The 70,292-nt window shown below is 46.5% G+C and overlaps 1 protein-coding gene and 1 long non-coding RNA gene across 4 annotated transcripts; one reads left to right on the top strand and one right to left on the bottom strand.

Annotated features, from left to right (window-relative positions):
• Positions 1–9,674: 9,674 nt before the first annotated feature.
• Positions 9,675–60,359, bottom strand: TNFAIP8L3 (TNF alpha induced protein 8 like 3). Of its 2 annotated transcripts, XM_070501634.1 has the most exons (3): positions 60,168–60,359; positions 53,652–53,770; positions 9,675–11,235 (listed from the first exon to the last, which is right to left on the bottom strand). In XM_070501634.1, exon 3 carries the CDS (start codon positions 11,156–11,158, stop codon positions 10,673–10,675), a length of 486 nt encoding a protein of 161 aa, XP_070357735.1. In that variant the 5' UTR covers positions 11,159–11,235; positions 53,652–53,770; positions 60,168–60,359; the 3' UTR covers positions 9,675–10,672. The 2 variants fall into 2 exon arrangements, with proteins under 2 accessions (XP_070357735.1, XP_044620829.1); XM_044764894.2 differs by lacking the exons at positions 53,652–53,770; positions 60,168–60,359 and adding an exon at positions 46,245–46,761.
• On the top strand, positions 44,229–63,428 carry LOC106838351 (uncharacterized). Of its 2 annotated transcripts, XR_001399842.3 has the most exons (5): positions 44,229–45,462; positions 58,637–58,769; positions 60,490–60,846; positions 61,087–61,192; positions 62,227–63,428. It is a non-coding gene; the product is annotated as an uncharacterized lncRNA (long non-coding RNA). The 2 variants fall into 2 exon arrangements; XR_011499481.1 differs by lacking the exon at positions 58,637–58,769 and having other exon boundaries at positions 44,231–45,462.
• The last annotated feature ends 6,864 nt before the right edge of the window (positions 63,429–70,292 follow it).

Below are 70,292 nucleotides of genomic sequence, written 5' to 3'. Positions count from 1 at the left end.
CAAGATAGTTCAACATATGAAGATTGATCAGTGTAATATATGACATTAATAGGAAAAAAACCCCATGATCCTCTCAATTGATGCAGAAAAAGCATTTGACAAAATTCAAAACTCTCTCATGGTAAAAACATGCAACGAACTAGGAAGAGAAGGAAACTACCTCGATGTAATATAAGTCATATATGAAAACAGTTAACATCATACTCAGTGGTGAAAGTCTGAAAGCTTTTCCTCTAAGATCAGGAACAAGGCAAGAATGCCTGCATTTGCCACTTTTATTCAACATAGTACTGGAATTTCTAACCATAGCAATTAGGTAAGAAAAAGAAATAAAAGGTATCCAAATTAGAAAAGAAGAAGTAAAATTATCTCTGTTTGCAGATGATATGATCTTATGTATAGAAAACCCTAAAAATTCCACACCAAAAAAACCCCTATTAGAACTTATAGGTAATTCAGCAAAGTAGCAGGATACAAAGTTGAAACACAAAAATCACTTGTATTTCTATGTACTAACAATGAATAATCTGAAAAGGAAATTATGAAAAACATTCCATTTATTATAGCATCAAAAAGATAGGAATTAACTTAGCCAAGGAAGTGAAAGACTTGTACAGTGAAAACTATGATAAAGTTCTAATAAAATTAACTCAAAATGGCTCAGACTTAATGTAAGACCTAAAACTATAAAATTCTTTGAAGAAAACGTAGGGCAAAAACTTGAAGACATTGTATTTGGCAATGATGTCTTGGTTATGACACCAAAGGCACAGACAACAAAAGAAGAAATTGACTAATTGGATTTCATGAAAATCAAAAAAGTTTTGTGCATCAAAAGACACTACCAACAGAGTAAAAAGGCAATCCATAGAATCAGAGAAAATATTTGCAAGTCATATGTCTGATAAGGGATTGATATCCAGAATATGTAGAGAATCCCTAAAAATCAACAATAACAAAATCAACCCAATTCAAAAATGGGCCAAGGACTTGAATAGGCATTTCTTCAAAGAAGACATACAAATGGCCAACAAGCACATGAAAGATGCTTAACATCAATAATCATTAAGGACGGCCCGGCCCTGTGGCCGAGTGGTTAAGTTCAAGTGCTCTGCTTCAGCAGCCCAGGGTTTTGCTGGTTCGGATCCTGGGTGCAGACATGGCACCACTCGTCAGGCCATGCTGAGGCCACGTCCCACAAGCCACAACTAGAAAGACCCACAACTAAAATATACAACTATATACTGGGGGGATTTGGGGAGAAAAAGCAGAGGAAAAAAAAACCCCAAACAACAAAAAGAAGATTGGCAACAGTTGTTAGCTCAGGTGCCAATCTTTAAAAAAAAAACAAAAAAAAGAATCATTAAGGAAATACAGGTCAAAACCACAATGAGATACCGTTTCACACCCCTTAGGATGGCTACTATCCAAAAAATAAAAAAATAAAAATACTGGCAACGATGTGGAGAGACTGGAACCCTTATGCACTGTTGGTGGGCATGTAAAATGGTACAGCTGCTCTGGAAAAAGTATAGCAGTTCCTGAAAAAACTAAAAATAGGATTACCATATGATCCATCAATTCCACTTCTGGGTATATATCCAAAAGAATTGAAAGCAGAGTCTCAAAGAGATTTCTGTACACCATGTTCAAGCGTATTTTTCACAACAGCTAAAATGTGGAAGCAACCCAAGTGTACATCAATGGATGAATAGATAAGCAAAATGTGGAATATATGTACAATGGGATAGTATTCAGCTTGAAAAGAGAAGGAAATTTTGATGCATGCTACAACATGGATGAATCTTGAGGACATTATGCTAAATGAAGTAAATCATAAAAACACAAATACTGTATGATTCCACTAATTATGAGGTACTTGGAGTAGTCAAAATCATAGCTAGAGAAAGTGGAATGGTGGTTGCCAAGGCCTGGGGAAGAGAGGGAATGGGGAGATATCGTTTAATGGGGATAGAGTTTCAGTTTTACAAGATGAAATGAGTTACGGAGATGGATGATGGTGATGGTTGCATAACAATGTGAATGTATTTAATACCACTGAACTATACACTTAAAAATGGTAAAGATGGTAAATTTCGTTATGTGTGTTTTACCACAATAGAAAAAGTTGGGGGGGGGTAGTGAATGTGTGTCTCATTGCGTAGAGAAGCAAGAAGGAAACACACTTTAAATTCTCTGCCCCTGACAAATAAATGATGAGGGAAGGGGCCTCCATCTACATAGAATGGAGAGAAGCACTCCGTTGGTTTCTAGCACTTGAGTTTGAGTAGCCAGTATATGGCCTGATAACCTGAACCATCACCTGGTTGGTCTCTCCAGAAATGAGCTGCCATTGTCAGATTAGAGGCAGGAGGTCGGGGGCAAGCCCTCCGTTTTGTAGGGCCTTATTCAACTCTGGTGGGGAAGGGCCTGGTATGCCAGCATCCATAGTCCTGCCCTGTGCTAGGGCACCTGCAGTGAAGGGGACCTGTCTCTTTGGAGAAGCCCGTGAGCACTCACCCCCACAACATGGCTAGAGCCCCCTCTTCTTTTTTATGCTTCATTAAGCTCCCTTTCTGAGAGGAAGCCCCCATCTTTCTTCCTTTGGCAAAAAGCCAGCTCCCCTCTCCTCAAAGAGAGCTTGGATAGGGACCATTGAAGGGGTTTGGTAGCCCCGATCAACTTGCAACCACGCAGAACCAAACATCCATGTGCCTGGGGGCCTCTCCCCTGTGTCTCTGTGGGCCCTTGGTTCCTCTCCTCGTTCCTGTGTGGGAGTCCCAGGCTGGCTGATCTGAGCCCAGGTTCAACTTTTAGATCATTTGTCCATTAGTTGAAAGAAAGGCAAGTCACCGGGGGGCTCTTTCTGCCCCCTTTTACCTACAGGTTCCAGGAGTAACCCTGCCCCTCACTGGTGTTTCCAGGTCATCCTACGTTACTGGAGAGGAGGCTTTTGAAAGAAAAGGGCCAAAGAGGGGCCTAGCAGAAGATGTCATCTTTAATGTGCCCCTGAGGGACTCTTATTCTTCTTGGACTAATTGGACCAAATGTAATTCTGGAAATTATTTTTCCAGATCAGCATCCCAGGTCATTGACCTTAGAAGGAAAATTTCAGAGAGCTACTTTAGAAGGTAATCAATTAATTGAGAGATGAGAAGTAGAAAAAGCACAGCAAATGTGAAACTCACAGCATTGCCAGGACAGCATGGGTCACCTCGTGCCACTTTTCCCATGGTTCCTGTGGCTCTCAGCATTGGAGATAAGTGACTGTGTCCACTGCAGGGAAGGCAGCTGTCCTTTGGGGACTTGTAGCCGGTGAGGACAGGGCTTGTGACAGCCCCAGAGTGATGGAATACATGAGGAGAACAGCAACCCCAGGGGGTGCCTCATGGACACAAAGGGAGAACGGGATGGACTCAAAGCTGGAAAAGGCAGGAGGTAAAAATAATTCATGAAAGAATCATATTCCCTGAAAGCATAGAATTAGAGATGCAAAGGATTCCAAGGCAAGCCTTCTATACTGGAGTCAGCCAACTTTACTTGTCCAGACATCACCAGGGAGCTTTTTCACCATGCAGATTCTCAAGCTCCATCTCCAGAGATTTGGCTCAGGTAGTTTTAGGGGTGGACCCCAGCATTCTGCATTTGTGTGTGTGTGTGGGTGTGAGGAAGATTGACCCTGAGCTAACATATGTTGCCGATCTTCCTCTTTTTGCTTGAGGAGGATTGTCACTGAGCTAACATCTGTGCCAGTCTTCCTCTATCTTATGTGGGATGCCACCACAGCATGACTTGATGGGCGGTGCTAGGTGTGCACCTGGGATCCGAACCTGCGAACCCCAGGCTGCTGAAGGGGAGCGTGCAAACTTAGCCACTACGCCACTGGGCTGGCCCAGCATTCTGCACTTTTCACGCAACCATCTCCTGTCCCCAGGAATTCTGATATAGGTGGTTCATGGTCCTCACTTTGAGGCCCTCTGCCCCATGTGATGTCTGAGCTCCTTCTGTGGCACTCCCAGCACATGGCCATTGACTCTGTGTCCAGTGATGGGGCAGCATGATGGTGAGGAAGCTGCCAACTCAGGCATCTCTCCCAGTCAGCCCAGTTGTCCTTACACTTAGCTGAATCCACCTCCCGGCAGAGGCCACCTCCGTTAGGAGGCTGAGGAGGCTTGTCCTCAAGGGAATGACACGGATGATGATTGAGGCTCAGCCTAGTTCAGCACAATAAATCTTAGTCACACATGTCATTGGGATTTGCTTGCTCTGAATCTACGGCCATAGCACAATTCCAATATTGAGAACTTATCTGTGATATTGGGAGGGGTGGGAGGAGAGCAACTTTTATATTGCTAGTAAGGTCTAATGGGGGGGAGGGAATAGCTAAAGGGGACCAGGTGTCTTTTTGAGGTGGTAAAATCTTCTAAAATTGAGTGTGATTATGATTGCACATAACTGTGAATACAACAAAATCCACTGAATTGTACACTTTAAATGGGTAAATAGTATGGTATGTTTTGTGTATTGTATCTCAAGAAAGCTGTTTTTAAAAAAAGTTACTTCACAGCACTGGCGTACATGGAATACACTATCTAAAGACAGATGTTGAAGAATGCTAGTTGTATATATGAATAAGGACAGTGTTACTGCAGAGACAGAATGTGCTCACCACCCCAGAGTGCATGGACTACACTAAGTAAAAGGACATGTTTTAAAGATGTTTCATACAGGAGAGGGGAAAAAAGGTCCCATTTGTTGGGGAAATGGCTTTATTAATGTATTTTAAAATAATTCTGATAACTGTTATGATATTTGACTCACATTAGAAATGACTTATTTCATGACTTTGCTTATTACCCTGTCATCTCTACAGAGATACATTACTGGAGCCTGACACATTTCAGTTTGAAATGTACGTCCAGTAGAGGTCCGCCCTGACGCTGAATCCTAGTAGGCCCCAGCCTAGCTGGTGACTGGCTGACCACCCGGGCCCACAATGTCCAGTTGTCTGGTCTTTTTGGAGTCCTGATTTTACCTTGCATTTTCTGGCTTAAAGCTTCTCCCCTCTGAAATCATGAACTTAGATCTATGATCGAAAGTCCTGAAGGGGATCATCAAGGACTCATTTGTTAATCTATTTGGAAGCTATTGCTATATATATATATATATATATAATGAATAGCTTTCCTTCTAAGAAACCTACAAGACAGAAGTGCCCAGAGCTTCTCTCCTATGATGCTCGGAACACAGAACTATGGAACTGGAAGGATTCTTAGAGACCTCGTACAACTCTCTGCTTTTACAGTTGAGGAGACTGAGGCCCAGAGAGGTCAAGTATAAGGAAATCACCAGGTAGCGGGCCAGCTAAGACTAAACTTTCTGACTCATGGCTCGTTCCATGTTCTACACTTTGCACTGCGTATGAAAGCTGAAAGGAAAACCAAACCCAACAATCTGTTTGTAAAATCAAGTTGTAACTGTTTCTGAAACACAGAGCAGCGGCAGCCCCGTCCCCTCACTGAGGGAATATGACCCTGTTGGCAGGGAAGCGGCTGCTCTGAGAGATGGAAGGAACCCAAATCACTCCCCAGGGGCCGGCCCACAGGCCCTTCCTTCACAAGTGGCCGGGTCTGGAAGAGCACTTCTCTCCCTCCACAACATAACCTAATTGCTGCTTCCCCACTAGCCTCCAGGTCTCACTCTGTGCCAAGCTCTGGCTCCCACCCAGCCCCTCCTTGAGGTGGAGCCAAACCCCAGACTCCCTTGTCCTAGGAAGTAGTCCAGAAAGGTTTAGCAGTCAGCAAGGAGGAGCTTTATTACCAAAGCCTGGGGGGCCCCGCTGCCCGAGCTCTGGCTGCCTGGGTGGGCAGCCAGGACCCCTCCTCTGTAGAGACCTGCCCCAGCTCAGCAATGGAAGGACAAGGAAAGGAAAGGACAGGTTGGTGGCTGCACTGAGGTGCTGCTGGGGGTGCGGTATGAGAGAGTGCTTGCTCTGGCTGACTCCTCCTCCTTCTGGGACTGGGAGGGATTCAATGCCTCCAGTATCTGAGTGCTACGTGTCTTATTCTTTTTTTTTTAAAGATTTTATTTTTTTCCTTTTTCTCCCCAAAGTCCCAGGGTACATAGTTGTATATTCTTAGTTGTGGGTACCTTCTAGTTGTGGCATGTGGGATGCTGCCTCAGTGTGGCTTGATGAGTGGTGCCATGTCTGCGCCCAGGATGCGAACCGACGAAACGCTGGAGAACTTAACCACTCGGCCACGGGGCCAGCCCCTACATGCCTTATTCTTGAATTCAGCTAAGGAATTAGCTCCTGGGATCCTGCAACCACACATACCCTTGACACCTGGGACTCTGCACTCTAGCAGGTGAAGCTGGAACTGGGTGGGACAGACTGTGAGTGGGTGCAGGTGACTTCTCTTCTTCACAATGAAGCTTTGCAAGGTTTCTCCTCTATTCCCTTCCTTGGGAGGAAGAATGCCTGGTGTGTCCAGTGATGGCCTCTCTTGTTCCTTTGAGATTTATGATTAGCATTGCCAGGATGGACTGGCCGATTCTTTGATACATACGTGGTGCCTTTTCCTGGCCAGTTTTCAAAGGGCAGGCAGGACACGTGGGAGCCTGCCTCTTTCTGCAGCAGGCCTATGCCCTGGACACTGGTTCACCCCTCAACCTTTGAGCTCTCACAACTGAGTCACCATCAAGGGCAGAGTGACACTCATTCATTCTCTGCAAGCCTACAATTTCATATGTTATAGTAGTGTTTCTTAGGATTGAGAACTTATGGACCCCCAACCTATGCCTGCAGAGCCCTAGGGGATGCTAGACCTCGTTGGAGAAATACATTCAGTTAAATTCTTTTCTTTCACTTGAGTTGATCAGTCAGCATGAACGACACTGTAAACACAAAGAGAAACTCAGACCCTGAAGCCAGATGGCATCACCTGGCTATAAAGGAGTTATCCCCACATGATTCAGAAGGTACTTGTGTTTTTTTTGATTTTTTTAAAAAAAGTTGTCAGAATGAAACAAAAATCTAAAACTCCTTTTAGAACTCATGGTCTCTTCCCTCCCTTCCACCCCTTTCCCCCAGAACTCTCAGGGATTCCTAGATGCCATTTTGAGGAACAGGGTTGTAAAAAACTCTTTCCTCCTAACAAGCAATACCTCCCTCTAAGGAAAGAGCAGGAGGCGGGCCTGGTCTGTAGCCCCATAGCAGGGTCAGACTAAACAAAGAAACCCACTGAGCACAAAATTCTGAGTTGGGAGGGTATTGGTGACCCTTTCCTTCAAGGCCATCTGATTCATGACTATTGTCGACATCCCAGTCCATTACTGGACAGCTCCTGCTAATGCAAAGCTGGCTGCCAAAGTTGGCTGATGTAGAATTTTCACTGATTGGTTTTGCTCCTGACATCTGGGGCCATGTTGAATTAAAAGAAATAAAAGCCCCAAAGATACTGGGGCAGAGGGCATGTAGGCCTGATTTGAGCTCCTTTCTTTTTTAACATAAATGGATGCAAGAAGTTCACTGGAGCAGCCAGTGAATGTACTGATTTGCTTCTGAAAAATGTACAGATGGGGGAGATGGGAGTTTGAAGGAGAAGCACAGATGGAGAAGTCTTTTCATTTTGATTTGTCACTGGAGTTGCTGAGGGTGTCAAGACTCACAGATGCAAACACAGGGAGGCAGAGTGATGCAGACACATGGCCGGCGCAGCCGGCAGGGAATGTGTTTCTGCAGGGTTCAGATACACAAAGAAGGACACATAACCAGGGGCAGGGTGGGAACTTCAGCACAAGTCCCTGGTGTCCCCCTGTGGGGACAGAGCTGAGTGCTCAGGGATGGCTGGAGACCCAGCGATGTTTCCAGGTGACTGACACAAGCTGCTCTTGCCACCCCCACCCTTACAGAACGAGTCCTGTCTCTGCCCTTGTTTGCTGAGCCAGGCATTGCTCTCTGAAACTTGTGTGGGGCTGGATCAACTGAGTGATTTTGCACTCTTGCTTCTTTTGAAATCAGTTTTCTTTCGGGTGCCACCTAAATGTAGATATTCCAACTTCGCTTTTGTGGGTTCTCATTATTGAAAATTTTGTACAGCGTTCTGAGCACAAATGCACATCTACAGAGTCCTGTTTTTGAAAGCATCTGCTGGCCTCTGTCATTTTTGTTTTTCAGCCAAAACAGCCTTTCAGGGCCACTAAGTGCGGTGGTTGAAGTTCTCAGGATAAACCCATAATGAGATTCTTTCTTTGGTCACTAGATTGTTATGGAAAGTATTTGAAATTTGTAAGCTTTTCAGCTGGTTGGTGAAACTCGATAATCACTTGAATTTACATGCCAATGGTGTTTTTGAAACGTACGCATAGGGTTGGCTTTGGCTATTTTTAGAGGTGTGGTGGGTTACATGTGCCTGGGTAGCCCAGCTCCCCCAGGCTACTGTTGCTAAGCTTGAGATACACCCAGCTGGCCTTGCAGTAGAGAGCCCCTTGGCTGCCTGAGTGGGGAAGCCTAAGGCAGCAGAATATGTTTTGGTCTACATCCTGCTGTTGCACTTTTTGAGACCTGCTGGTGGAAGTGCTGATCCTTCTCTGACCAGAACAAGAGGGCCAGTTCCTTTAGAGATTCACGGGCTATCAGAATGTGCTCAGCCCTTCTCTGCTGCCACTGCTGTGTGCTGTGGCCTGCGGAGCGGGGAGCACGCGCAATCCTCTTTGGCTGGGGATGCCCCTTCTTCCCTGCTGTGTCTCAGATGGACAGAAGACAGTTCCACCCATTCCTTTTGGGTCAGTTTTCTGGATAGGTCTACCAACTGAGTGATAAAAGAACCCACTTCTAGAATCATCCTTCAAACTAGAAAGCAGTTCTTAATCAGATGAGTACACCAACACAGGCCTTGAGGATCCTGTATGTGAAAAGTTGGCCAGTACTGGGCTGCTAGCTGCTTAGTGGGCAGGTGGGAAGGAAGGAGCCTACCACCTGCAGCTTCCACCAGCACTGACCAAATGATCAAGGACCTCCCCAGCCCAGACGTGCACAGGGCTTCATTGTTCAGTCCTCAGGTCTGCAAGGAGGGGCTAGGTCATGTTTGTCAAATATGGAGAACAGGGGCTGATTTAACTCTTCTTTATTCCATACTGGACATCCTTCCTATGAACTAATTTTGAGTGCTGGTGGTTGAAGAACTTACTGGATGATTTGCACTCATGTTAACATGGGAGCCAGTTGAGGCTGAACAGCCACTGGTAGGTTCAGTGGACATGGGTTTCACGCCTTTCCACAAACCATTTCTCTGTACTGTTGCTAGGGAGAGACCATGGAGTGCGATGAACAAAGGGGCTAAGCTGATGTATTTGTACATAATCATCAGATACAAGAGAAGCATAGCAGGGCAAGAGGTGATGCAGGAAGAGCAAATCTCTTATGTGGCGTCCTCCAGACAACATTATAAGGCAATAAATACATTGTACTGATGTTTGTTAAGACTCCGATGAACAGATGTCAGGAGCCACAGTGTGAAAGTGAGGCTGTGAGACAGAGAAGGTGGTCACCATGTCCCTGAGCTAGCTCCCCACTGACCGGGGTACACCCCTGCCCCATGGCGCTCCCCCTGGAGCCACTTCCCCTTAGGATCTGAGCACACAGCTCTTACTCTTCATTTTCTTCTTCCTTTCAACTCTTTATTCTTAACCCTGGATCTAACTCCAAGGAACTTTATTTTTGAATCACAACTCCAAAACCTCTTGTTTGAAGGGTAGTTTCAATTTATTAATGAACCAGAGAAAACAGCACAAAATGACTGTGGAAGGCCAAGAAAGACAGTTAGGGCTTCGTTCTGCCTGACTCTCCTGTGCATGCTGGGATAAATCCTCCCCATGCCTCACGGATAATGCCCCTTCCATGGGGGAAGGCCCGTCCCGCAGGGGGAGCACAATTCTCTGCTTCTACATTATGGGTGGGAAACTCTCCACCCTCCCAGAAGGTTCCCTCTGTAGGATCATAAACTTAAAAAACACAACTCTTGAAAAACATTTTTCCAATTTGTAGCTATACTTTTTCAAACCTTTTGATTCATTTTTGTTTTGTTTGAAACACCACATCTACAGACAGATTGCAAACCCAGCCCATCAGAGACTATTATTCTTTTCTTCTCTGCTGCTTGATCCTCTGGATTCAGGTTGAACAGATCCACACTCCGAAGAGAAAATACTAAGACCTTACATTAGCATTTTCGAAAGCATGAATATACATCATCTCATCGATCCTCACAGCAGCCCTGGGAGGCAGGCAGGCAGGAATGATGGTTCCAGGATCTAGAGGACAGAGTGGTGGAGCTGGGAACCAAATCCATGTCCTCCAACTCCTGGTCCAGGGCTCCTCCCACTCCACAAGATGGACTGAGCTCACTTGATGAGCAGAGCAGCCTTTCTGCTTAGAGTAGATGAAATGTCTTTTGGGCTTGCAAACAAAGGTGATTTTAAGTACAGACCTCATCAGTGAGCTCAGGGGATAAACACAATTGAACTCAATTCGGCATCAACACCAGAGGAATGAACAGGACAGAACATGGGCATCTTTGACAAGGGTTTCTTCTTGTTTTCTTGACTCTCACTGAGACCACGTTGGATGCTGTAACTTGAATGCAGCAAAGTCCAAGAGGAGGGAAGGCATTCAAAGGACTTTCTCATCTAGCAATTTATTGATTCCTTCACAAATCCTCTTGAGGTTGGCCCTACAGTCTCCATCCAGACTATAAAGGGTGGAGAGGAACTCCACATCAGCAAAGTGGTTGAAGACATGGTTGATGCGCCCGTGGGTCCTGGGCGTCAGGTGTCGCTGCACCAGTTCATGCACCAGGTCCTTGCATTCATGTAGGAGCTTGGAGAGCACGTTCTTATCGAAGGTGTATTCCACCTCATAGAAGCTGACAATGGTCATGGCGGTCTGGTTCAGCTTCTTCCTGAACTTCTCCACGATAACAACCTCCTCCTGGCTGAACTGGTTGTTCCGGTAGAGGATCCCAATTTTGATCGCCACCTTGATTAAGTCTTTCATGATCTTGTGGGCTTCCTTCTTGTTGTGGGTGTGCTCTTTGGTGACTTTGTAGAGCTCATCAAAGATCTCACTGCTGGTGTCATCAATCAACATGTTGGCCATGGTTTTGCTGGCTATTTTGCTCAGAATCTTCTTCTGGGCTTGAAGGGCAAGGCTCTTTGAACTAAAAACATCAGGACCTATGGTAAGGAAAGAAAGAAAAGTTATAGGAATACGAGACCCATTTATTATGTTTCTACAAGTGAAACATACTAATTTGAACTTATGTTCTTAGTGCAAAACTCATGCCTTTATAGCCCCCAAACTTGCTAACTAAACCCCGCCCCAGCCCAGGGTTGCTCCACTGTCCTCTCCACATGACATGCCCTTTATCCTCTTAAACTTTCTAAATTGCACTCTTCCCTCCTCTTGTCAAGGCAACTCATCTCCTCTTGTCCAGACCAACTCTCACCTTTTTAGACCTACTTCATGCATAAAGCCTGCCTCACTCTGTTAGCTCACAGAGAACTCCTCACAACAGCTGTTCCACCGGAAATCACTCAGTTTCGCAAATTATACCTGAGCAAATGACTGCTTAATGACAAGAATGTAGCACCAGTGCTAACCCCATTCCCAGGACAGACATAGGTGGTTGATCATGGTCATCTTTTTGACGGAGTCTCAGAAGCCATATTTCATTGAGCGTAAGATACATTTTTTTCACATTTGATATCTTGGAAATTGGTTTGTGTCTTAACAGTCACTGTTGCCAGGTGGCAGTTGTGCTAGGGTTGTCAGACCTGCATGTGCATCAATTTACACAACAGGAGCCAGAGATTTGGGAGAAAAGTCAAGAGCACTCTTGTAAGAAATTGCTGCCTCACTGACGCTCTTGACTGGCATAGAGAAGGACGCTGCGTGGGAAACACAGATATCAGACACTCCAAGTCAAAGATGCTTCACGTGAGTAGTACCCTGAAGAGGAAGAAACTTAGAAAAACCAAAGTCAACTTATTCCCTGTTATTTTCCACTTTATGAATGAACAAGAGCAAAATATGTTAAAAAAAAATAACACTATGTCTAAGTCCAAAAAGGATCTTTCAATAAGTATACAGTAGTCTCCCCTTATCTGCAGTTTTGCTTTCCGTGGTTTCAGTTACCCCTGGTCAATCATAGTCTGAAAATAACACTACATCACAATGCATATGTCAGCCACCTCACTTGACCATCACGTAGGCGTTGTATCATCTCATATCATCACAAGAAGAAGGCTGAGTACAGTACAATAAGATATTTGACAGAGAAAGACCACATTCATACAACTTTTATTACAGTATATTGTTATAATTGTTCTATTTTATTATTAATTATTACTGTTAATCTCTTACTGTGCCTAATTTATAAATTAAACTTTATCATAGTTATGGTTGTATAGGAAAAAACAGGATATATAGGGTTCAATACTATCGGTGGTTTCAGGCATCCACTAGGGGTTTTGGAATGTGTACCCTGTGGATAAGAAGGGGACTGATGTAAAAAAAATTATAAGTAATAAGAAAGCAATAATTCACAACTTAATGGACAGGATTTTTTTTCTTAAGAGCAGATAAAACAGCATCTTACAACTGATGGCGTCTTAGATTTGATGAAATACTCCAAGTCACCAATTAGCTGGAGCTGATATCTGAAATGAAACCACCGGCCATCCTTGCTCTACAGTATGTATACATATGATCCGTGTCTTCCCAAGGAGATTCAAGTTGCCTGAGAACAGAGACACTGCCTCCCGGAGCACCTAGCTCAGTTCTGGGCACAGGGATGGAATGGTGTCTGCTAAGTAAAATACCAGAGAAATACTGCAGAATCAGAAGGTAGTAAAATACAGTACAAACTTATACTAAAAAAATAATTTTTCTTTGAGAATTGAAGGCCATCGAGGATCCCTAGAGCTTTTGTCCAGTGCTTGGTGGCCACATGGAAGTGACAGATATGATGGGCAGAATGGACAGACAGACGGCCATCCATGCCAGCTTCTGCTATCTTTGGCCCCTCCCCATCTCATATCCCACCCCCTCTGCCCACCATGGACTCATTCCCTCAGTGGACAGTGATTAATCCCTGGATGCTCGGGTCTCACAGACTGATTCAGTAAGCACTCAAATGCAATGTAGACACAAGCCCAGGGGCTTCCTCCACCCGCGTGCCCCTCCCGACTGGCCCAGCCTCACTCCCTCTGCCCTGGGTGCTTCCAGGCAGCTACTTCTGCTCTCGGGCCTCTTCCAGCTGCAGGACCAAGGGTCATGGCCTGGAAGGGGGTTCCTGCACCAGGATCAGCAGAACTAAAGTAATTGGCACCCTGGGCCTCCCATAGCCCCAGGAAGCTCACTCCCTAGAGTTTGAGACCACAGACTCTCCAGCAACTTCACAGCCAAGTGACCCTGACATGGGTGGGACTGTCCCTTCAGCCTCAGTGCAAAGGGAACAAACAGGTATCGCTTGTCTCTTCTTTAACATGATGGAGACTGACTGCCTGATTTATGCCCCCCCAGAGTTTGTGACAAATAATATCCCTGCCCAGTCTGACCATCTACTGTGACCACCAGACCTTTGTGTGAATAACCTTTGTTCCCAAAACATCAAACTCGTCCTCCAAAGACAAATATTTGCAAGCATTAAGGATGTTCAAAAGATTGCACTGTATGCTTTGAAGTCCATTCCACAGGAGAAGCTTAAAGACTTTTGAGTAGTGGCCCTGTTTCCAAAACAAGTGGATGCTTCCTTAGGTGATTATTCTGATGGGAACAGTGGAATCTAGATGGATCCCTTCTGGAATATCAAAAAATGAGTCATTTCTTTGTAGACACAGCTCCTGAAAACTGCCTGAGAATAAGATATTTTAAGATGCTCTCCAGAAATGCAGCAAACATGCATTTATACAGAAGCAAAGGATCAAAGAAACATGCGTCTGCTAGAACATGAGGTCTGTGAGAGCAGGGCCTGTGTCTAAGTGCGACCAGACGTCCAGTGCCTGGCGCATGGCGGCACCTGGCAGGTGGCGGTGGGATGAAGGGAGTGCTGGCTCCGTGCCAGGCACTGCTTGGTTTTAGCCCTAACTGCTGGGTAAAGCTGCCATTTTTACTGGGACTTCCCTGCTGGCCTGACTCCAAACACTGCTCTTTTCACCACCAGCATTTCCAACATTTTTCTCTAGAGCAGTGACTGTCATACTTTTTGCTCATAAATTCCCATAAGAATTTTGAAAAACTATGTACCACCTCGCATATTTTTAAACTTGACAGCAAGTATTTTTCACGTTGAGGTTAAATAGTTAGAATTTGTAATAATTTCTAGATATTGTAAATATTGATATTTTTAAATTAACTCGTGAAATCATTCTTTCAAATATGTCCAATATAACCTAAATACTATAGTGATTTCATACCCATTATTGTCCTTTTTTTGTTTCCTGAGGAAGATTAGCTCTGAGCTAATATCTATTGCCAATCTTCTTTTTTTTTTTCTTTGTATGTGAGCCACTGCCACAGCATGCCACTGACAGATGAATGGTATAGGTCCATGCCTGGGAATTGAACCTGGGCCACTGAAGTGGAGGGTGCCAAACTTAACCACTAGGCCACTGGGGCTGGCCCCATTATTGTCCATTTTTAAATGCAGGAGCAAGCTCCTCTTTAAAAATTAGAAATGTTAATTATTCTTTTTTTCTCCTTGAAATTGTATCTCTATTCTATGACACTCAGAGAATTTTAACTAAATATATATTTTTATGCTTGCAAATGTTTTATTTGATCAATTCATCATAATTCTCTACAGCCAAAGGATGCATACAAATTGAAATTTAAATTAAAAGAAGACTCCAGTGACTATAAATCTCCAAGCCTTAAAAACTTTCTTCTGGAGTTGGTTATCATTTTAATTATTTGCGGTACAATATAAAGTATTAAAATTTTGATAAATACTTACTAAACATAAAAAGTAAAGTTTTTCTGGAAATGCACCTCTAAATGAGATGGGTAGGGGTGGGTTATGGCGCCTTGATTAAAAGAAGCATCTCTGACACCACAGCTTCATATTATCCCTTTGTTTGACCTTGGAGGTTTTGTGCCCCAGGGTAACATATTTATTCCAACATGATTCTTCATGGGTGAGAATTCCATGAGGGAAACAGTGGAAAGAAGGGAGATCCACCCTGCTTTGGCCTCAGCTTGTTTCTCAGGTAGGTAAGTTTAGAAAAGGGTATGTATTGAAGTGAGAAAGAAGCGCTGGATCTGTAAATCTGTTCCCTCAAAACGCTCCTCATCTGCACATCACTTGGAATGTGATGCACAGCCCGGAGGTGCGCACCCCAGTTTGACTCCTCCTCGTTGGTAAGAGCGTCAGCGTTCCCTGAGGTGTTAAGACGTGTTCTTTGAGGGGGAATAAAGAGTTTCTTGATCAAAGAAGTTTGGAAAATACTGGGTGAAGTAATGTTACACAGATTCTTTTCCTGTGAGACTTTAAAAATATTTCCTTAACACATTAAGGTGTTTTATCAACTCTCAGGGAGGGGTCGGTATGGTAGGCAGAAGGATGGCCCTCCTAAGATGTCCACATCCTAGTCCCAGGAACCTCTGAATGTGTTACCTTACCTGGCAAAAGGGACTTTGCAGATGTGATTAAGTTAAGGATTTAGGGATGGAGAAACTGTCCTGGATTATCCAGTGAACCCGATGTACTCACAAGGGCCTAAGAGAGTGAGAGTCAGAGAAGGGGTTGTGATGGTGGAAGCAGAGGCTCAGAGTGATGTGATCACCGGCTTTGAAGATGGAGGAGACAGCCAACAGCCAAGGAATACGGGAAGCTTCTAGAAGCTGGAAAAGGCAAGGGAACAGAGCCTCCAGGGAAAATGCAGCCCTCCTGACATGTTGATTTTTAGCCCGGTAAAACCCATGTAGGATTTCTGACCTCTAGAGTTGTAAGATGACAAACGTGTGTTGTTTTAGGCCACTAAGTTTGAGGTAATCTGTTACAGCAGCAGCAGGAAACTAACTCCGGTGGGTGGAATGTGATGTAGCATTCCCCAGTTTCCTTTGGTCAGGGCACCCTTTTTGTCTTCTGTGTAGAGTGACCAACTACCCTGGTTGGCCAGGATTAAGGGGTTTCCCATACAGTGGACTTTCAGTGATAACACTGGAAGAGTCCCAGGCAAATTGGAACAAGTTGGTCACTCTATTCATTGGCCTCAAAAATGAAGAACAGGGAAGTAACAAAAAATTTCAGAGAGTAGAAGAATACGATACATCCTTAAGATGCTGTCATCTCGGCAGGTAAGCTGTACACCCATGTTGCCATCCCTCTCTACTTGCTTTTTAATTCTAGAGTCAAACTTAACCCTTTTTTGTCCCTTTTAGACTAAAATCCCTTTTAACCCTTGGTTTCTCTGCAGCTGTTGAGCATTTACTATTAGTTTGGCTCAGTATGAAATACTATGGAGGAAATCCTCAAAAAAGTTCAAATTCAATTGGGTCCCAGTCTGAATTGGGTCCTGCAAGGACATGAGATATAGACAAATGAAACAAAATACAGAAATACGTGAAATCGCCCAAACTGACATGAGTGATAACAGTTGGGAGAAGCTGAAGGTGGACTTGGATGGGGTAGGTGGGGATGGCTATGATGTTAGGAAGTGGTTTCTAAAGTCACAGACACAGGCAAGTAATTTTCGCCAAATCACAAAGGCCTGGGGTGGCTTTTCTGACATTTCAGCCTCTCTGCTGTATAAGAATGTGTTATTTACCTACAAGGGGATTTGGGGTACAAGCTTCTATGGCATGGGCCCAGGAGGGTCACAGGGATAGCATCTCTGAAGCCTTCAAGATCAAGAGTTTAGAGCAGAAGAACCTAAGTGCCGTGGGTCATCAAAATCATTAGGAAAGCTCTAAGAAAAAAACAACAAACAACAACAACAACAAACACTTTACCCTAGACTGCCAGTATCAAAATCTTCAGCAGCAGGGCCCGCAATCACAAGCTCCCTAAGTGATTCTGACATGCTGTAGGTAGTACCCAATGATCATGACATGGGCCAACCTGTGTCCTGTAGAACACTAGTCCTGACAGATGCTCCATAGACCACAGACCACAGAAGGTTCTGTGGTCAGTTAAATGAGTTTGTAGATGACTATATATTATGGCTGGCTCTTGATGATTTCCCATACCAGGTAACTTATTAAAGGCTTTGAGAATTCCTGCAGTAAAGATACCTATAGTTTTATTTAGTCTACAACTTCTCAAACTTATTGTACTTTACAAAATTTGTATACACACACACACATATACACAACATCCTTTGGTATACATTATTACAAATGTTGGGATGGGATTGAGAGAAATAAAATCAAGACACTCTGGTCAACTTTTACAACTCCCAGGGATCTGTGGAGGAGGGGTGGGGAGACACCGCTGTTTCCAACATGCACGCAGGCTTAAAGGGAGAGCGCGTGCACTGAGGGAGAGCTGGTGGGGCAGTCCCATTCAGAAGGCTTTTTGCACATGGAAACCTTGGGCTTGCTTCCTTTCATCCATCCTTCTGTTTGAACCTTGCACAGAGGGACCACGTTGGTGATCCACCAGGGAGAAACACTGCAGGCTGAGAGGAAGGCTGTGAGTGTTGGGAGCCAAGGTCAGAAGTGCACTTGGGATAACTGGGGAAACAGGCCTAACTAGTGGGTACGTGTTCGTTTTGGGGAAACACAAAGAGATCTAGGTTAGGTCTTGGCAAAAACTGTTCTCTGATTCCTGTGTACAAGCTTTAGGGAGGCTCTTTCAGCTATGGATAATTCTCTTAACCATGTTTATACAAAAGTTCTCCAGCCATGAAAGGTAATGGATCGTTTACAGTACCTCAGAATCTCTGAGAAGGGAGATAAAAACATGATTATGCAGCTACTGTATAGCTCACTTGACGAGCACAATAGACAAGACTGAGGAAGCTGCAAAATTCATCCTTGGAGAATGAACTGGGGCTTCCTAAACCAAGATTGATGGAGAAACTCAGGTGAAAGGAATATGAAGCCAGTGCTCTGAAAATAAGCACCCTTAGAACACTTACAAAGAAAGGAAAAGTACCAGAATTATGTTGGGAGAATGGCGCGACAAAGGTAGTAAACTAGTTTGGAGAGAGAAAGCAAAAGATCCATTAAGTGGGCCCTTCCCTGCGTGGAAAGGTGTTGGCGCCAGTCTGAGTTGATGCTTCTATGAGTGATGTTTCCACATTTCTAGAAAACAGGAAACTCTACCAGATGGTGAAATGCCAAGCTAGTGGTGATAAACAGCAGGAAAATCTTACCAAGATGCGGGGGTGGGTGGGCAGAAAAGAGGCAGCATGGTAAGAACAAGGTAATAAATTTTGGGGAAAATAAAGTAAATGATGGTTATGAGAGATGATGGACTTTGAGCTGTCAGCTACAGGTCAGAGAAGAGATCTGAGCATCAACCCAGGATGTGTCGTGGTAGAAAGGGGCTGGTGGACAGCTTCAACTCTTTTCTCCTTACTCTCAGGACTTGCTAACTTGTATAATTCTGGTTAAGGAGTGTGTGGAAAACTTGTACACGAGTATGGATAGCTGTGTCAAAATTATAAAACTGGAAATTATCTGTAGTAGCCAGTGCACACGCAGTATCACTTCACTTCTGTAAACAGCTTAAGATGATGGCAAGGAAGAGAGTTAGCTAAAAGTGTTAAGTAGAAGTTAGCAGTGGAGATGGTACCCAGAGAAAAACAATCTGTGGTGCTTAATAAGGACTGTCTGTCATAGCAGGAGACCCAGAGTATAAGTAAGGTGGGAAGGGAGTCCCCAGGGCATGTGGTAGGGTAAGACCCTGGGCAGAGGGTGATTGGGGTAGTCCAAGTTTCTGGCACTCAATCACTTACACTTAACTGTTGGGGGAAAAAAAGTTCAAGTAAACCTCTTTGAGATGGAGCAGCCTCACAAACTACTTTGAATTTGAACTTTCACAGTGAGCACCCATCCTTCTGCTCCCCTACACATGCACCCAGAAAAGCTGATTGGACTGGTCATGTCCTTCGTGCTCCATCCTTCACTACTGATAAGGGGCCAGGAGCCAGTGGGGAGAGTGACAGCCTCTTCCCCCATACCCCCTCTGCCTGCTTCCTTGTCTGTCCTCAGGGTGAATGCAGAGGCAGGGGTTGGCTGCCGGGGTGTGTGTGAGGTGGTCTGCAGGATGCGATATCCGTGACAATGATAAAACGGCTTCTGGGAAGACATTGCCTCTGCTTCAGCTCTTGGTTGTCCCCATGTAGCTGTTGGGATGAAATTATTAAGGAACCTTAAGTAGTGTTTTGAAATGCAAAACCTAACACAGTTTTAGTTTCCAGAAAGACGAATTAAGTTGTTGCACCCCCAGTGGAGTCAGACTGGAAAGCATTTTCCATCCCTTGTATAAAACTGTGGTTTGTATAACTGCTGGAATATTAAAGAAAAAACACGGCCCTGGAGGAGGTACAACAAAATGAAATCGTCGAGGGATGGTGGGGCCTTGGAGTGAGGGACAAGCAAAAACCTTGATCCTCTCCTCCCCCCACAGAGAAATGATCAAAGTTTAGAGGCTCCTGGAAAATGTCTTTTGTTGGTCTAATCTCTTTCATACTTGAATGAGGCGGCATTTTTAAGGCTTAAGAAAGGTATTTTGGGATACTTTAAAAGGCATCATGGTAAAACTTAGATGGCCTAGGAGCGTTTGGAAATGTCTTTTTCTGACTGTGGGTTAATCCAGCACATTCTTGAGGCCTTCTTGGAACTAGGCTCTCCCCAGCCCTCTAAGAGAGCCACCTGCCTTAACGACATAGCCCTTGGGCTCATCCCTGCTGCTGAGACCTGAGGCCCCCAAATTTCCACCATGTGCAATAAGAAGCAAACAGCTCCTGGGTCCTCTGAGTGGGGTCACCATGACTTGGAGGGCAGCAGCCTCTGCCAGGCACCACTAGAGGGTGTGCAGAATGAAAATATTAGAATCATCTCCTTGTTTTCTAATGAGATGAATTAGGCTTTACTAATATTTAACGTACAGGCTGATCCCGAGACCCACTGGTATGTGGTGTTCTAAAGGAGGAGGGGAAGGTCCCCACCCGGGCTTTGGGGCATTTAATGTGACCCTCACTCATGTGTTCCCTCTCAGCAGTTTTGATTTGTTTCAGCATATGTTTGTGTGTGCTTGGTTAAAGAGACTCACTGATTTTTTGATTGTATTATTTACTTCTAACTAAACTAACCCTCACAAAATAGACCAGTGATTTCAAAAGATTCCTGCAAGAAATGAAACTGAGGACTGAAGACAATACAGTAATCATGCCAGCACAAGTGAATAGCAAGAAAATGGTAGAGCTGACGATTATCCTCCTCATCGTACGAGCTTTTCCACAGCCAAATTATAAGGTAAAAGTAATGATCTAATCAGATCTGACAAGAAATGGGCCAGAAAAATTTCAAAAATTCTGATAAGAGGATTTGAAATACGGATTTCAAACACTTTTACTTACTTTGAGATATTCCCCAAGGCAGAAGGAAGCCATGACAATTAACAAGACAGTGAAATGCACTGTGATTTTGATCTTAGCTTGTCTTCTGGGTGATGGGGAGAGGAATAGGGAACAGCACGGTGACGGAAGAGGGAGAGGGATGAGTCAAGGATGACGCTGGCTGTTTCTTCTAGCTTGGGAGATGGGGGGGGGGGACATTAGGGCACCACCAACTGAAACAAGCATCTGGGAGCATGGAGAGAAGGTGGCTTCAGTCCTGAGCACGGTGAGTTCGAGGGGCCCTGGGGGCATCTGGGTGGAGACGGTCACAGGAGCCTGTGCAGGAGGCACCTCCAACTCAACCTGTCCTACCCTGAGCTTCCCATTTCCCATCCAAACCCTGACCTTTCCCCTCAAGCAAGAGGTGGTGAAAAGACCCATCTCCCCTAAATAATTAACCAATTAGGGATCCTGAGGGATAAAAGGTTCTTTCTTTAAAATGCAAATATCTCTTTAGCTGGTGAAAGTGTAGTCTCCATTCACAGCTTGGCTGGGAAACACTTTGCTGAGAGCCACACCACATCTCCTCCTAGGGATTCTCTCTCCTCTTTGTGGCCCACCACAGAACTGCCTCTCCTGTCCTACCAGGAGAAGGGATTATTTAAAAATGAGGGGAAGTGAGAGGCAGGCTTGGGTGCAGTAGGACTGGAGTGGAGGGTGGAAGGAGGAAGGACTGACTTGCCAGAGACAATCAAATGCAGAGGAGGGGGTGCCACATTAGCCAGTCGTCACTCCCTTTGCCACATGGCCAGTCGTCCTGCCTCCAGCTCAGAGTGGGGTACCCCAGAACTCTTGCCTGTGGCTCAGGCCTGGGAACAGACACAGGGTTTCGGCTTTGCCCTTGGTGGCGCTCAGTCCTAGAGATTCATTCATCTAGCGGTCAGCAACGAGGATTCAAGTGTTTTGGGGGACCAGGCATGATGATACTTCTCAGCTATACTGGATGTTTTAGGGCATTGTGTAAGGACATACAAAAAAAAAAACCAGTAGTCAAAACAGGACGTTTCTTATAGGAAAGCAGATTCAGATAGTTGCAAAACCTTGCACTGAACAACTACACTTTAAAAGCAGCATTTGATCATCTTTAAGAGGAAGACCAAGTTGTTTCCATTTCAAAAAATTCCTAGACCTTGAAATAACGTTGTTTCAGGTGAAGCAAAGAGAGCTTGGCAGGGTCAGCTGTAAGACCTTCCAGCTCGTTATCTCATCTTAGATCTCCCCCTACCCACCCATCCATCAGCATAGAGGAATCCGTAACTCAATGAATAATCACCCGAGAAATGTTAACTACCCAGCACAGAGTAAGTACCCGAGGTAGTGCACACCATGTTCTCCCATGGTTCTCACAAAAGTTCTGCAAGGGAGAGACTATGAGGCTCATTGTATAGAGGAAGAGACTGAGGCACAGCAGATTTCCGTAATTCACTCAAAGCCACGAGGCTCATAAGGAGCTGAGCTGCAGTTGGGCCCACGTTCAAATCAACTCCAGACAACAACCCCCAGTCTTTGCCTTCTTGCATTTGCTTTCGTAAAATTGTCCTTGGCTCCCTGATGACTGATTTCTCACTTATTGAAGACGTTAAATAGGCCTCAATTTAAATCCCCATTGAGCAAGGAAATTTATATTTCATCATTTTTTTTAAAGAGAAAAAAGCCAGTCTTATTATGTAATAGAACAATACCATATATTCATCAAAACTTGAAGATAGATGTAGCTTTCATTTTTAGAGGGAATTCTATATATTTCAACAGTTACATATTGATTTTGTTTTTCACATGGACTTTAGAGCCCGCTCTGAAAAGTGAATGAGTGATCCTTTTATTTATCAGAGCTAACTGAAGCAGATGCTCGTGAAGTCACTGGGTGGGGGCAGGGGGGTGAATCATCTCCAACTCAACAGGTTAATTTTGGAGATCTGAGAGATATTTTTGTCTCCCTGCAGAAGAGCAACCTTCACTAAAAACATCTACTTCCATGATCTCTCGAAACAAAGCTTATTCATCCCTCTCCCCCCACCCCCGCCCCCCAATACTAATAGAGTTCACTTCTGTAGGGCTTTCTGCACAGTAACTCATCACATCCTCGCAACAACTCTGTGAGTAGGCACTAACAGCAGCGGCAGCAGCAGCATTTTACATCCAAGGGAAACACGGCAAAGAAAGATGAAGTCACTTGACTGAAGCCACCATTTAGGAAGTTGGAGAGCTGTATTCTGCCCCAGGCAGGCTGCCCCACAGTCCTGTGCGTCAACCTGCCACACTAAACTGCCATTCATGAGGTGACAGACATCAATTAGTTTAAATGTTTTTTGAATTATTGCCCCCTTTAAGATGGAAATTGCGGTTTTTTTCCTCTGAAGAATTATTTTTTTAAAAAACCATGACGCATTTCAAATATATAGACAAAACAGAAGATAATGTCACAAACTCTATTTGTGTGGCCACCACCCAGATGGAACAAATCTTAATATTTTGTCCTCCGAGACAGAGCGAGGGAAAGCCCTGTTTTCAACTCTCCCCTCACTGTCCCTTCTATCTCCCCAGACCTAACTGCACTTCAGAAGTTGGTGTGTTTGTCTCCTCTGTGCTTTTTTCTTTTGAGGAAGATTAGCCCTGAGCTAACATCTGCTGCCAATCCTCCTCTTTTTGCTGAGGAAGACTGGCCCTGAGCTAACCTCTGTGTCCATCTCCCTCTACTTTATATGTGGGATGCCTACCACAGCATGGCTTGCCAAGTGGTGCCATGTCTGCACCCGGGATCTGAACCAGTGAACCCCAGGGCGCTGAAGCGGAATGTGTGAACTTAACCGCTGCACCACCAGGCTGGCCCCTCATCTATGCTTTTATACTTTTGCCTCAGGAGTATGCATGCATCAATAGTCTATAGTTTAGAGTGTTTTTAAACTTCAGATAGAGGTGTTGTACTACACAGATTCTTCTGCAACTCTTCATTCAACATCTTGCTTTCAAGATTTATCTAATTTAGTCATTTGGTTCCTTATATGAATATACTATATATCCATGTTTCCTGTTGATGGACATGTAAGTTCTTTCCACTTTCTGCAAGCAAAGAAGCCCACAGAGGTGTCTCTTTGTGCACACACACAACAGTCTCCTGGGTTCTATATCTAGGACGTGGCTGCCAGATCCTGTCCCAAAAGCTGCCAATTGCTTTCCAGCGAGATTGCTCTAATTTTCACTCTCAGCAGCCGTTTATGAGTTCCTGTGGTTCCACCTCCTCATCAACACTTCAAATAGTCCACCTTTTAATTTTTTGCCAATCGCATAGGTACAAAACGATATCTTGTTTTAATATACATTTCTCTGACTGCTACTCAGATTTAATATATCTTTGTGTATATTGAGCATTCAGGTCATTCGACTGTGAGTTGCTTATGCATATAATTTACTTGTTTTTCCTCCCAATTGGATTCTATGTCTTTTTCTGGCTAATTTATAGGCGCTTTTTAAAAAATTACCTTTTCTCCCCAAATCCCCCCAGTACATAGTTGTATATCTTAGTTGTGGGCCCTTCTAGTTGTGGCATGTGGGATACTGCCTCAGCATGGCCTGATGAGCGGTGCCAGGTCCACGCCCAGGATGTGAACCAGTGATACCTCGGGCCGCAGAAGCAGAGCACGCGAACTTAACCACTCCGCCATGGGTCCCACCCCTATGGGCGCTTTTAAGATACTATAGATTCTAATCCTCTGCTCATCACATGAGTTGCAACTATCTCCTCCCAGTCTGTAGCATTACCTTTTAACTTTATTTATGGTGCCTTTAGTTGTACAGAAATTAAAATTGTTAACAGTCAAATTTACCAATCTTCTCCTTTTTGGTTTGTGGTTTTTGCATTTTGCTTTAAAATATCCTTTCCTGCCACGACATGATAAATGAGTCTCGTATATTTTCCAAAAGTTTTAATGTTTTGCTTTTCATATTTAGGTCTTTAATCCATCTGGAACTTATTTGCATGTATCGTATGAGGTACCTTTTTCTCCTCACAATTTATTCAATGTATTGAATCATTCATCCTTCTGCTACTGGTCTCTTAGGCCACCTTTTTCTTATTAAGTTTCCATATTGCACGGCTCTGAGTTTTTTACTCTGTTCCATTGATCAATTTGTCTGTTTCAGTACCAACACCACACCGTATTAATTACTGTAACTCACAATAAGTCTTGATAGATCATAGAGAAGGTCCCCCCTCCAACTTTGTTCTTCTTAGAAATTGTCTTGACTATTCCTGCCTTTACTCTTCCAAATGAATTCCAAGATCATTTGACCAAATGCCATGAATACCCTGTACTAATCTGAGGTAGACTGGTATCTTTATGATATTAAGCTTCCCAACCATTAACATGATACATCTCTCCATTTAGTCAGGTCTTCTGTGTCCTTCAGTGTTTCAGAGTCATCTCCATAAAGCTCTTGCATGTCTTTCATTAGATTTACTTCTAGGTACCATATAGTTTTGGTTGCTACTGTAAGTATAATTTTTTTCTATTACAGTTTCTAAATGGTTATTAATGATATACAGGAATCCACTGATTCATGTATATTTATCTCCAATTGAGAAATTTTGCTGAGTTCTGTTATTAATTCTAATAGATTTTATGTAGCATCTCTTGGATTTTTTTATGTGGACAACTACATTGCCTGCACAAAAATGATTGTTTTCTTCCATGTCCTATTTCTTTTTCTTGCCTTATTACACTGGTGGGAACCTCCAGTACAATGTTGAATAGTAAGGGTGCTACTGGCATCTCTGTCTCATTTTTGACTTTAACAGATTTGCCTCTAAAATTTCCCCACCATGTATGATGTCTACTGTGGCATTATGATGGATACCACTTATCAAGTTAAGGAGTCTTCCTTCTGCTCCTGTTTTGCTAAGGCTTTGTTTGTTTGAAGGTAGAAATGTGTATCTAATTTTATTGAATACTTTCTTTGTACCTAGTGAGATGAGAACATAGGTTTATCCCTTTTAATATGTGAGGTTAACCAATTATTAAAAAGCTTTTTGATTTAAATCATCACTGGTTTCCCAGGATAAGCCCTACTTAGTCATGATGCATATATATTTAATACACTGAAGAAGTCTATTAGTAAATACTGTATTCAGCATTTTGCAACCATGCTCAAAGGTGAGATTGGCCTATAACATTTTCCTAATACAGCCCCTGTCTGATTTTGATGTCACAGTAAACTAGCCTCATAAAACAGATTGGGTAGCTTTCTCCCTTTTTCTATTCTCTGAGACTGTTTGTGTAAGATGAAGATTAACTGTTTTTTGAAGCTTTCTTAAAACTCACCCATAAAGCCACTTGTGACTATGTGTATTTTGAAAGTGGGGATGAGTGCAGAATCAATTTATTTAACGTTTATTCAGGTGTAGAAGAGCAATAATACCCTAAAACAACACTTACAATTTTTTTAACAACTATTTTAAGCTGTCTAGACTTTTTCTCTTTCCCTAGAGCATGCACAAAGCAAGCAGTTGCTCTGAATGGTAGATCATTGTCAGGAATAAAGTGATAAACAATATCCATTGGTATAATTTTCAATACTATTCTCCTTGTTTTATTTTAAGAGGGGAAATTGAGGAGCTATTTCTCAAGATATTTTCTTTCTTTAATAATTTTGTTATAAAAAATGATACATGAGCACTGAGAAAAGTCAGAAAAGACAGATAAGCTAAAGGAAGAAAATGAGTCCCCTCCAATCCCACCATGCATCACGGTTAGCATGTATATGTTCTTCCAAACATTCTCCCAGGCATATGCACTTCAATTTTGACAAATATGGGATCAATGAACAGTATTTTCTTTTTTTTTTTTTAAGATTGGCCCTGACATAACATTTATTGCCAATCTCTTTTTTTGTCTCCTCCCCAAAGTCCCCCAGTACATAGTTGTATATTCTAGTTGTAGGTCCTTCTAGTTCTGCTATGTGGGATGCTGTCTCAGCATGGCTTGATGAGCGGTGCCAGGTCTGTGCCTAGGATCCGAACCAGCAAAACCCGGGGCCCCCGAAGCGGAGCATGCGAACTTAACCACTTGGCCAGGGGCCGGCCCCTGAACATTATTTTCTAATCTGCATTGTGACTCAACACTCTGAGGATATCTTTCCATGTCAATAAATGCACTACTTCATCATTTTTTGATGACAGCATGTGCCACTATTTCCTCTATCAGTTCTCTCTTAATAGACTTCAAAGTGTTCTCACTTTTTGCTATACAGGATCTGTGGAAAGTAACAAATAACCCAGCACCAGGCTGCATGTTGAGGAATGGGGTGTCCAGAGGTGTTTACTGGTACATAACAGGATTCCCTGCTAATGCTCCTTCCTAAGCCAGGAGGTGGCAGGTGACACTGAGGGAAGCCCCACAGACCACCCCAGGCCCCGCCCACCCCCATCCCAGCCCTCCCTCCAGAGGCCTGCTTGTGCAATGTCAGTCAGAGGATATGCTGAAATCAGAAGCCAACGGGCTCACCCCTTCACAAGGATGGCTCCGCCCTAGCCCAAGTGGCTGAAGACAGTCACGCAGATGAGAACCAGACACCACCAGAAGTCAAGTTGACTTTCCTTGAGGGTGGCGCCCTGCCCCCAGCTGCCCTGGCCCTCTCGTGCCTACAGGTAAGCCCAATGGACCCTTGGCCAAGTGGAAGAGGCACAGTGACAGCTTGCCCATTCCAGCTCAAGGCCTCTTCCCATGTGAGCCCCTGGCCAACCCTCACATCCTTCTGCCCAGGGAGGGTGGCCCTCGCACCCAACTCCAGTACAGTCCTTTCCCCATGCTGCACTGTGATCAGTGCTGAGTTCTCACAGGACTCATGCTCAAAGGACTTGTGTATCCTCACAACTAGGGCATTGTTCTCCATGTAGAAGTTGTTCAATAAATGTCTGTTAAATGAATGACTGAATAAATGACTTAGCGTGTTCTTTCTCATTCTTTGAGGCCCAGATTCTATCAGTTCAGGATATATACTGAAATGAGGTATGTATTCACAAAGTGCAGGCTCAACTGAGTGCACTCAGATACCTTCTGAACTCAGCAGGACGTCTGCCCCTTGCCTTTCCCACGGAGCTGCCCGCCCGGCCCCATTGGGTTCTGCCTGCCTGCGCCCCTACAAGCAGCAGCAGCACCTGGGGGGCCAGATGCATCGCCCACCATGCCCTCGGTGTTCAATTCCAGCAGGAACCCTCTCTCCATGGCAGCAGCACCCATCCCACCTGCCACCCCCGGAGCCTCCCCATTCACGTTCCTTCACGCTCACAAGCTATTTTAATAACTCAGGAGCTGCTGGGGATCAGAATAGCATAGGCCACGTCTGTCTCTCTGGGTGATCCTCTCTTTCTGCTGGCGGCTCCCCAGACTGTTCCCCACGACAGGCGGGCGCTCAAAAACCCAGGCTCAGGCCACCAGCCTGCTAACAAGGACACCGACAGAATGCTGCGTTCAGAGCTGGGGGAGGGTGCCAACTTGGTAAAATGTGAAATTAGTAAAGAGACCGATGCACACAAATGTCAGTCTTTGGAATTCCTCAATTTTTGGAGTATAGATATAAAAGCTAAAATGCTAAAAAAGCAGGCAGTAAAATGGAACAAACTCCAGCCTATACTGCAAAAAATAAACAAAATATGACCTGAGACAGTGGGTATTGAAGCCTGAAGAAGTGAGGCTCTTGAAAGGTGCTGTAATTAGATTAATATAGTAATGTGTCAACCCTCAGCTCAGTGAGCTTGAAAAAAAAAAAAAGATAATGATTAGCTGTACTAGAGAGGTTGGAACACATGAGGGAGAAGAAACCAGAAGGTACTTCTGGATGGGAGACGATCTGGCAGACAGCACTGTGCCTTGCTCAATGTTCTACTTAATTTTTTTTTAGTGAAGTATGAATTCTGTACAATCACTTTTTTGGATTTCAGTCAATTTGAAAATAGACAGCAGGAAAGGAGCACGTGTAATATATTGCTTATAATACCCCTGACGTCTGTTCTGTAGTAATTGGTTTTTTGTTCACGGATTTGAGATCTGAGACGTGAGCTGAGCCACATCTTGGATATCCACTGGTGTCACGGTCAACATCTGGCCCAGAGGAATGACAGTGGTGGGGGATGCGGTTTGCAGATGGGAGGTGGGAAGGCAGAGAGCTCGCTCACCTGCAAGGTCCCCCGAGGTTGGATTCCTGACCTCCGCAGGGACCCCTACTCTGATGGAACCACTCTGAGCCGGGGGTGGGGTCCCACTCACAACACTCATGGGAAAGAGTCAAACTAGCCGTGGAGGCTTGCCCTCCTGGAAGGTACTCATAAATGTGTCTTTCTCTGGGGCTTCCTTTCTCAATTAAACTTTCTCCATACTTGTCTCAAAGGCAGTAAACATCTCCAAATAAAATTATTTATACTTCAAGGTCCTGTAAGACAGTACCACCAAAAGGTTCCACCATTTCAAATCAAGTCACCGGGTGCTGTCACTCCAGGATGCTGACAACAGCTGTCCTGTGCAGTCAGGGTGCCTGGGCAGTGGTCATGGAGTCGCTCAGATACAAGGAAAACCCCAAATACAGGAAAAACTGGAGAGCCAGTCCCTGGTCCTGTCTCGAGCCTGTGAGCCCACAGCCAGCTGTGGAGGAGAGAGCCTGGCACCCAAGCCTGCCCCCGCTGCCCCACAATACCCTCATCGTGTGCTGTGGGCCCAGGCCTTCACCTTCCTGGTTTCTGTGTCTAGTAAATGAGGGAGCCGGACTAGATGATTATGCTAATTTATTTTATATTCTCAATTTAATAATAACTTCTTCAGAATCAGAAACTGAGTTTTTAAATCCATAGAAGAACAGCCCTGGGCATACATGAGATCTGAGCCGATGCCAGTGGGATGGATTATCAGCTTTCCTTCCCTCACTCTGATTCCCGTCCATCCACCAGGGTCTCCCAGTCCTGCAACTGTCATGCTCCAGCAGTGGAATGCCTCATGTTTTTCCCTCCTTCTGAAAAACCTGAGGCAATGACCTGGGAGCCTCCAGCTTTCCTTTTCTGGGACTCCCCTCCAGAATGCCTGCCCTCCCCTGAGTTCCTGGGGCCCCCAACTCCTCTGTGAGACCTCAGCCTGTGCTCACCACGGAGCAGGCGGTCAGCAGGCTCCCGCCAAGGCCTCTCCCTGTGCTGGCCTCAGCGCCCACAGACCAGGCCGCAGACTGCCAGCCCCAGCAGGCGGCCCTGTGCTGACGCAGCTGTGTATGGGAGCCGTGTCCAAAACCCCAGGCCAGTTCTCCTGACAGCAAGGCCCTGCATCCCTGTCATCCCACCTCTCTGCCCCAAAGAGAAAGTGGCTCTGTGCATCTTCTCCTCAGATCCTAGCAGGCCCTGCTGCCCTCCCTCCAGTCCCTCCCCTGCATCCTCCCTCTATCCAGAACAGACTACCCTCGGGGCCTATTCAAGACCTCTCACCTGGCTTCACTTGTTTGTTCACTGCAAGTTCCAGGAGAGGGGGGACCTGGATGGCTGTGTCAACCGTGGTATCCCTGGCATATAGTAGGAGCTCAATCATACATTTAAACCTCATGAACCCAATGGCAGCTGGTCAGCCCAGGAAGTGATGTCATGGGGGAAGAGGATGGGCTGTGGAGAGGAGAACCTCGTGGCTCAGGAAGAGGCCTGAGGAGGGATGGCCACAGTAGGACACAGGAACTGTGGTCTTGTCCTTCCCTGGTTTCACCCCAAACTCAAGGACAACTGCTCTCACCAAGGTCACCCAGAGGCCGTCTAATTGTCCCTGAGGAGTGTCTGGAAACAAGGGAGGACATTTTTGTTGTCACAGCATGCGAGTGGACAGTTCTACAGGCATTAGTGGGTAGGGCCAGATATACTCACTATTCTGTAATTTCTGGACAGGGAATGCCAATGGCACCCCCGAGACACACCTCAGGCCCTGCTCACCTGACCTCTAGCAGCGTGGGACCCTCCCTCGGTCTCTGTTTTCCTGACGCCCTTGCTGCCCTCTCCCCGGTCCTTCTCAGCCACTCCAGGGCTCCTTTTCCTCTGACCCTGCCTGAAGCCTGGGTGTTCTCCTGAGTTTACCCAGGGCCTTCTTCTCTCTTGCCACACACTCCTCCCGAGTGTGAGTTGTCACCCCTTGCCCAGTGCTGATTGCTTCCTGATATGTCCCCCAGGCCAGGAGTCTCTCCTGAGGCCTGCTCCTATATATCTTACAGCTTGCCAGACCTTTCCACTTGGATTTCCACAGGCCCCTCACCTTCCACACATTCAAAATTTCTCTCATCTACTTTCTCCAATCCCCCTGCAGTCCCCACCTTGTATTATATGTGGCTCTGTTGCCCACTCAGTGTCCAGACAAGAATCGGGGGCCATTCTTACCTTCTTTCTCTCCTTCATCTTCCACATCTTATGAGGGAGCATCAAACCGTCGATTCAGCTTCCTTCAAATGCACCTGCCTTTCTCTGCCCCCTTGACACCACCTTAGTTCAGACCCTCATCATTTCTCACCCAAATGCTTAGCTATTTCTCCACTCTTCTCTCTGCCCCAGCTTCCATGCTATTTTCCACACTGGGCTGAGAGCTCGCTGTGACGACGCTACTCCTCTAGTAAGAACATCGACTGGCTTCCCATAACCTTGAAGACACAGTCATTAGCATGGCAGGCCAGGTCGCTGAGCTGACGACCTATCTTCTGCTTATCTCTCCAGCTCCATCCTCTAAAAACTCTGAGCTCCCAACTCCAGGCCACACACAAGCGTCACCTGTGCCAGGCTCTGTCACACCTGGGTTCTTTCTGTGCCTTTGCATATTCTGCTCCTCTGCGCTTGGGCATCTGCTTCTCCCTCACCCCACCCCCCCCAATTCTTATTCAACCTCCTGGGCTCCACTAAAGGACTTCTGACCTCTGAGCACTTTTCTCTGCAATCACCTTTCCCTCTAGTACATTCTTGTCACCGTGTAGAGCAATCATCCATTAGCTGGATGAGTGACTTGGTACCCCACCGATCTGCGAACCGCTTGAAGGCAGGAATTATGGTTTGTTCATCCTGGCAACTCCGGCCAGGGACTGAAACACAGAGGATGTTCATTGCGTGAATGAATGGCTATCTGTCTTGACATTTTATTGAAATGCATTCACAGTCATGTCAGGAACAATAACAATAATCAGAGCTAGCGACGCCTCAGGCCACTGAAGCCTGCCTCCTCCACCTAGGGACCACAGGAACCCCCCACTGAGACCCTTCCCCACCTGGGCATGGTCATCAGGACATCACTCCCTGGGCTGACCAGTCACTTTTCTTTTTCATTTTATTATTTTAAAAATCTGTTTTCAAAGTAATACAGGTACATTACTTTAAAAGTCAAGTCATTCTATAAAGCTCATAACAAAATACAGCATCCTCTGGCCCACTTGCGATGCTGGTTCTTTAGAGGGAAAATACTTTAAACTATTTTAGCTGTTTCAACCAATAGTTACCTCTCTATATTTAAATTATATGCTTATACTGTTCTTGATTTTATTTGCTTTTAACTTCCTATTATGGAAGGTGAGAATTTAGCTCTCTTCTCCACTTCTCCTTCCACCTTCCAGTTTGGTTCAGTTTTGATACTTGGTTAAATCAAACTTGAGCAGTTACATTACCAAGATGTAGATGTCATTCAGAGCTGAGTCATGGATGGTCTATCACGTCCAGGACTGCGGTTCCTTTCTTACTCATCCTGTTTCCCTGGGAAGTGAACACTGCCTGCGTCTTCTTCTGGTTAGTTTTCTATCTATCCAGCACTAATTCACTCCCAAATGTCCTAGCAGAATATAAAGTTCTTCTCAATAGGATCAAACACATCAACTAATCTACCACTCCCATTTTCTTTCTTGGAGACTCCTCAGGGAGCGCTCCGGGCCCTGGCTCAAGTCTGCGTGCATTTCCCTCTCAGCCTGCTCCAGGCCGTCATGCTGGTTCTCCCTTCATCCTTCATCCCTTCTCTTCTGTTCCCTGGATCTCACGGTGTCCTCTTTCTTTCTCCCCATTTCAGTGGAACACCTTGTCTAGCACAGGCATCAGCAATTATATTAAAGAGCCAGAGAATAAAGGGCCAAAAGGCAAAACAGATCAAGGTACTTCTATAACCACTTACAATGTAACTATTAAAAAAAAGTAAAAATGCTCTTAGCTCATGAACTGTACAAAAAACAGGTGGCAGGCCCAACTTGGCCCAGTTGGCTGTCTCCTGATCTAGCAGCTCCCTGAGGAAGGGTACATGGTAAGGTAATTGTTTTTTGAGATCTAACACGTCTTCCAATGACTTTCTTCTACCCGCACACTTGATTGATGGTTTCACTGGGCTCAGAACTCACATCGGAAATCATTCACCTTGAGAATTCAAAGGCATTGCGCCAGCCACTGTTGCTTAGCTCTCAGCGTTGCTATTTAGAAAACTAATACATGGGTAAGGGCCTGGTTTTTCTCTCTGGAAGCTTTTAAGATTTTTGCTTCATGACCAGTCTCCAGTCACAGCCACAGGTCTCGCAGTTTCTACCGCCTTAGTCCCTCCAGCACCCAGGAGGGCTTGTGGGATGAGTAGGGGTCAAGGCAGACGAAGGAGAGAGGAACACCTGGGTGGGAGAGGCTGCAGGGAAGGGAAGCATCAGGACGAGGCAGAGATCCGGGGGCCAAGGGCCAGGGCGGAAGGGAGAAGTCAGGATGAGGATTTGCTTCTGGAGTGGAGGTGAGAGGTCAGTAGGCCCCTGTTGGGGAGCTAGCTATTCTCAAAGTTTTGGACTCGTTAAGGTTGGGCGGGCTACCATCCAGGTGGAGAGGTCCAAGAAGAATAGGGCATCCATGACTGGCAGATCCGCTGCAGGCCAAGGGACTCTCAAGACAATGGGCCTGCCCTGTGGCCCCCTGCCCTTCTGGCTTCCCTGCCACGTGACCCGGCATCCTGATGAGCAGACCAGCTGCTCTTAGTCCTTGCTGGGCCTCCATCCTGCCTGGATGAAGGTTGGTGGCAGCCCCTAACTGCCAGCAACCTTCACCCCTATTCAGACTTTGCTCAGATCTCAGGCACTCTCATCGGATTCTGGCAATTTGGCAGAGTTATTTTTATGTGGAGATTTTTTTTTTTTAATGAAACCACCAACAAAAAACCAAGGATGATTGGAACCAGACTTCTTCACCCCAAGCGTGAGCCTTGGCCCATTACCGACCTCCTTCCTGGGGTGAAGAGAAAGCCGGGGTGGGGGTGTTTGGTGACAGCTCTCTGGAGATAATGCCCGGGTCCTTGCTACACTTGCTGGTCTTAGGACGCGCCATCCATCATTCTCGGCATCAACGCCTGCTTTCCCTAAGAATTCACTTCTAGCTCCATCATTCTGCTTCTCGAGTGCTCTGATCTCTTCTTTATAAAGTCACAGTGGTCATGTTCACTCCCTTGCAATTAATAAGGAGATGTGACTGCCATTATTAATAAGAGAAATGATAGTGCTTTCCACTAAAAAACTAAGAAAAGTAATTTATTTTTTAATGGAAGGGAGGAACTTTTCTGGAAGGGTGAAATACAGAGTCAATATAAAATTTTATATCTGAAAAGGAGTAAAAATAGTCATTGTCCTAATATAAACGAAGAAAGTAAAAATAGTCAAAATCCTGGCTTCTGGCAAACACCAATCATTAAAGGTGGTTGGGGCTAATCTAAATCTGGGTTAAAAATTCTGATAAGTGTGACTCTAAAGGGTGAGCACTTCTGTTGCCTACACACTTCCTGCCTGAGCTACCCCTATTTGATGGCCTGGAGTAGAGTGAGGTGGACACAGGGAGTAAAGAATACAGGAGCCATGATATGATCTCTTACTTTCAGCTCCAAGATGCTCAAGAAATCCTCAATTACATTTCTGTCTAATTCCTTCAGAAATGGGTACACCTTATATTTAATATCACTCAACTGCTCAATAATGAATTTTTTTAGAATGGCAGACCAATGTTGGTGGTGGCAGACTAATAATTCCTAAAAGCTAATAAACCTATTATAAAAGAATTTTAAATGCCCTTATTTTTTTTCTAATTGTAAAAATAATAAAGACACAAAATCAATGTGTAAATGAAAAAGTAGAAAGTGAAAGTCACTCATATTCGGGATGGGGGCCGGGGACAGAGAAAGGGTCACGGACGGAGCGAGGGTCAGGGACGCCAGCTGCACACACTGCTGGTCAGCGAGCAACGGCAAGGCCACATTCAAGACAGCGAGGCGGCTGAGTCAGCAAGCTCTCCCAGCAGGTCCTGTGAGGCTCCCGTGCCCTTGGCAGGTCTGTCGGCCTCAAATCTACAAGCTCATTACCCACCCTGACTGTCTACACTTTCTCTTCATGGCATGAGGGCCCACAAGGGCCGGGCCAGGTGGGCTCAGAGGGGAGGGTGACGCAGTGGAGGCTCTGGAGAGGGGGGACAGTGAAAGCCAGGCAGTGGTGAGCAGGAAGAGGGCTGGGGAGAGAAGCCTGGATTATGGCCCCACCAGGGGGCTGGGGGAGTCGTGAGAGAGGACTGGTCTGAGGGGGCTGAGGAGCACGGGGAACTGAGGGAGGAACGAATCAAGGAAGAGGGCCCAAACGGCAAGAAAGTCAGAAGGATGAGCAGAGGAACAGGCCACTGGATCTCACCTGGTTGTTGCTTTTAAAGTAACATTTCCTGCTGAAAGCTATACATACTCACTGAGGAAAAATCTGGAAGGAAAGTACACAGAAGGAAATTAAAATCACCTGTAAACTCACCTATAAACATATGCAGCGGTTAATTTTGTTCCAGCATTAAAAAGAATTTTCTTAAAAGCTTTTATGTGGGGGCTGGCCCCATGGCCGAGTGGTTAAGTTTGCATGCTCCACTGTAGGTGGCCCAGTGTTTTGTCAGTTCGGATCCTTGGCACGGACATGGCACCGTTCATCCAGCCACACTGAGGCGGCGTCCCACATGCCACAACTGGAAGGATGCACACCTAAGAATATACAACTATGTACTGGGGGGCTTTGGGGAGAAAAAGGAAAAAAATAAATAAAATCTTTAAAAAAAAAAAGCTTTTATGTGTGTGAATGTGAGGGGATTTCTTCCCCTTCTATCTATAAAAAAGGTTGTGGGGGCCGGCTCTGTGGCCGAGTGGGTAAGTTCGCGTGCTCCACTTCAGCGGCCCAGGGTTTCACTGGTTTGGATCCTGGGTGTGGACATGGCACCGCTCATCAGGCCATGCTGAGGTGGCATCCCACATGCCACAACTAGAAGGACCTACAACTAGAATATACAACCATGTACTGGGTGATTTGGGGAGAAAAACCAGGAAAAAAAAAAAAGACTGGCAAGAGTTGTTAGCTCAGCTGCCAATCCTAAAAACAAATAAATAAATAAAAAGGGTTGTATGTATATGTGTCTGGGGTGTGTGCAGATACATGTATATAATTGGGATCATAGATTATTAGGCTTTCTTTACACATTATAATGCAAACATTTCCCTACATCATTATATGTTCTTCAAATTCATTCTTCTTAACAGCTGAATAAGATTCCACTGTGTGGAAATTTCATTATGTATTTAATCATTCAATAAATATTTGACTGCCTATTTAAATAGTTTGTTTAGGTGGGATTTTTAGGTTTATTTCTGTTCCCCTCCAGGCAGTTTTAAATAGTGAAAATCTGCCACTTACTTTGTGGTTTGGGGTTATCTAATCTCTCTGAGTCTGTTTCTTCATCTGTACACTGAGAAAATAACACCTGCAGTATCCATGTCCTGGTTTTGCTATGAGATCCTGCGTGTAGGATATTTCACTGTTACGACTTCATGGTGGTTTAACTTGGAATGATTTGGTGGCTGTTGAGTCCACCAGAGGAGTTGGGAAAAGGGGAGGAAAGGTAACAGCCTGGGTGTGGCGGTGGTGACTTGAGGTGTCTCCTGGACACTGAGGAGGAGAGGCCCGCAGGCCTCTGGAAGGCAGTTTTCTTCTTCGGGAGAGAGGACCGGGTAGCCCACAGCTTTGGCTTTCTTTAGCTTCCTGCTGGAAGAATAGATGGGCTTTTCCAAATGAAGGTGTGTTGTCAGAAAAGAACAAGGGCAAGGGCTCAGCCTTAGGAGACGCAGGGAGGAAAGAGGTATTAACAAAGGCTGCAGGAGGAGCAATGGAGGAAGGGTGCAGGGAAACCAGGACTATATACCATCAGAGAAGTCACAAGGAAAGAGAGTCAAGCAAATGCACATATATCTCGCATTATGTACTGCTCTGGACTCTCTAGAAGTTGACTCTGTATTAACCTAGCTCTGCACGCCTTGTTTGACTGAGACTGAATCACTGATTTATGAGGTTAAATCCTAAGGGTAGAGAGGCTAACACAGATGAATACATTTCCCTGTTTCCTCACAAAAATAAGAGAGTGATCTAAACAAAGATAAAACATAATTGGAGAACTAGAGGCCATTAAATTTATTCCCAAAGCTGGGAGCTATTAAACTCAAAGTAAACTACCCTCTGCGATGCTCATGGGCATCTGTAAGACCTACCTCTCAGGTATTAAAAAAAATGTAAAAACCTTCTGAGGGCTCATGGAGGGCTCTCCCGACTGAAAAGGAGGAGTGGGCCTGGTTCAGGCCTGTGGGGCTGACCTCTGGGCAGATGGGCCAGGGAGGGAGAAACCTCAGGAGAGGAAACGGACGGGAGGGGAGGCAGCGGCAAGGACACAGTGGAAGGTGTCGGAAGGAAGGAAAGAGCAGGCGTCCTTTTGATACCCCAACACCCAGAATAACTGATCCTTTTTCTTAAATTACGTACGTTTTGCAGAGGATCTGGCTTCCAGTTCTGGTTCTGACACCGCCTGGCAGTGTAGCTAGACTGTCTCCATTTCAGAAGGGGGACGCTTGTTCTCTATATGCCCCCTGCCCCCTAATAAAGCTCTCTTGCATCTTTTCAGGGTTGCTTTTGGACTACCCTCCTTCCTTTGGAAAAGCATGTCTATTCTTAGGGCTCAATCTAATTTTCCTCTTTGTCCTGTTTTCACATATTCCACCATGAGCTTGCATTCCTTTGGTCAGGAAATATCGTTACTAAAAGGCACTAAGTAAGAGACAGCGCTGGAAACCCAAACCTGAGTCGTCCAGCTCCGAATCTCAAGTTCTCATCACTGGGCTACCGTCTCATTTTTGAGTTTTCTCTCACCCTCGAATCCAGCTAGTCACCATGTCCTGGGGATTCTATATCTGAAATGACGCTAAATGCTGGAGTGGAAAAAGACGGCTTAGCACCCAGCTTAAGCACACTGGGATGAAGAGATGTTCGTCTTCAGCACCTCTCTTGATTCAGCTTTTCAGCCCTTCTCTCCTCTCAGTGTTTGTCACATTCACTAACCGCCAGCCCCCCATGACCCTGGAGATGCACGTGGCTGCAGAGTCCTTCTGGGACCTTCTTTCCCTGGCAGCAGCTTTGTGCCGCTCTCCCCATCGTCCCTCCCAAATCAGTCCTCGCCAGCCCCTGTTCTAGAACCCAGGCCATCCCATCCTTGCCCATGTGTTATTGGGCGAATGCAGGTAACGTCTGCGGCTTAAAACAAGGCCTTCTGGAGACGTCATGTTCTAACCTAACAAAAGGAGCCTAATGAAGGAACCTGGTGGTCAGGGATCTGGATCCCATGGGAGCTGGTGGGGGATGCAAAGGATAGGTGGTGGCATCCATTGACCTAACTACATAGCCTACCTGGTGCAAGAGCAGAGTTTTTGGAGATAGACTGGTTTCACATCCATATCCGTTGACAAGCTGCACATCCCTGAGCAAGTTACTTAACCTCTCTGTGCCTCAGTTTTTTGGTCTCTAAAATGGGGCTATTTAGAGTACCTAGCCCAGAGGCTGGAATAGGGTTAAACACCATAGAAACAGTCAACCCCATCCCAAATACACTGTATGTGCTTAATTAATATAAAATAAATAAGTAAAAATTAAGAACATCACTATCATTTTACATTCAGTACTAACCCTCTGGGGCTGGACTCTGGCTGGCAAAGACCATCCTCGCAGTTTCTCGTCTTGTCTGATATTTGCCACAACCTCTTAAACCTTACTTTCTCTTACCCTGGAACCCCAACCCCAATCATCTCTCCCTGACTTTCTCCATGTTGTCCCAAGGAAGCCAAGGAACTAGAAGCCAACGTGGCAGGACAGAGCTACTGCAGAGGCCCGCCTTGCAGATGGCCCCCACCACCTCCGTCCCATATTCTATGCCGAAATATCTGTTCACCTGCCCAGCGTAACCCACAGGCCCCAAATCAGGAAGGCAGGACGTGCGTGCTCGCCAGCGAAGCCCTTTACAGAATTACCTCCTGCACATGAAATTGTACTCCTCTACCAGAAAAATATCAACGAGGAGGCTCCATACGTTTCACCAAAATGCTTCCTTTCAGGGCATGGACACTTTCACAGAAAGCACATTTTCCTTTTGAGAAGAGAACCTAGAGGCTAGGGAATGCTCCTGTGGTTTTTCAACAGTTTAAACCAATATTTGGACACCACCAAAGTGTCTCATTTTTTTTTCCTGGAGAACTGCGTTACAAAATACTGGTTTCTATTAGGGTGTGTCTAGCACTTTCCGTGCCGCCAAGCCGTCCATTTTTATAGTCTGCACACTAGTAGATTTTCCATGAACAGGCTCAAATTTATTCCCAGGCAATGATGTTTAGGAAACCCAATATGAACATGAAGATTGCTCTAAAGCAGCCTCAGAGTTCGTGCCATGCAGTTGCCTAAAAAGAGCATTGCTGATGTATTAAAAAAAATGGTTTTTTTTGGCATACCTTAATATATGTGGGGGAAAAGGGTATTCACTCTCCTCATAAGTTTTCTTGCATTTGGTTGTTACAGGAAGCTTATTTTTTAAATTCTTCTTCTCTATCCTATATTTATATACTTGTAGAGAATACAGCCCAAACACCCACCTACATAGGCATTTTACATAAAGAACTTGAAGCCAAGTGACTGAAAAACAAAACAAAATTATGTATATAGTGTCTTTATAGAGATTTACATGTAAATCCAAATGGGAGCCGATGGTAACTGGAAGAAAATGAACCAGTTAGAGAAAAGTGCTAATGGAAAGTGTGACTAGAATTTGGTTTTGCTGACAAATAAAAAAGCAGGTGCCATGTTTTCAAAGAAAATCACATAGGAAAGAGAGCTTTATATTTACATACTCATATACATTCTCTCTCCATCTCCAGAAACTTACATGTTGGCTACAACCACCACCGTAACACCCAGTTTTACATTCTGTGTATGACAGCCCGCTTCTCCCATTAGCCCTGTAAGGGGGCTCCCACCGGGCAAGGCCAGACCCATCACAGGCTCCTGGCCTTGCCCACCTTCTCTCTTCCCCTTGGCTCTTTCTTCTCCCTCATCTAAATCCTTCACTTCTTCAAGGCTATGCTCCATCTCCTCCGTGAAGCCTTGCCACCAGAACTCCAAACCACGATGTCCCATGTTCCAAATCCTACTCTATTTATTGCTGACACCGTCCAGTCTTGCAGATTCAGTTCTGGGTGGGTGTTTTTCCTCCCTAACATGGCTGCAAGCCTCTTGAGGGCAGGGCCACATCGAACTCCATTTCTGTGTGTTACCATAGCACCCCGCACAACTCTGAACACAAAACAAATAGTCAGCCAATATCTACTAGATTGTATGGATTGAATAGCTGGGTGAAGAACTATGAGGTCTAGAATGGCTAATTTCATCGGGCAATTTACATTGTCCTGATGAGGTCTAGACAAAGTTTATAGCTCGACAACTATCCTCTGAACACTGCCCGGAGACAGGGCTGCCATCTCTAATGAAACATGCCTGAAGAATTTTGGAGGCCACCTGTGGTGGATGCTGCGATGTACTGCCCAGGTTCCCCTTCAGGAATGAAGGACCAAGCACTCCACTAGCTGCAGGGAATGCTGCCTGCACACAGCCCTCAGCTGAAGGGAAGAGCTTCACCCAAGGTCATACCCCATCCCTTGGGATGGCTTGCATCTAATGATTGATCATTATATATCAGGGTGTATCAGGGGATATAAAGGCCAGGACCCTCACCCCAACTCAGACAGTTCTGAAGGGCTATTCCAGCTCCAGAGCTCGAGGCTATTGTTGGGTCTGCATTGCAGCTCAGCTTCTCACTCTGCCCAGTCCAGCCTCCCTCTCCTCCCTTTCTCTTCCCCAGGTACTGACCCCAAGAGCAGTCCTAAATAAACTCGCTGCATGCTAACCTCCATCTCAGAGTCTGTTTCCTGGGAAAGCAGCCTACAGCATCATCCCTACGTCCATTTATCCATGCATCCAGCCAGCCAGCTAGCAACCTACTACTGTGTTTCGGGCACAATGAGTGGTGCTGGTGGGAGGCAATACAGGTTAGCCCTTAGGGAGCTAACAGTCCAGTACAAGAGATGAGACATGTACAGTAATAATGATAAAGAACACAATGATAACAGGCTGGTGTCAAGAGAGAACACATAAACAGAAATGTGACTGGTAGGTAATCCGAGAGCAAGGGGGTGAGGAGTCTTCACGCCTTGGCTTAGGCTGTGGCCTTTGGTATATGCGCCTATCTTCCCATCTGATCTCAAGCCCTGGAGGACAGGATGGATGGTGTCCTTATCTCTCTTCACCTTCCCCATACTTCCCAACACAGACTCCCAGACAGTACAAGAAATCTTAAAACACTGAAGCAAAACAAAACACTGAAGGAAAGCCTTGGCAGTTCCACATTATAGGACAGGTTTCTGGCTGCCTCTCTGGCCTTTTAGCGCAGAGTTCTCAGGAGGCTCCTCAAGATGCTTATTCATGTATTATGTCCATAAAATCTCTGGAACATGAAAGCACAAGACAAGGTCCTGACCCTCAAAGTGGCAACAGCCCAGTGTGGATGAGGCAGAGGCCCCTGCAGATGTCCACCAACAGGAACAAGACATGGGACTATGACTAATAGCCAAGTGGTACATCATCCCCAGGCGGTCCCTGCCCTCGGTTGTCCGGTCCATCAATTGTCAATCTGTCAGTTGACAAGGTCACTAAATAGCCTCCACAAGGAATCTAACAATGAGAATCAATAAATTCCAGAACCTCATAATCCCGCGAAACCAATGCCCTGGCGTGATTTACTTTCTAAAAGTGCCTTTAAGCAAAACATCACTGCTAAGTGCCTGATGGAAAGAGGGGCTGGGAAGCATTAGTCGGTGGGGGAGCCAGTATTCCCCCTGCCCTCACCCCAACTCAAAACACCAGTCTCCTTCCACTCTCCCTCTCCTTCCACTGCTTTTGTACAATCTGTTACCAACTTCTGTTGTTTGTTTCTCTGAAATGGCATTTGCATCCTTCCTCTTCTGCCCGCCTTAGTGCTACCACCTGCTTCGATATTGTGGCCACACCCTGGTATCGGAGGCTCCAAGCCTAGGCAATGCCTGCACTTCATGTCTGCCAGATGTGGCTTCTGAAAACCCAGCTCTCCATCGTCACATCTGTGCTCAACAATCAGCCTAAGGGGGCTCCTAAGGCAGCATCAGGACCAAGTTAAGATCCTCTTATAATTGGCCCTCCCTATACTCATCTGGTTTTACTTCCCAGTACTTCCTAGTAATGCCCTCCATGCCAGTCACCTCTCTGTTTATTTGAGCCTTTGCTTACATGGTTGTCTGTCTTCTAGAATGCCTTTCCTCCCCTTGGCCACCTATTTAATCCTACCCACTCCTGGCCACTCTGTTGACACAGACCAAGCTTAGGACCTAGGGGATGGGAAGGACAAGAAGGTAAAGTTAGGGGCCTGCTGTTTTCCCACTTCTTCTATTGTCTTGAAGTTCCCCTCCCACATCCTGACTCCATCACATGGAAATGCTTTTCTGCTGTTCCTACTCAGCCGCAAGGACACGCCACCATCTTGACTGCCCTGGACCATCAAGCTGTGGGTGAAGGAGCTTATCTGCCTTCAGCTGGTAGACTATCTCGGTCTTACAAGCCAGAAAAGGAAAAAAGTTGACACCGCTAATGTTTACTCGCTTGTTGCTTCTTGGGAAAGACTCTCAGTCACTGCTGAGTTAACACACCAAACTCTGGGATTTCTGAGGGATGGTGGGTTTGCCAAAGGAGAGACTGCCAAGTTGGGTCTCTGGAAAGAATCCAGTGTTCCACAAACCCTGCCTCTTTCCTAATCATAGAAAGAACCATAAAACGACAGAAAGGCAGAGGAGAGCTGCAGGCAGCAGAACGGCACAGAAGCATCATCCTGTGCTTCCTGAAAAACAGACAACGCAGACAGAGACAAACCTCGTGCCCTCCTTCGCCCTCCTATGCAGGGAACTGAGTGCACAGCGGGCACTCAGGGACCTTTGGGAAAGTCTCTTGAAAGGAGCACAGTAAAGGAGCAGGTGGTCCTCGGAGATTTCCTCACTCCTTTGCCAATTTGTGACCAGGAGCGTGACTGAAATGGGCAAAAATGGAAAGGAGAATGGGGAGTCCCTCCTGTACCTCCTGTTACCCTGAAGGGAAAAGGTTTGCTGCGGGGGGTGGGGTGGTGGGGTTACTCTCTCTTCATCTACTAGAAGTGCCATGAAAGTGACCAGTCTCCAGGTTAGCAGGTAGACTGGGTCAGGCGTTCTCTGCTTTTCACAACTTTCCCTGGAGCGGGAGCAAAAGGCGGTGAAAACAGTGGGTTTGAATGTCCCCATGTGCATACCGTGAGCTGGAAGATGATGAGGATGAGAAGAGGTAAGGTAAAAATAACCTCCCCCAAACAAACACACATGCAAACGCACACACACATACCAGAGAGAGAATGAGAGAGTGGAAAGGAGAAAGTTCAAAGCAAATCTCCTCAGGCAATTAAATTAATGTGATTATAATGACAACAATATGAATTGTTTTACACGTCCCTAGCGATTTATATCTTACAAAGCACTTGGGTACATTATTTAGCAGGATACTTACAACCAATAATCCAATCAGGTGATAATCAAAATAGCAGCTACCTTTTACGAACGATTACCAGGGACACTTTTCATGTGTCACTTTATTTAATCCTCACACCCCCCTTGTGGTATGACTGTCATCCCCATTTTACAGATGGGGAAACCGAGGATCAGAGAGGTTAAGTAACAGGCCCATCAGGTGCAGAGTGGAACCCAGGTCTTTCTGATCCGAGTCCAGGCTCTCGACCTTAATAAGGTCCTCCTGATGGCAGGGCTTTTTCACAAGTTCAGGAGGGGAAGGGCATCGAGGGGACGCAGCCCTTCCATCTCAACCCCCTATGAAGTAGGTACACACAGACACACACATGGATACTCCAAGAGACCCCGCTCACTCTGCTGTCCTTCTCAGTTACAAACCCATCCAGCTTGCACAGATACAGGTCCACAGATGCATGCCACCTTCTTTATAGGGACAAAGGTCAACCTCTATGGATAACATACCTGTTATCTAGCAGGTATCTGAAGCTGAAACAAAGGTTTCCATTGGACAGGAAGCAGCCACAGCAAGGTGATAAATTAGCATCTAGTTTTGAAGCTTGGTCATGAAGAATACTTTCAGACTGAAAATGAGTGAGACTGAATGTCATTTAGCAGAATGGCTTGTGACATTCAAATAAATGTTCAACTTGTGAGATTCAAGAACACGAAGAAGAAGAAATGACTGTAGGAAACTGTAAGGTGCAAACGAATGGTGACAGATCAGATAGCGGGCTGCCTTGTTCTTCATCAGGCCTATGTGCTCTCAGGGGTAATGTTTGCTGTTAGTTGTGCAGAGGCCTTTCGACACAAACGGACATGAGCCCTATGGCTGATACTCCATGCTGGGCAGGCTCGGGGAGAAGCCACAAGGCCCTTAAGAACCCCTTCCCTCCCCTTCCACCCAAGTACCATATCTTCTTGGAGAGTTTCTCCCCTCCTCGTCCTGGCTTTTTTTAAACCTCAGTGTCCTCCTCCCCCTCTCCATCAACCCGCATGAATCTGAGGGTGGGGGCAGGGAGAGTATGTTAGTTCCTGGGATTCTGAGAGAGTAAAGGGTCAGTGTCAATGTCCCTCCTCCGTTTGAGCTCTGGAGATATACTTAGATACACACAAACACCAATGGAACTTTTAAATGATGCGAGGAGATCCACAAGCCAACTGTGAAACAAAATCTTGGTGCTTCATAGTCACAGAAACATACAGGTAGGCAAGGCGCTCATGTTTATTAATTATATCCACAAACACCTACACAAAGCAGGTGGCTCTTGCACACACATAGGAATCCTCATACACACGCATCTTGGCGATGCCACCTTTCCTTCCCACCCATCCCAAGGTGTTGACTACAGCCTCCCTGTGAGCGGCTGAGGCGTATGATGCAGTGGAAAGGGAGTCACTCTGCCCTCGGCTACTCCCTGGCTGTGAGACGTGGGCAAGCCAGTTAGCCTCTCTGAACCTCTGTAAAATGGAGACAGCCACCTGGTGGGAGCTGTAAGGATGAAGGGGAATAATATATGTAGGCCCTTGGCACAGAGCCTGGCGCTGTCCTGCCTGGTTCCTGAGCCTGCCTTTCCTACACCCACGCCACGGCTGATGGTGCCTCCTGTCCGTTGGTCTCCACACTCAAGACTCTGGTCTGACATTGCAAAGAATGGAGACTAGTCCGGGACCTCCAGTCTGTACCAGGAGGGTCCCAGCTCTCAGGTCACAGGTCTGCCGGCCAGGACTAGCTTCCAGGGCCGCACGGGGCCGGCAGGAGGGCGAGCGGGTCTCCGGTGCGTGGACCCGTGGGCGGCAGGCGGAGCGGGCCGGTGGAGGTGGGCAGAGCCCGGAGGTAAGTCGACCCAAGGCTGTGGGTGGCTTCCTCCTGTTGCTCAGTATCAGGGAGAGGCGGGGGAGGACGTTCATTTTTCCTAAGTAAGCCTCCACCCATCGCTTTGATAACTATCGATTGCGAGAAGCCGGCGGCGCCTCTTCCAGGCGAAGCCCGGCTCCCGCGCGCCCCCGCGCCTGCGTTCGGGACCCCTCCGCGGGGACCTCCTCCGTCTGCCCGGGCGGCGAAGGGCGAACGCTTCTGCACAGGCTCGTCTAGCAGGCTTGGGACCCGCAGCCACGACCTGAGCTTTGACCCCTGCTCGTCCACCCGCGGGGTCTTTCCTTCCCAGAGTCCCCTGTCACGCCCTCGGATGGGGTCACCTGTTCCGCAGCATCCCGGGCGCCTCGGGTTCGAGGACTAGGCTGGCGCTCGGAAAGTTATTTCAAAGGGCAGACGTGTTGCAACCCTCGCTGCAGCAGACTACAGGACGCGCATCTCCCGAACCCTTCCCCGCCCCCACCCGGCCCGGGCCACCCGACCCGCAGCAGGAGCCCGGCGGCGCTGGGAGCCCTCCGCAGATGCACCTCTTCTCCCTCCCGCGCGCCCAAGTGCCACGGGGGAGAAAGCCCCAGAGCAAACTCCCGGCGCGGAGCAGTCCCCAGTCCCGGCCTGGACGGGATCGCACTGCTGGGGATCGGCCTCCCGCCCGGCAGCGCCGAGAAATACTCGCGGTTTCCTGCCCCGGCCTCCCCTCCTCGGGCCCCAGCCCTCCCCGCCGGGTGGCCGCGGCCCCTCGGTACCTGAGGCGGTCACGGGCTCGCCCTCGCTCTGCTCGCCGGAATCCGAATCCATGCTGCGGGCTGCTGGCCGCGCGTCCACGGCCGCCCGCCCGTCTGCGGGGCGCTCGGGCCGGCGTCCGGGCTGGAGCTGCCGCGGCGCTCTCGGTGCGGACGGCCGGGGAGGCAGCACGGGCGGCTAGGGCTGGGCAGTGCGCGGCGGCGGCCAGGGGGCGGCTCCGCAGAGGCGAGCGCCGCCCGCGCCCCGCTCCCTGCTCCCCGCGCCCGGCGGCCGGTGCCTGCGCGCGAGGCGAGCGCGGGGCGGAGGGTGGGGCGCGCCGGGAGACGGCTGGGAGGAGGGGGAGGCGCGAGCTGGGAGGAGCGGGAGCGTCCCGCGCCCCGCGGACTCCAGACTGGGGTTAAATCCCGGGAGGCGGCGCCGCTCCGCCGCCCCGCGCCCCGCGCCCGCCCCCCGCAGCCTTGAACTTGCTGAGCGCGGCGAGGTCGTGCGGGGCGGCGAGGCCTCTTCCCTTGCGTGCGGCCAAGTTTGGAGGAGGCGAAAAAGCGCCCGCACCTAAGTAGGAAAAGGAGACGCTCCCAGTGGGAGGCCTGGGGCTGCCGGGGTTCGAGTCCCACTCCAGCGCTCGGAGACCTTGGGCGAGTGACTCAACCTCTCGGTGTCTGTTTCCTCACTTGGAAAGTGGAGAAAATGACAGTCCCCTTTTGTGCGCAGTGTTGGGTGGGAAGTCAATCAGATAATGCCTGTGAGGGGCCAAGGGCAGGGCCTGGCACCTGGCGAGGAGGTAAACACCAGGCTGCAGACAGCGCGCGCTCTGGCGGTTCTTCCCCGGCGTGGGCGCGGCGGGTTGGGGCAGGGCGGCGGGGCCGGTTCCGAGGGCTCGGAGCCCTCGCTGGCATCGAGGGCAGGACCCGCCCTGCCAGGACGGAGCCCGGCCACCGCGCCCGCCCCTCGAGAAGCAAGAAGTGACTTTAAAACCTTTTCTTTGTTTTTAATACAGAGTGCTAAACTTCCTCCATACCCCCTCCCCCGCCGCCTTCCACTTTCTAAAAAAAAAAAGGTATTTGTAAATTTATTAATTAAGAGACTAAATTAGGGGGAAAATACAGGAGCAGTAAGGCCTCAGGAGATCCTTTGTTGTTGATTCTTGATTATCCACATAGTCTTATTGTCTCCCTGAATTGTCAGCTCCAACACTTATATAACCTCAGGCTGGCTTCGCTGCGTGCGAAGTGTGCGCAGAGAATGCAAACTAACTTTACTGACCTTAGCGAAATGAAGTCTGGAAGAAAAAGTCTCCTAATAAGTGCCTTTTATTGTTTCCTGTGTGCACTTGTTGAATCTGTACAGTGACTCAGTGAAGACTTTAGGTTGGACTATTTGGAAATGCTTTTTCGGAGGTCAAAAATGGTTGAAAGTTGGCAATTTCATATAATTCAACCTATATATATTGTTATCCTTGTTTTATCGAGGTGGCAGTGGAGTCTCAGAGAGAGCAGGTAACTTTCCTGTGGTCTCAGGTCCAGGAAGTGGGGGAGCTGAGCCTTGAAATCAGGGCCGTCTGATGTCCAGACCTGCTCCCAGCCTGAAGGGGGTGGTGGCACAAGTGAGTTTGGCCTCTCGGCTCCCTGAGGGCTGCCTCCTTTAGTGAAGGCAGGGGCTTCACAGAGTGCCCGTCCAGCTCCACTTTGTGTTCTCAGAAAACGTTGTCTGGACCACCAAACTCACGGACTTTAGTTGAAAAAAGTTGGATGGGTTTCCATGGAACCATCAAAAGAGCCCCGTCCTAGATGTGTGATCTTGGGCAAAAGGCTTACCCTCCCTCAGTTTCCTCATGTGTTGGCAGCTCCTTCATAGGGTGGCTGGAAGGGAGTAGGTGAAATATCGAGTGTGGAAGTGATTACCCAATGCCTGGCACACAGTTGCTGTTTGATAAATGGAAAGAACATGAGTTCTTAGATCTAGTGGATCCCATCTAGAAAAACAAAATATTTTTAAAATTACATTTTTAAATGAAAAGAAAAAAGTAACAGCAACGTTTGGATAAAAGTTGGTGCTCAAAGAACAAATAGCTGGGATCCTTTTATAAGGTTGCCATCATAGCTTTGGAGTCTTAAGGAAAAACAAGGGTGATAGCGTCAGAGAACAGAGCGTATTGGATTGAAAAGGCATCCAGCTTGCTCTACAGGCCAAGCCGAGATTCAACAACAGGAAATGTGAAACTCTCTCTGCTCCGTTAGACCTCCTTTCCTGGCACTTGGTGAAAGCTTTTTTATTTCTGTTTGTTTATGTCAGCGGACAGGTGGTATGGGTTAAAGAGTGAGGGAAACAGAAATGCCACTGAGGCATCTATGCCTCACAGCCATAAAAGATCTACTGGAACTTGATCGACAGCGATCCCAGTACCGGGAGCGCACACTGAAGACACATATAGGTCCATCAGTCATTGTCTTCAGTGAGTATCGAGCACATTTCTGCCCAGAGATAAAATGATGGGGGGTGGGGGGAGAGGTGTGCTGGTCAAAGTGCTCCTGAAAAGCCTATGAGGTGAGTCTTCAGACAAGCGACACTATTCATTTATCTGTGCCTGTATTCAGTCATAGCATATTTCTGCAAAAGGAGGCAGACAGAGAAAGAAAAATTGAATGTGAAATTAAACAATGGAGAAGAGAGATCCAAACTAAATAAGGTTTCCATTCCAATTTCCTATGATGTGCAGTCTGTTGTCATGGGATAGCAAGACAAGGGGAAATGACTGCTGGCACGCGTGTGTGTTTAATGAGGAACATTAGTGGAACGTACCTTATCTGTCCTCCCAGTGTGGAAAAATCTGTATAAGAGAAGGAAGTCCTTAAAATAGTCCCCCACGACCTCTCTGAAAACAGTGAAATCTCAGGTGGGGAATCTCCTTTGCAAACCCATCCTAGTATATTTCTTAAGAGAAAGAAGGAAAGAAAACGCTCTTAGAAAAGAGGAAAGGATTTCCGTAGTTCCTCTGTATATTTTTAGAAGTATGGCATCACTTCGCAGACTTGAATCTAGAGGCTGAGGCTTATAAACCACTTTCCTCAGTGTTTCCACTACATCTTTTCAGCCTGGCTGCTCTTCAGATGCACAAATTTCTAACTCTTCTTGGTTGTTTCTTAGCTTCGGCTAACGACATCGTTGGCTTTTTAAGGAACTTGCCTGTCTGCTGGGACAAGCATATCTATTTGTAAGGTGTCAAGAAACAGATAATAAAATAGATCCATTTCTGCTAAGGCAATAATACGCCTTTAATCCGAGCCAGTGCTATGACTCATCTGCCTGTCTCCTCCTGTGGGATGGGAAGGGAGCGTCTGCAAACCTTCGGCAGGCAGCTGGGAGGGGGGAGGTTCATCTCGCAAAGCCAGGGCTGCCGCTCGGCTTCAAAACTCCACCGGTCTCTGGAACTGCCCTTTCTCTGGGCTGAAGTGGTCCTTGGTACTTTCGGTAAAAGGTTGGCCAGGACAGCCCCATTTTTAATAACTTGTCTCAAGGTGGATGCTGGCACCAAGGGAGCTTCTGCCCAGAGGGGCTCTGGGCAAGCTGGACAGCGCGGTCTGAGCTGGCTTCATAACCATCTGGCAGAACAAGCCGGCAGACAGGCTTGAAAGAGGGGCTTTTCCTATTTCTTTCTGGCTAGCAAAAATAAGTTTTATGGTGCCCCCCCTCCTTATTTCAAAAGCAACGCACGTCACTGCAGAAAAATTGGAAAGTACATATAAACAAAAAGGAAGAAAATTTAAAAATCCATTCATAATTCCATTAGTTGAAATAACTGTTAACATACCTTTTGAAAATTTTCCCTCTTTGTGTGTATAGCATTCCACTTTCGTAACTTGCTTTTTCCTTTTAACAATATGTTGTGAACGTCATTCCATCTGCTCTCTGACAATATGGTTTTTAATCATACCTGCACATACCTATTGTATGGGTGTACTAGAATGTATTTAAACAATCCTTTATCGTTGGGCATATAGGTTGTTTCCAATTTTCTGCTATAGTAGACAGCATCAGTGAACATCCTCATGTCTAAATCTTTGCGCACATCATTAATCAATGTCTGTGAACCTTCAGCAGCTTCATTTGTTCTTGGGAGAGAGAAATAAGATGGAAATTGTAGCTAACAAAACAATTGCTGTATGTATCCCAAGACTTTAAGGTGATCAAGAATTTTCATGGGCATGATCCCTTCTTGGCAGAGGGTGGGTTATTTTAGTTCATTCTTGCATTTACCAAGCATCAGTTGAGTCCAGAGGGGGTTTCTATAGGTGGAGGAGAGGAGTGGAAAATTGTCTTCCCATTTGCTTTGTGGGCAGCGTGTCCTCTGCACAGCCCCGTCCAAGTCCAGACACTTTGTGGGAGGCAGTGGGGGGATGAGGCTGGCAACTTAGGCATCAGGCTGTTCTCCCAGTGTCTTAGCTTCTGCCCTCATGAGCTGCCTACAGGACAGCTTCCTGAGCAGCTAATGCAGTTATAGTGACTCTATTCAGGGAGAGAAGGAAATTGAGAAAGAGGGAGGAGGAAGAGAAAGAGGGAGAGAGAAGAAATTGGCTTTATGGACCAAATCTCTGTTTTGCTCCAGCCCAGTTTCTATGGGGTTGTTTGTAAGCCTTTGAAACAGCAGGACCAGGATGGTTCAGCCTATGATCACATATGGGGTCTGGTCCCTCTTGTGGCATTCACTGTGGGGGCTGCAGGATGTGACTGTGCTGTGTTGGAGCTGTTCTTATGAGGATCCATACGTCTCTTATGTGGGTACCCTAAGTGACTGTTTTAGCCTTGCCCAGTGGCTTGCCATCTTCCTAAATCCTTCTACAGGTCTGTGGCATGGAAAGGGGAAATATTATTCCCACTGGGGAGAAGCCAGAGTCAAGACCCAGGCTTAAGTAGTGACTAGCATCCTTATAGTGTTCAAGAAGACAGGAGAGTTCCCAAAGACTGGATAGCGGCGGTATTGCCCCAGTTTTCAAAAGGAAGAGAGGAGTGGATTCCAGGAATAACAGATTGGTATCATTTTTGTTGCTGTTTAGCAAAAATCTGGAGCAAACAGATTTATAAACATTTAAAGAAGAAAACGATGATCACCAGCAGCCAACATGGGTTCATGATCATGTCCCATTAAAATGACCATCTTAACTTTCTTTAAACAGGGCCATTAGGTGTATAAATCAAGATAATTTCATTCAACTTCAATGTAGCAAGTATTAGTTGAGCACCCTCTGTGCTTCAGGTGCAAAGTGGAGGGAACTGACCGCCGCAGATACCGTAGGTTGTGATTTAAGTAAAGGCTCTGATGAAGTTCTTGCATGATTTCCTTGCTGTGAGGTGGATCTGGAGCTGGTTGAACAACCCTACCCAGTGAGCCATGATTCACGATTCTCCCTTAACTTGGGTGGAGGTCTCTGGTGGAGTGACACAGAGCTCTATCCTTGGCTCTGATGTATTCTACTTATTTTTTTTAATCAATAATTTAGAGGATGAATTTGGTTGTGTTTATCAAATATGTAGATGACTCTGCTATGGCAGGTCAGGGAAGACTTGGAGTCACATGGAAAAGATATGTGGGTCTTGGTTGTCCATAAAGCCAACATCAGTCAGCAGTGGAATAAACAGTGGAATAACAGCTGCATTGCTACAGGAAGGGCAGGAATAGTCCTTCTGTGTTAACACCTCCTGGTGTTATGGACACCTGGGGTCTTATGAACATCTGGTGCCACATTTTAAGGAGACCTACCAGGTTGCTCTCAGAGGACAGGAACCAGGACAATGAAGGAGGTTTGGAAACCATTCTGTATGAGAAAGTTTGAGTGTCAGGCGAGGGAAGAAAGCAAACAAGGCATGGTAGGATGGATGTCCTCAAATGTGTGAAGACCTAGACTCTAGCCTGATGCAGGACTAATAGGTAGACGTTATAAGAAGGTAGAATTGGAGGCCGGCCTGGTGGCGTAGTGGTTAAGTTCACTCTCTTTGCTTCGGTGGCCCGGAGTTCGCAGGTTCAGATCCCAGGTGCAAACCTACACACCGCTCATCAAGCCGTGCTGCAGAGGCATCCCGTATACAAAATAGAGGAAGATTGGCATAGATGTTAGTTCAGGGATAATCTTCCTCACCAAAAAGAAGGAAATAAAAAGGAAAGTAGAATTCGGATCTTGTGCCAGTCCTGGCTTGCCTGTCCTCAGATCCATTCCTTGCCCTTTCCCTGCTCTGTATGGAAGATGGGCTGACACCTGCAGGCTGCATTTGCCAGCTCCTGTGCCAGTTGGTTTCCAGCTGGACCCAGCCAGTGCGAGGCACTGGCAGAAGACTGGAGAGCAAGGGAAGGAATAGCTGGGATATTCTCTCCCATCCTCCATCCCTCAGATCTCAGCACCTCTGACAGTGGCTGCCTCTCCTCCATGGCTCCAGCTGCCACCAGATGGATCCACTGTGGTTCCAGGTTCCATCAGGTGACCACAGCCTCTGGGCTCCAATAATAAATAGCACCTCTTCCCTTTTGTTCCTCCAGCCCAGGGTGGCAGTGACTTCCTGCTGTTGCTGATATCTAGGTTGCCTCACTGTCCTCCGTTTGCCTTCTCAGCTCTTCCATCACCTCTGTAGTCAGTTCTCTGTATTACTCCATTGGAAAAATATAAGATAGTTTCTTCTTTCCTAGTTGGACCTTATTAGTATGACACACAGAAAGAAGAAAGAGTATTTTAATGATTACAGGTGGATGAACGTATGGTGGCAGGCTGGAGTCCACTATCTTTAGCATTCCTTTGGAAGTTGGGCACAGAAGGGAAATGACGTGCACAAATCCTGGATGTGGCAGAGCTGGGACTAGAATTCAAGGCTCCTGACTGCTAGACCAGCACTCTTTTCATTTGACGTTAGCTCTCTCCTCCTGCATATATCTTTATTAACCATCCACTCCTAGTTTATGTTAATCACTCTTCTCATCTATGGGAGGAAAAATGGAGTCTCCTAAATTCTTTTTTCTCCTTTAATTGTCTTGTGATTTTGTGACAACCTGGTTCAATAATGCTTACTTGCTAATTATTTTACAGAACAAACACTATTCTCCAAGTGTTGAGTGGAATCTTTTTTCCCTCCCTTCAAAGCATTTTCTACTTAGAAAAAGCTAAATGCATGATCCAATCTGGAAGATTCTGTTTCTGTAAGTCTGTGATTTCATAACATCTATGTTGAGTTGAGGGCTGTAGAAGAGTGAGGAAATGTTCAAGGTCAGCTAGTCTAACCCCATTGCTTTAGATATAAAGAAACAAGACCAGAAAGATGGAATGGCTTGCCCACAGTCAGGGGCAGAAGTGGGACAAGAACTCAGGTCTCCAGCCCTCATTCAGGACACCCATCCTACTTCCACGCTCCTTTATAGACCATATACTCACCTTTGCTACATCCAGTTTTCAAGCTGCTTCTGCCTTCAGTTCTCAAAGCTCTTTCCCCAGTACTGGTCTTTCCCCTCTTCTCACCTCCTTCATACCAATGTTTCAGAGCCCATCTTCACCTGGAATAGAATCATCAAAAGCAAGACTTGACCAACCTCTCTTTTTAATTTCTTCATCTCATCAACAACTTCGTTTCGTTCCCTTCCCTCCCCTCACCTCCTCCCTTTGTCTTCTGGATTCTCAAATTTTCCATTCCTTTCTCGTCTCTAGCCAACATTTTCCATCCCACCAAGTTGTCCATTAGCGTTGTTCTTTACTTGATCCCTCCCTTCTGTGTTCGAAGCCAATCTGCCTGGTTGAAGCCATCAACACTTCTAAGGGAAGAATCTTTTAAGAACTGGATCTGATTCCTGGTTGCCGGAAACCTTTGATCGTTCTCTGAAGAAAGCCATAAATTAATGTCACCCCTTGACAGGACCCCTGGGCCTATCTCTATTTTGTCCCTGCCCTCTCGACTGTGGATATGAGCATCTTAACACCTCAAACAGTATGGCAATGTTGGGAAATCCTCCCGTAGCCAAGAATATCAAACTATTTATTTAGTTCAAACCGTTAACACACATCATCCCATGGGAGTTTCCAGTGTTTCAGTAACTTTTTCTTTTGGCTGTTTATAGATCTTAGCTGGTTTTTAGATCCTTCCAAATTTGTGTTATCTAGACATTCGTGAGTGCTTAGATTTATTGAAACTCTTTCAGGATAACATCATTACAATCCAATATTTGAGTCACGGTAACCTTGTTCAAATGAACTAATCCTCCTCTCAGCAGACACATCGACACCGCATTTCTAGTTGGTTTATTTGCATTCTTCTATCCTTCCAAATTCTGTATTACTTTCTTCCAATGTGGATTTTGTCAAGTCACATAATTGTCAAGAGACCAGGAACTCAGTTCAGCCTTCACGTTTCTGTAACTCATACTTTAATTTCTCCTGATGAAGTGGGTAAGTCCAAGGATGAAGTATGGGGTTTCTGTTCCAGAAAGCAAGTGTAGGGGACACCTGTCTCCTTCCTTAGCACAGCGATATTGCCGCCAGAGCTACCAGGAATAGGGAGTGACCCAGAGGAGAGAGGACAGCCTCAGACACCAGATCTTAACCCCATCATGCTCTCTTCTCCTAAATACAGAGTGGAGGGTGGGGTCAGAGCAATGCCAACTCTCAGTTCCAAACAATCACGTCTTCCCAGGGTCTCCATCATCACCCAACGTGCCAACAGCCTGCCGGTTCCCCAGGTTCCTAGTCTTCAAATTAGTTTCCTGGTTTTTGTCTCATTGCCACTTCGGCATCCACAGTCCTATCAAATTCTAATGATATTTCTTCCACGTGTCTTAATTTAACCCTTTCCTTTCCAAATCCACAGTCACCCTCCACCCAGCTCTTCCCTGTGTCCCACTGGCTGCAACAAGACTTTCTCCATGCTTGCCCAAAACCCACTACACCCAAGCCGGAGCTCGAGGCCCTCTTTTGCATCTGAGAGCTTGCGTCTTTACTATTCTGCTCTGCCCTGCATGCACAGGAGAGCCCTGAATATGTATCGCACATGAGAGCCCTCAATGCGTATCAATACGAAGAACTAGCCAGAGTCTAAGCAGTGATGGGTTTGTCCCATGTCCATCCCATTTCACCCTCCCTGCTTCCTGCCTCACCCTACATTTAATTTCTCTGGCTGTCTGTTTGCTGCAGCCCCATCCCTGGTATGTGGGCTCCTCGCCCCTCCTCCCCCTGACACAAAGCCTGTCTTCTTTCTGCGAACCAGGGTGCTTTGCTGCGAGGGCTGGAAGTTTTGACTCCCTGGCTTGGCGTCAGGCTCTTCTCCCCAGAATTATCCTCATGGGGACTTTTGGCCAGGGTGCCCTGGTGTTCCTGGAACCCACATCCTCTTCTTGGCTTTGCCTCTGGACCACAGAGTATTGGGTAATTTCTGCTGTGGTGGAGTGAAGACACCTGGATTTTTGTACTGGCTGTTCATGAACTTGATAAATGACTTTAAATAAGTCAGGACAGCCTGTCCCAGCTCTTCAGATGTCAGTTCTGAGGAGCTTCAGCTTGCCGTCTTGCATGCCTTGAACATGCCCCCCACTGCCTGCTAGTGTCTGAGCCTGTACTCACCAAGTCGCTTTCCCCAGACAAGACAAAAGGGTGGGGATGTGTCTTATTTGGAAGCTGGCATCCAGCATGCCCTGGGACCCCGCACATCCACTGACCCCAGTTTCCCCTTTGCCTCTGCCCCACAGAGTGGGTAAACCAGCATGCTTGGGTTTTGCCTCAGTTTCCCCAGTTGCATTCACATCCTTCTTGGAACGGTAGCCCCCTCAGACACTGACTGTTTCTGAGCTCTGGCCAGTTCCTATTACTTGAGGTAACACGAACAAGTGAGTTTTCATCTCCAGAGAGTTTGCCTAATACAACCTGCCATGTGTGGACTCTCACTTAGCTTCAAAAAATTAACTTGATTGCATATTTTTGAGTGCCCCTCTCAATTTCTTTAAATTGCCAGTTGTCTTACAGCACCTTTTAAGAATGTAACCAAGACCAGGATAAGTCAGAAAGTAAAACCGTGGAGCAATCAGAAAAGATATCTTTTACTCAGATGAGAGTCCCTTAGGCTCTCACTCATGGTCTAATTTGCTTTCTTTATTCCCAAATTCTGTCAGGTGTGAGAACAAGGGTGGGGGGTGCACTCCGGGCAGCACCGGAGCCAGTGTGGAGGAGCTTCTGTCGTCACCCACGTCCCCTGGACACTCACCTTCCCCTGCGTCCTGCTGGCTGCCTGCTACAGACACCTGCGGGCTTCTGGAAGTGCCAGGAAGCTGAGGGGACCCGCCCTCAGAGAATGATGGCCAGGATCGGGGGGATTAAATCTAGGTCCCTACCTGTTGTGTGGGACAGCCCTGCACAGTCTTGTAGATGGCCCAGTGCCCTGAGCCCCAGCGGCCCCGGGATAAGTAACTTCACCTGTAAGTAATGCAGCTGCACTGGCTACCTTCCCTTTTCTGTCACATCCCCAGTTCCCTGCCCCTGCATTCCTGGGATCACCTCCCAAACCAACAGCTTGCCCTCAAATTCTTATCTCAGCGTCCACGACCTGTCCTAAGTCACGTCACAAGAACAAGAAGCCCAGAAATGATGGAAAGAGAAGATAGAAGAACTCTGAAAGAGCAGAGACAAGAGCTAAAGTATTATGGGGCCCTGGGGTCATTCAGCAGGGGCCACTGGGACTTGAGGGTATGTGAGATGATTCCTGTACACACTTTGGGCACGGTGGTGACCTGGGTATAAAGTGTGCTCTTCAGCAGGCTTGGGGAATAAGTGCCACATTTTAGGAAGGTTTCTGCCTGAAAGAGTAAAAATAGGTTGTGATGCTTAAAGGAATAATTCCTTGGTTATCTAGAAGCTTGAGTTTCCTGGACGCCCTGTTCCCTGATAGCCAGGATTTATTGGGTTTTCTGTTGAACTAAAATCATTGCCTTCAAGCTTCAAAGCTCCTAGTTCCAGCAGCTTGGTTCTCTAAGATTTGTAGTCTTCATGTTTTTCATAGTCTTTGATTTCCTCCCTTCCCATCCTCCATTTGCATAATGGAGTTCTTTTTTTAAAGCCTGCCTTCCCATGGAAGCCCCCTTCTCCCCTCGACCACTTCATTGGTGCACCATTATGCACCATTATCTCATTCTTGGGGTATGGGGATAGGCTCTGCATTCAGTATTCCAAGGGCTAGCACACTGAGATTTGTACTTCTGTTTTGTTTCCAATCCAAATTGATTATTTTTTTCAGTTGTCATCCAGATGTTTGATATCATGTAAACACAGCTTGAAAGTGTTCCTGAACTGCTTACAGATGTACGCCAGTGAAATCCTTTCCAAATTATATATAATGATGCTCTGGGTCTATTTATATCTATGTCACAGTCTCTGGCTTGAGTGTTAGCTATAAGACTAAGTTGGAAAGAAAGTGGAAAATTCACGTGTGTGGGTGATTTGTCTTCTTGATTAAAGACTCCAGATATTTGGAAATATTCAGGAATTGATGTCATTTTCCATTGAGTGCTGGCATGTCTGTAACTGTGATATTATGGACCGAATGTTTGTGTCCCCCTCAAATTCATATGTTGAAACCCTAACCCCCAATGTGATGGTGTTTGGAGATGGGGCCTTTGGGAGATGATTTGGGTTAGATGAGGCATGAGGATGGGGCCTTTATGATGGGATTAGTGCCCTTATAAGAAGAGACGCCAGAGAGCTCTCTCTCTCCCTCCCTCCTCTCTCTCTCCTCCTGTGTTCACACAAAGAACAGATTATGTGAGCACCCAGTGGGAAGATTGGCCATCTGCAGCCCAAGGGGAGAGGCCTCACCAGAATCTGACCATGCTGGCACCTTGATCTCAGACTTACAGCATCTATCCCTGTGAGAAAATGACTTCCAGTTGTCTAAGCCACCCAGTCTATGGTATTTTGTTAGGGCAGCCTGAGCAGAATAATACACATGGGGATCCAGATCTGTTGATCCATTCAGCATATGGTTACTGTGACTCTCAACCTTGCTGTATACCTATTTGTACACCAAGCCAAGAGCTCCTCACCTGCTGTTTGGCACCAGAAAGGCACCCTTTAAGCCCTTTAGATCTACTCATTTCTTATCAAAAGCTTGGTTACAGGATATGGTTTTTATGTTTCATTGCATAAAGGATGTTGTAGCTGATTGTATTTTACAAAGATGGCAGCAACACTATCTCCCATCCACATGCTCTTCCACAGGGGTACCTTGACAGGCCTCCTGTCAAGAAGTGGGGTCTGTGTCCTCTCCCCACAATCTGGGTGGGCTTCTGACTTGCTTGTAACCAACCCAATGCAGTGAAAGGGACTTTGCATAACTTCTGAGGCTAGCCCAGAAAAGACTATACAGCTTCTGTCTGTCACCTTCGAAGCCCTGAGCTGCCACATAAGAATTCCAACCACCACTGAGGCCTCCACGCATTGAGGAAGCCCCTGCCACGTGGAGAGGCTGTGGACGAGAGCTCCTGTCCCGGCCAACAGCCAGATCAACCACCGGACACGTAGGTGAGGATGCCTCCATATTTCAGCTTTTGAGTTGACCCTAGGTGAGCCCCCAACATCACGGAGCAGAAGTGAGCTATCCTTGTACCCTATCCAAATTCCTGGCCCACAAAATGGGGAGCAAAATAAAATGGTAGTTGTGAGTTACTATGTTTTGGGGTAGTTTGTTATGTATCTATAGTAACTGGAACAGATGGACGTTTCATTGATTTCTCTCTGGGTAAAATCTCACCCCTGGATCGAGGCAGACCAACAGAAACCTGCCTTGCCTGGATCTTTCTTGAGCAGCCCTCAGGAGTGGTGCCCTGTTTTGTACCAACAGGCAGGCTCAGAGGCAGCTATTCTGCAGAGATACTGTTAAGGAGGGCACAGAGTTCACTTAGAGCTCAATGCAGGAAATTCTGTGTTTCCTGGAAGCAACTGGTATCTTGCAAACACTGGGAATCTTATCATTGCTCAGCTTTCCCTCTTTACTTTAGCTTCTGGGAAGCTCAGAACCAACTTTGTGACCAACTTGGAACAACTAATCTTATCTTTTTGTGTCCTGCTGTATTTATTTTTGGAAGTCCCCTAAAAATACTTTTGGAACAAGGTGGAGTATAAATGAATTAATGGGAGAAGGATGTCCCTCAAATCACTCTAGTATTTGGGAGTGTTACTAGACTGAACTAGTTCCAACGTATAGCTTTACTATAACCAAAAACCAAACACACTCTACGATCTCTAAAACAAAAATACAAGAAGCTAAAACGGGCAGCCTAGACCAGAAGTTAAAAGAAATAATAATCCACTACAAAGTAATATATCATTTAGTAAACAAAATAATGAGGCACTTAGACAGGGAAAGTAATATTTATAGAGCACCCCCAGGCATTTTCTAGATCCTTTATGTACATAATTTTATTTAGTCATGTTTAATCCTGATAAAACAACCACATGGGCATAAAGTTATCTTATTTTGCGATGAAGAAACTGAGGCTCAGAGAAGTTAATAAGCTTGTCCAGGGTCACACAGCTAGTGGGAGACCTGAGATTCAAGCTCCATTCACTTTCCGGTTGTGGTGGGTATTGATGACAACTTTGAGGCCCACGTAAATTAGAATGCCTTCCCAGGCATAGATCAAATCCTGTTCCAGTGCCCACTGTGCAGATGCATCTCTTTCATGAGAGTGAGGTTTTGTTGTAACAAGTTACGGCCAGGGAGGGATTCAGTGCCCTGGGGTGCAGCCGGCAGGGAAGGCTGAGCTGCAAGAAAGGGAGCAGTGACATGCCTGCCAGGACAACCTCTTACACAACCACTGCTTTCTGAGCTCACTCTTTCAGAATGGGGAGTTTTGTTTTCTTTTCCCCTTTCTGTATTATCACCACCGTGCCCCACCCTCCTCTGGAAAATATCCTTACCTCTTCAAGGAGGCTGCCCGGAAAACCTCTCAGATGTCAGCCATGGCTGTGGGTGAGGTTTCTGTCACACTCACCGGGTGAGAGGCTGCTTGTTTCTGGACGCTGTCACCCGGAGAGGCATTTGCCATTTCTCCCCACATATGGACAGGAACTGGAGAAATGTGTTCTTGGTACCAAAATAATTCCTCTCAATGGATTCAGCCCTGAGCAGATTGGGCAAGCACCGTGACCGTGGGCTTCTGGGTGGAGTTTGGACATTCTTGTGTTTTGTCTCATGAATTGTTCACAGTAATGATACCCTGCTTGCTGCATCCTTTGCCAGACAGTGATTTTAAGCACCAGAGAGAAGAAACCCTGACCTGTGGGCAAGAACTCCATCCAAGCTCTAGCCACAAGCTGTCATTTATCTGGGTGATGCCGCTGAGACTATGACTTAAATTCTCAAATTTCTCTAATGACTTGTCTGCATAAATGACCTTTGGTTGCTGTTGGAGGTGGCCATATAAGCAAGCATGAAGTGACTTAAGGGGTGCCATCTGGGTGAGCCAAACAGCTCAACACCTTCTCCCCTGCTGACCATGGTGCCATCATCAGGGATTCACGCCACTGAATCAAAAGGAAGTTTTTGGTGTACAAGAGTCTCCTAATAAAAATATCCCTGGATGGATGCTTATGGCAGGTATGTGGGAGCCCTCAGGTGAGCTGCTACCTTCTCTACACTCAGCCCCACTTCCCATTCCCAATACACTGGCAACCAGTCCATAGGACCTTGATGAGGTCCTGACTCAGTCTTGGCCAGTTCTGGAGCCAATTCAGAACATTAGTGTCCTTCCCCTACCAGCAGATGGGGTTTGGCAATTTACTTGTTTGCTCACTCACTTATTCATTCATTCATTTATTCAATTTTTTTATTGAGCAGCTATGTGCTCAGGCATTTGGCTAGACTCTGGGGATGCTGGAGTGAACACAGTCCCTGCCTCATGGAGCATGCATTACAACGTAGGAGACAGACAAACAGTTCACCAGTAAGTGTATCACAGGGCAGATGGTGATACGTGCTGAGGAGAAAATAAGGGGGCTGGAGAGTGACGGGGATGGGGAAGGGTGTGTGTGATATTTGCATGGCAGACAGGGAAATTCTCTTGGATGAGGTGACAGCTGGGCAGAAGCTGTACACGGTGGGCGAGTGACATAGGGAGAGGCATTGTGGGCAGAAGGAGCAGCTGGGGTGAAGGGTGTGCTGGAGGACCAGCAGGGGGCCCTGGGAGCTGGAGGGAGGCATCGGGAGGGTGGTTGGTGAGGAGGACGGGGGGGGGGGGGGGGGGGGGGGAGGGTTGGGCAGAAGCGGTGACTCCTGATTCCTAGTCTGAGTGCCTGGAAGGCCTGGAGTGAACCTGGTAAAGGAGCACTCGTCACACTGCAGCCTCTCTCCCAGAGGGCCAGGGAGCTCCATCCAGAGCCCCAGCTTGCCTGGACGAGGCCTTGAAAACTGACTGCCAATTCCCCTGGGGCTGTAACCCTGTCCCTCCACTCTGTAACAGCAAGTACCGTCCCTCTCCAGGATCCTGTAGGGGCCTTCCCTGGGATGGCCCCATAGCCTTCACTTGGCCACCCCCTATCCCCCACCCCTGACACCTGGGTGGGAGCAGGCCACCTTGCAGGTTGATTCCCCTTAGCCCCAGCCCTGCTGTGTCCCAGCTTCTGCACCCCACCATGTCCACAGCCAATCTCCACCCCCATCCCCATTCCTGAGGTGGGGCTTGTTTGCATGGAATCACTGCAGGGGAAAGGGGCTATGAGAATGCTGGTGGCCAGACACCTCCTGCCTCACATTTTTGGCCAGAGCCCACCCTGGGTGAGCCTCACCCGCCCTTGGGAAATTCATGAAGTGCTTAGTATGTGCTAGACACTGTGCTCTACACGTGTCAAGATTTCCCAATGAGAGAGGCATTTTGCAGATGGGGATATGAAGGCTCAGAAAGGCTAAGTCATTTGCCCAAGGTCACACAGCTGTTAAATGGTGAAGTTTTGCTTGAAACTCAAATCTGTCTTTCCCCAGGACTCTTCCCAGAAAAAATGGTAAGAGTTGAATGTGTTCAGAAAGAGGTTCTGAACGGAGGCTTCTAACAGGACAGCTCTGCGGCTGCAGACATGGAGGAGCTGAGCTCTGCATCATTCACCCACCAAAAATGAAGATCCTGGAAACTCTCCTGCCATCCCTCACCCGTGACAGATCTGCTATGCCAGCATCCAAAAGGATGCTGCTCTTCTGGTCCAGAATTCTCTGATTGCAAAGAGAAAAAAATTTGTAAAATTTCCCCTGGTGTACAATTATTCTTTTTCCTGACCCTAATGCCCGGCCTCTTACATCAAACATTCGCTCAGTGCCTTCTGGGTACCAAGGACTGGGGACACAACACTAATTATGGCCTTGTCCCTGCTGTCAAGGGGCTCCCAGAACAGAGGGCCAAGTGACTTCTTGAGATGGCTGCACCATGACCCTGTTTTCCTGAGGAACAGGCCATGCTGCTGTCTTCCCCACAATTCCCTTCAGATCTGCAGGTTCTTGTCTGCGTGGTACCGTGTCAGGCCTGTGGAGGACACAGTGAGAAATGGCACCCTCGCAGACTGAAGGAGTCAGTGAGCTAGACTTGGGTGGGGGGAGGTGGGCTGTGTGCAAGACAAGTACCCAAACCTCTACTAGTGGGCAGAACACAGGCTGCTTCTTGCTTAGCTTTGTGCTTAAAAACAAAACAAAACAAAAATTAAATAAAGGCAATGCTATTTCAACAAGATGAGCCTGAAAGGAAAATTGTACAGGATGTAAAATTTTTTTGTGTGTAACATTTGAACTGCAAATTATTTTTCAGTGAACTGGTTTTTTTTTTTTTTGAAAAATTTCCACGTTTACATCACGTCGTTTTTCAAGAGATTTCCAGGAGATTATGACGTTTCTGTGCAATTGCTTAAGTCTGGTTTCGTTCAGTCTCCAGATGTAAAACTCATAGGGAAAGTCGACCCCCCATTTCCAGGAGTAATGGCAAAAACATAGAATTGTACGCAACTTCCCTCAGGTCGTTTAGAGACATTTTAGAATAATTTGTTTTCTGTTACTCTTCATTCAGGTCTCCCACTTCCTCAGGGATTGGTGGTGAGGCTCCTGACCAGCCCGGAGAGGGTCATGCCGTCCCCAGAGGGCGCTGTGGGGAGATCCCTGCTTCAGGTGGCACCTGTGGGGCACAAGGGAGTCAGCTGCCGGCGGGGAGTGTGGTTTGGAAGGTGCCAAAATGCTCCCTCTGCCACCAAGTTTGGCCCCTATAACCTGTTATAGTACCTCAAATTCCACCATTAGGGGTTTATTCCCTTTGATGACATTGTTTTCCAACTTTTTTTGAGGGGATGATGGTAATGCAAGGGAGCTCCTTCTGCAAATGAGCTCTCGTACCAAAGGCCCGGATGTACGTAACTCAGATGTGAATTAGGGATCTCCCTCTCTTGCATTCTAGGTGGACTTCTCTAGACATCTCACCCTCCTTGCCATCCTACCTGTTTCCACAGCCTGATGAAGCCCTGGGATGTGACAGTCTTGTGGTCCCCTCAGCTTCTGGCCCCTCTGTCCCATTTTCTCTTCCATCCACCCTGTTGCAGAGCTCAGCCAGTCTCCAGTTTCCACATGACACCCGTCACCGTAAGCATTTTGTGTGTTTTGCAGACATCCTGGAGATTTCATGGAGATCAAGGGCGAGTTCACTCTGTCATCAGGCTCACCCCTTTGTCCTCTGTCTTCTCTCACGCCCCACTTCTCCTGGGGCTCCAAATTCTTCTCCTTGCATGTGGACCCCTTGAAGGTGCCCGCACTTCCACCTGGTCCCAGTGGATCTCTCCTCCCCGTGAAACACGCTCCTCATGAATCCTGAGAGGCTCCGTCATCTTCCCGCCGCTCAAGCCAGACATCAAAGGCATCCTCTTTGGGTCCCCTGTCCAAATACCAAGTCCTCCCTAGCTTAAATATCCCCATTCCTCCAGGCTGGATGCAGAATTCACTATGGGGGGCTTTGGGGATAATCTGCGGGTGGAAGGGGGATGGGACTGGCGACTTATTTCCTAGCTGCAGGTGCATAGCCATCGCCCCATTTTAACTCTGATTATCTGTTTCCTTGGAGTAACTTTTGGGGGTGAGTTGATGAAGATTATGGGCAATGGCTAAAGTCCCCCAACCCCTCCCACCACAGTTCTTCTCTCAATCCCCACTGCCACTGTCCCCATCGTGGGACACAGGATGACTGTATGGCCTCACAGGATGACTGTATGGCCTCCCACCTGGACTCCCTGACCCCTCTGCTCCTTCTGATCCGTTCTCCACACAGCCTTCAAGACTGGCTTTCTGAGAGTTGAATCTGATCTCGTTGTCCCACCTCCAGCGATCCTTGCTGTCCTTTGACTAAAGACCCCAATCCTTTACACGACTGGCAGGGCCCACAACAGTGTAGACCCATGTCTCCAGCATCACTCTCACCTCTCCCAGATCCTCGCTCTTCATTCCAGTGGTGTGGACCTGTTTTCAGTGCCTGAATGCGCTCGTGGTATTCACACAGGCTACTCCATCTCCCTATAACACCCTCCATCCCCATCACCTGGTGAAGTGCTCTGTGTCTCAGCTTGTCCTCCCAGTTAGACAGCACTTCCTCTGGGATGGGTTCCTGACTTCCCAGGCTACGGTCTGGGGTGCTGGCCTGGGAACTTTTTGCTGCAGATAATAATAATAATAGCCACCCAAACTGAGGGTTTCCCTTGTCGACAGTATATGGCAGTCCTGCTGTCCTGAGAAGCCACCCTGGCTGCCGTTCTGTCCCCAATATCTGGCACATTGTGGATGCTCAGTGAATACGTACTGCATAAATGAATGAACGAACAAATGAATGAACGAACAGACTGCCAAAGCAATGTTTCCGTGTGAAAATAGATCTCATGATGTTTCATCTGGAAAAGAGACAGCAGGCAGGGGCGGGAGGCTGTGCATGATCACCAACCTTAGGTTGCTGTGAGAAATTGTTGGAGGATTAGAAATAATGCGCGAGGAGCACCGAGCACAGCGCCTGGGACCCAGGAAGCTTTCATGGAAGGACACTTTCCATCCCCTCTTGTCCTGTCTGTACCCATTCCCTCCAACCCCAGCCTCCAACAATGGGTTGAACCGGAGGCAACAGGCAGAGAGTTTAGATATGCAGATTTCTGCCTCTGGAAAGGAGAAGTTTCTGACAGAATATTCTGGAATTGGAACAGGATTTTTGTAATGGTGACAGCCCCGCTCTGCAATCATGATGTTGAAACAGGGGCATCATACACCAGAGGGGTGGACCAGATGTCTTTTAGTTTCCCCTCCTTCCTCAAGAAGCTCTTAATCTATTATGTCACTTTTTTTTTTAATTTCCTTTGTTGCCTTGATTTAAAATAGGTGTAGTGACGCCGTGGATTCAAATATAAGAGAAATCTCAGGAAAATTATGTTACTAGGAAACCATAAAGGTTTGGCATTCTTTCAAGAGAATTTCTATTCTGCCACCATATACTGTTCCTGAGGTCTTACCAAACCAAATTCTTTCTCCGTGGCCAGTCTTCTTTGGGCCAGACTCCCTCCCACAATGAGCCTTGGCCGTTGAACACCAAAGTCATTTGTTGGCTACTGCTTTTTCTGCTCTTTCAGGTATTAAAGCAGAAAGCAGAGTTTTCAAGCGTGCTTCTTATTCCAAGCAAGAGTGTGGGCTTATTCTGAACATTTTGGGCTCTCTGAAAAATATATATGAGAATCTATGTTAGGGTTTCTCAACCTTGGCACTAAGACATTTTGGGCCAGATAGTTCTTTCTTGTGCGGGGCTGTCCTGTACGTTATATGATGTTTTAGCAGCATCCATGGCCTCTACCAACTAGATTCCAGTAGCACCTCTCTAGTTGTGACAACCAAAAATGTCTCTAGATATTGTCAAATGTCCCGTGGGGAAGCAAAATCACCCCTGATTGAGAACCATCGGTCTAAATAAAAAGACTGGAAGTCAGTCAGTCATCTAGATGTTCTGTTGGTCTAGGCAACTAACACAATGAACCTGAAACCCGGCTTTTCTCACCTCATAACCTGGGCTTGGGAGGCAGGACTTCACTGTGATTAAGATCAAGAATCCAGAAGCCAAGTGTCCTAGCTCCAAGTCATTAACCTCTGTAATCTTTACTTTCTTCATCTGTGAAATGGGACAATGACAGTATTTACCCTACTGGGTGGTCAAGAGGATTAAATGAGATAATGTTTGCAAAGTGCTTATCACAGTACCTGGCGCTTAATAAGGCTGCAATCCGTGTGGCCTATTATTGTTTGTGATGAAAACTTCTCAGGCTGAAAAAGATAATCTATTCTTTGGCAGATAACTTAAAAACCTGCATGCATTCGCACGAGGCAACGTGGGCTAACTGCCAGAACACACAGCCCTGAAGTTTAAGTGGCTGAACACAGCAAAGTTTATTTCTCACACACCCAAAAGTCCATCACCATTGGGTGTTTCTGGCAGGACTGCTTCCCTGGGGACCTAGGTCTCTACCATCTTGTGTCCTCTCCACAAAACAAAGGCTTCTAGGGTCAAATAAATTTGAGAAATAATGCACTTGTAACTTCTTTCTTGGAGATTCAAAAACTGTCCATTAACATACGACGAACTCCAATGAATTCTACAGTAAAGGAACCTGTGAACTTTGTTTAACCCCATGTTTCTCAATATGTCAAACTTATTCGGGCACTGCCCTCCCTGTTTTTAAAAATTTTGTCCTGTCAGCTATTAACATCCCATGGAACAAGTGTCCTGTGGAACAGCCTTTGGGAAATCTCAGTTTTGGTTGTGAGCAGAGGAATGACATCGTCAGGCCTGTGTTTCAGGGAGGGAATTCCTGTCTCAGCTTGAGGGATAGTTTGTAAAGGTGAGTGATTAGACTCAGAGAGGAGGCTTTTGTCACAGTCCAGGCAGTGACAAGGGCCTGAAGCAGGGCAGTGGTAGCGGGATGGGGGAGGAAGGCCTAGAGGCTTAGTGGATACGTCTTGGTCAGCTCGGGCTGCTCTAACAAAACACTACAGACCGGTGGCTTAAACAACAGACATTTGTTTCTCACGGTTCTGGAGGCTGGGAAGTCTAAGAGCAAGATGCGGACAGGTTCAGTTCTGGGAGACTCTCTTCCTGGCTTGTGGATGGCCACCTTCTCATATGATGGAGGGAGAGTGCTCTGGTGTCTCTTCCTCTCCTTGTAAGGTCACTAACCCCATCATGCAGCTCCACCTTCATGATCTCATTCTAAACCTAACCACCTTCCAAAGGCCCCACCTTCGAATACCATCACTGTGGAGGTTAGGGCTTCAATAGGTGGGTTTGGTGGGAAGACACAAGTATTCAGTCCATAACAAGACATTTCGGCAGTAGAATTATTTGGACTTAGCTGGTGAGCGACTGTGGAAATGAAAATGTCAGTGTTGTCTCTCCCGGGTGACAGAAAAGACTAGATGTTCAAAGCTGAAAGAGAGCCCTTGGAGGTTTAGAGGGAAACTGATTAGTCTCTGATGTAGGTGAGATCACCCAGGGGAAGAGTGTCAGAGAGCAGAGAGGAGGGCTCAGGGCAGAGTCTTAGAGAACCACCCATTTGGGAGGGTTTGGATATGAGCAGCCAGAGAGGAGAGAGCAGGGCTGGGGCTGCAGCCTGTCTCAGAAGCCACGGAAAAGTGTGTTTCAAGAAGACCATCGCAAGTATCAGGTGCCGCAGAGGAGTCTTCTGGGAAAGAACAGGAAAAGCCACCGTTGGATTTGACCCGGGTGTAAGCGCGCAGGGTTACGGGATGGGAGAGTGAAAGCTGAGCCAAAGGCTTGGAAAAGCAACGCAGCTCACCAGGGTAGGTGCCTCTCTGGGAGGTTTGGCTGGGTGGGAGGGATTGGGGAACGGTTTTAGAGGAGAGAGTTCAGAACCTCTCCGTAGGGAAGGAAGTCAGGGGTTAGAGGGAGAGAGAAGATACCAGAGAAAGGGGGCCTGGGAGAAGGGAAAGGAGGCCCCTTCCTCTGGGAGGAGGGCAGCAGTCAATGTTGGGAGTAGTGCAGAGAAACTGTGAGGTGCAAGGCAGGAAGGTGGAGGGAGCTCCCCTTCTTTTTAGGGATATAGACAGTGAAGACATCTGTGAGGAGACAGAGGAAGAAAAAGGGATGTTTAGAGAGGTGCTTCTGAGGAAATGCCACCAAGCTCCCAAGACTCATTTTGCAAGCAGATCTTTTCCAAAATGGAAGCATCTTTATTGCTTGTGTTGATCATAAGAGCAATAATACTTATAAAAATTCTAATTATTCAGAAATATAGACAGATGACAGTGTAATCTAAAATTTGTCTATGACCTCACATCCCCAAAATAATCACTGTTAGGTATATATCTTTCCACATCTGTTTTCTTTTCCTTCTTTTTCTTTCCTTCCCTCCTTTCTTTCTCTCTCTTTCTTTTCTTCTTTCTACTTTTTTTTTCTCTTTTTCTTTCCCTTTCTCTCTCTCTTTCTTTCTTCCTTTCTTCCCTTCCCTTTCCTCCTTTCCTCCTTTCCTCCTTCCCTCCTTCCCTCCCTCCCTCCCTCCTTTCTTTCTTTCTCTCTCTCTCTCTCTCTCTTTCTTTCCTTCCTTCCTTCCTTCCTTCCTTCCTTCCTTCCTTCCTTCCTTCCTTCCCTCCTTCCTTCTTCCTTCTCTCTCTGTCTCACAATTTTGTTACAAAAATGAAATTATGCCTACTGCTTTGCACTCTGCTTTTAAAACCTATTCTGGACATCTTTTCATGTCTATTCATATGATTCCTACCTTTTCATCATTTGAAAGGCTGCATAGCATTCCATTTTATGGATATATCATAAAGACTTCTGTACCTTAAATTACATGATTTTAAAAGTTTTCAAAGCCAAATGGGGTTACATGCACTCAGGACTAGACACACAGAGACATTTCTGGAGACAAAGAAAACAGCCCCAGGCTCTAGTGTCATCTTGAAAAACAACTGCATTGTTCACAATTGTTCCTACTATGGTTCCTTTAGGAGCTGTTTGTTCTCATTTTTATTGTTAAACATAATTTCTACAGAATCATTCTCAGAACAGTCACTCCATATAACTTGCTATATTTTATTTCCAAATGAAAATATACTGCTTCCTGAAACAAGACCCTGAGAAGAACTCAGCATAGTTTACGTGGCATGCCTACCAAAAGGGCATAATCTGAATCTAATGATGACAAAACATCAGACTCAAATTGAGGACCTTCTACAAAATAACCAGCTATTCTTGCAACTCTCCTGTACATCTGAAACTGTGTATAAAATAAAAAAAAATAATTTGAATGAAAATATAAATGTAACCCTTTTATTTTCATTACTGCCCAAAGACCTAGATACACAGCTTGAAATGCTTACTTGGAAGTTGTTGACTCATGACTCATTAACCTTCAGAAAAATCACAAAAATTTTAGCTTTTTTTTGTCAGTGTTGCTGATCACTCACCATCTTCGTGACTGGCCCGGATGACACACCATCTATCAGCTCACCACTCTCTCCCACGTTTGCCCTCCTCTCCTTTAATTTGTCCGTCCATCCAGCGGCTCCCAAACACGAAAATACTGTGTTGCATCCTACCTACCTGACCTCGGTTTTGTGTGTACCTGTGTCATGTTCTCTCTGTGTGGATCATAATTCTTTTGTTTGTTTGTTTTTTTGGTGAGGAAGATTGGCCCTGAGCTAACATTTGTTGCCGATCTTCCTTTTTTTTTCCTGAGGAAGATTGTTGCTGAGCTAACATCTATGCCAATCTTCCTCTATTTTGTTGGTGGGATGCCACCACAGCATGCTTGACAGCGGTGTGTAGGTCCACGCCCGGCATCCGAACCTGTGAACCCCTGGCTGCTGAAGCAGAGCGCACAAACTTAACCAGTACGCCACCAGGCCGGCTCCAAGACTGGAATTCTTTTTGTTGGTAATTTTGACCGTTTGGGTTGTGCTTTTTTATTGTAACTCCATATAGAGACTACACACATGGATCTGGGATTCATAAGGGTTATGTTATTCATAATCATTCAGTAGCTCCC

Source organism: Equus asinus, chromosome 2 (genome assembly GCF_041296235.1).
Source record: "Equus asinus isolate D_3611 breed Donkey chromosome 2, EquAss-T2T_v2, whole genome shotgun sequence".
NCBI lineage: Eukaryota > Metazoa > Chordata > Mammalia > Perissodactyla > Equidae > Equus > Equus asinus.
Note: the sequence above shows the minus strand (reverse complement) of the source record. Positions and strands in the feature narration are given on the sequence as shown.

Excerpts from the sequence above, each read along its gene's own strand:
- TNFAIP8L3 (XM_044764894.2), bottom strand. The coding sequence starts at position 46,296 with ATGGATTCGGATTCCGGCGAGCAGAGCGAGGGCGAGCCCGTGACCGCC. Across the intron at positions 11,236-46,244 it reads CGAGCCCGTGACCGCCTCAG|GTCCTGATGTTTTTAGTTCA; the intron begins GTACCGAGGGGC and ends TCCTTACCATAG.